Source organism: Nicotiana tomentosiformis, chromosome 2 (genome assembly GCF_000390325.3).
Source record: "Nicotiana tomentosiformis chromosome 2, ASM39032v3, whole genome shotgun sequence".
Taxonomy (NCBI): domain Eukaryota; kingdom Viridiplantae; phylum Streptophyta; class Magnoliopsida; order Solanales; family Solanaceae; genus Nicotiana; species Nicotiana tomentosiformis.
This window is the reverse complement of record NC_090813.1, coordinates 83,796,154-83,853,280: the sequence shown is the minus strand read 5'-3', so window position 1 is coordinate 83,853,280 and position 57,127 is coordinate 83,796,154. Positions and strand designations below refer to the sequence as shown.

Here is a 57,127-nt window from a genome sequence, read left to right as displayed (position 1 = left end):
TGCAAAGCAACAACAACAACAACCACAAAATGTACGAGAATAAGTCTCAAGGTTGCAAGCCTAAAAATCCTAACCTTAAAAGAAAAAAGGGCTCTTGTTTTGTTTGTGAAAAATCAGGCCATCATGCTTCACAATGCAGGTACATAGCAGGAAATGACAAAGGAAAAACTAATACTCCTAAGGCTAACTTAGCTGAAGGAGGTGATATTATTGCAGCTGTCATTTCTCAAGTAAACATTGTAGCACATGCAAAAGAATGGGTGGTAGACTCTGGGGCTACTCGGCGCATTTGTGCAAATCGAGAAGTATTTTCCTCTTATACTCATGTAGAGGATGATAGAGAAGAGGTCTACCTTGGAGACTCAAGTACTACCAAAGTCTTGGGTAAGGATAAAGTTTTCCTGAAACTCACTTCGGGAAAAACTTTAGCCCTTGTTGATGTACTGCATGTTCCTACTATAAGGGCAAACTTGATCTTTGTATCCTTATTGGGAAGAGTCGGAGTGAAAGTGTCATTTGAATCTGATAAGATCATAATGACCAAAAATAATGTGTTTGTGGGAAAGGGCTATTGTAACCAAGGACTCTTTGTACTTAATATTTCTGATATTATCAATGGAAATGCATCTGTTTCTGCTTATATGGCTGAGTCTATTTCTTTATGGCATGCTAGACTAGGACATGTTAATGTCGCGTATATAAAATAATTGCAGTCACTAGGATTAATATCTGGTTTAGACTCAAATAATATGGACAAGTGTGAAATATGTGCTGACGCTAAAAGTACCAGAAAGACTTATTTTTAAGTAAATAGAGAAACTGAATTATTATCCTTGATTCACACTTACTTAGGCGATTTAAAATAAACCATGACTAGAGGTGGTAAAAGGTATTATGTGACATTTATTGATGATTTTTCCAGATATACTAAGTTATATTTGCTTAGAAATAAAATAATGCCTTTAATGCTTTTATTTCTTATAAAACTAGGTTGAAAATCAACTTAGTAGAAAAATCAAGAGAATTAGATCTGATAGAGGTGGAGAATATTTATCTTTGAATGTTTTTTTATGAAAAAGAAGGAATAATTCATGAAGTAACTCTGCCTTATTCACCCGAGTCAAATAGAATAGCTGAAAGGAAAAAATAGAACATTGAAAGAGATGATGAACTCTATGTTAGTTAGTTCTAATGCTCCTGATAATTTGTGGGGTGAAGCTATTTTATCTGCATGTCACTTACAAAATAGAATACCATATAGAAGAACTGTCAAAACTCCGTATGAATTGTGGAGGGGTTATAAACCTAACTTGAAATATTTAAAAGTGTGGGGGTGCCTTGCTAAAGTCCTTTTGCCTGAATCTAAAAAGAGAAAAATAGGTTCTAAAATTGTTGATTGCATACTTATTGGATATGCTGAACATAGTATTGCATATAGATTTCTTATTTTAAAAAGTGATATGCTTGATTGCAATACTATAATTGAGACAAAGAATGCTGAGTTCTTTGAATATGTTTATCCATTGTCTGATAAAATTTCTCATACACCTGTTGAAACAAATAATAAAATTACCTCTAATGAGGAACTGAGAAGGAGTAAAAGACCTAGGAAAGAATATTTTTCTTATGGGAATGATTTTCAGACTTTTCTTGTCGATAATGAACCATCAAATTATTTTGAAGCTATAACCTCTTCAGAAGCTAATTATTGGAAAGAGACAATAAAAGTTGAAATCGATTCTATTTTGAAAAATAACACATGGATTTTAACTGATTTACCTCCTGGTGCAAAGCCTATTGGTTATAAATGAATTTTCAAAAAGAAATTTAATCATGATGAATCTTTAGATAAATATAAAGCTCGGTTAGTAGCAAAAGAATTTTCTCAAAAACAAAATATAGATTATTTTGATACATTTGCACCAGTGACTAGAATTTCTTCTATTCGAGTTTTAATTGTCTTAGATTTAATCCGTAAGCTTTTTATCCATCAAATGGATGTCAAAACTGCTTTTTTAAATGGTTATTTAGAAGAAGAAATTTATATGGTTCAACCTGAAGGCTATGTCATTCCTGAACAAGAAAATAAAGTTTGTAAATTAATTAAATCTCTTTATGGCCTTAAATAAGCTCCTAAGTAGTGGTATGGGAAATTTGAACAAGTCTTACTGAGAGACAGTTTTTTTTCAGTGGAGGTGGATAAATGTGTTTATACTAAAGTGATAGACAATGATTATGTGATAATATGTCTATATGTTGATGACATGCTTATATTTGGTACAAGTTTAAATATTGTGCAAAGTACTAAATTATTTTTATCTGATAATTTTGATATGAAAGAATTGGGTGAAGTAAATACAATATTGGGAGTTAAAGTTATAAGGAGTGAAGATGGAATAATGTTGTCACAAGAACATTATGTTGAGAGACTTCTTAAGAAGTTTAAATATTTTAATGTCACATCTGTGAGCGCTCCTTTTGATGCTAACTCTCAGTTGAAAAAGAATAATGGGGACCCAGTTGCTCAGTCTAAATATGCGCAGATTATTGAGAGTCTGATGCATTTAATGAATTTTACAAGGCCTGATATAGCCTATGTTGTGTGTAGACTAAGTAGATATACGCATAATCCCAACATAGAGCATTGGTCTGCATTAGATAGACTAATGAAATATTTGAGAGGAACCATGAATTATGGTATCCTATGTAGTGGATTTCCTTCTACTTTAGAAGGGTACAGTGATACAAACTGGATCTCTGATTCAGATGAGACAAAATCTATTAGTAGTTATGTTTTCACCCTTGTTGGTGGTGCAATATCAGCTAAACAGACGATCATTGCTAGATCGACTATGGAATCAGAGTTTGTAGCTCTGGAGTTAGCTGGTTCTGAGGCTGAGTGGCTAAGAAACTTCTTAGCTAATATCCCTTTAATAAATGACGTATTGCCTTCTGTGTCTACACATTGTGATTGCCAAGCGGCAATAGCTATAGCAAAGAATAAATCGTATAATTGTAAAAGTAGACACATGAAATTGAGACATGATGTCATAAAGAAGCTGCTGAAAGATGGAATAATTTTCATTGATTATGTGAAGTCAGAAGTTAATTTGGTCGATCCTCTGACTAAATCAGTAGGAAGAAAATTAATTCTTCAAACCTCAAAAGAGATGGGGTTATGGCTGACATGTTGTCAATAGAGATGGTAACCCAACCTATGTGATTGGAGATCCCATGAAATAGGTTCATATGGATAATAACAAGTCGATATTGGCACTGAAGTACTAAAAGAGAGTGTTTGACTGCTACTAATTGAGAGTATGAGTAATAACTCTTAATGAAATTCATAGTCCTTATGGATAGTATATTTAAAACCAGTATACACTTGATGAATTCATATATATGAGAGTGGAGTGGGCCACTCCTATGAGATTTTGGCCTAGTCTCTAGAGATCTCATGATTAACCAGGCATGCGTATGGCCTAGTGGCGCAAAACCGCATTGAACAACAAAATTATGAGGATCGAAATGTGACTGATAAAATCTCTGACTTAAAATAAGAATTAGTGGTTCATAGAAAATATTATATTTCACCGATATTTCTGCGAGTTAAGTTTTATTGGTCTAAGTTTGGTTCATAGTCCAAAAGACACCAAACCTATTGCATTTGGACCATGCAAATCTTACTCCTCTTTGTATGAATTTTTTTGAAAATATGTGGGGGAACTGTTGTGATATTTCCAAAAAGTGGACAAATGCCCTTCCATGTGAAAACTTGCATGGCAAATTCAAGACAAGTGTTATACACTTGCCATGCTCTAACCTTCTCTTAAAGCCTATAAATAGGCCTTCAAAATAGCAATCAATCATCAACATTTTTTTCTTGCCTTTTTCGTTCCTCTTCAGCTTCCTTTTCTTTCCTCCTTAAACTTTTGTAGTCTACTTTCTTTGTTCCCCTCTTTTAAATAGCTGGATTTATAATTTAATATTTTACTGATTCCTGTATACTCCCAGATAGAGGTAGGTTTGTTTAATTCTGGAGATAAATTTTACACTGCTGAAATAGTTTCTTAGGACATTGCCCAGCACGAAGTCAATTCGTGTATCTTCTTACAAATAATATTATTGCAGTGTTGTTATTTTCCGGTGTCGTTTTTTATACTAAAGGTTACACATCATATTACAACGACGACAACAACAACAACAACAATAACATATCTAGTTTGATCTCATACGTGAGGTCTAGAGAGGGTAGGGTGTAGGCAATCTTACTCCTTTCTTGTGTCAATTTTTATTTTTAGTTTTAAATTAATTAACGACTGAGCGATTTCATAACCTGAGCTTTCCTTAACCACGAACCTCATTTTGTTTGAAGTTCATTGGACATGAATGAACTCGAATAGACGTACCTTGTTTCTGTTTTCTGCCATATCCACTTCCCTTCACTCCATAGGGCCTTCTCTAATAGGGAAAAGTCTTCCATTTTTCATTAAATGATTCGGCTTCCCATGGCCCTTCCACCCATCCAGGCTTCCTTTCCTCCTTATGATATGCTCCCCCGGCGCAAGTTTACCATGCTTGGCGCCCCCGGCGTTTTTGGCCAGACAGTCTGGGGTCTTACCGTCTATCCGTTGGTACTCTGCATTTTCACGGAGAATTTAATTTTACCGGGTCCATGTTAGAGATAATGGGGCAGAGGTAGAGAGGTTGTTTCTAGTAGACCCTTGGCTTAAGAATCATATTGGCATTGCAAATATGGTGCATAGGCACTTTGCTAATACCTCTGAGAAGATACTTCAAAGTTTTTAGCAAAAGAAAGATTATTGATTTCTTGAAAACATAGTACATTCGCTCCTTTGGTGAAGTTATGAAGTTGGTATTTCAGAGTTTCTTATATCTGCTTTTAGCAATGTATTTTTAACTGTCTTGTTTTACCAACCATTATTGGAAAAATTGTCAGTCTTTTTGGCTCCCTTTCTGGATTTACATCATCTCTAGCAATTGAGATGGTACTTGGCAATCCGTCAAGCTATGTGGTGAAGAAATGCTATTTAAAACTTAGAATTTTGACACTTAACAATGATACAAGAGTAAAATGTTCCGCTTGTCAGGGTAGAAGAGTTGTAACTTAGGGGTATTTGGTATGAAGGAAAATGTTTTTCTGGAAAATGAATGGTGTTATCACTTATTTTCTCATGTTTGGTTGGTGAGTGGAAAATATTTTCCGAAAAATATTTTCTAGTATTTGGTTAGAGAGTAGAAAATCATTTCTTAGGAAAATAATTTTCTATGCTACTCTCCTCCTCTCCCCCCCCCCCCCTTCCAACAATTACATTTTTCTTCAAAAATTCAATTATTCTTCTAAAGAATTCACATAAACCCGAAGAAACTAATATGTTAAAATGAAAAAGAAAGTACTCTATCTACAACGTGAGAAGAAATTACTCTCAATAATATTTCTATAATATAACCTCTTGCAACATATAAGATTCAGGCTAACAACGATAAACGTCTCGTACACAGATAAAAGAGAAGAAATGTGAGCAACTCCATAATAACCATTCTCAATATAGGAGTACTCAAGAAGCAAGTAGACATGAGAAAAACCATCACAGAAGTTGTTTACTCTCGAAATTGGATAACAATTGAATTTGTTAGTGGGTCAAAAGATATGCGGATTAACATGATACAAAGCGATAAATTAGATTGCAATTGAAATAAATAACGATAAATTAACTGCAAACCACATGAATTGGATGATTTCAGCTTAGGAAAGCAAGCCACCCTTGAGTTGAATGCACTTTTATTGACACAAAGATACCAAAGAGTAAGAACTTAGAGAATGTATTGCTTATCAGTGTATGTTACCATGTATTCATGAATTGTGAGGCCCCCTTTATATATTAGAGAAACCTACTTTTTAGGTATGATTCTATTATTTCATAAAAGGTAAAAAGGTCCTTGATTTGTTGTCCATTAATTCTTTTTTCGTATATTCCGTGATTTCTGCCGTAATGTCCGATTAATTGCGAGAATTTCGGATAAGCTGGCAATATATTCCTTGAGGTCGTTATGACTGGGATTGGTTATGACTTCGGTAAACTCGAGGGCAAATCTGTTGGTGTCGATGACTAATTTTAGCAATGCTTTGGGTCCAATCTTAATTACCATATTTTGATCTTGGCTGATTGTGTTGGACGCAAGATCGAACTTTGAGCTCGACTTTTACCCGATTAAAGATATTTCGACCATGTCCTTAATTAGGGAGGTTGTAAGCTCGATCGAACATCGAGCCTGGTTTTACCCGTATACAGATAGTTCCCTCATTTTTCGGAGAGTAGATGACGAGAAACGATATGAGCCTCCGATTCTCACTTCGATATATCATGATGTAAGTGACAAAATCATGACGTAAAATCCCCTTATTTTTCGGAGAGTAAATGATGAGAAACGATATGAGCCTCTGATTCTCACTTCGATAAATCATGATGCCGAAATCATGATGTAAGTGATAAGAATAGTTGAAATGTTCCATCGGTCCAATTTTTAAGGCATTAAATGCATATCAGTCAACGGTCGGCCACTTCAGGATGCGAACCGCAGTTTGAGAAAACTATAAATACCCTTTCATCCATTCATTTAGAACTTTTACATTCAAACTTTTGCTCTTGTGCTTTAAGAAAACTTCACCACTCTCATCTTCTGGTTTTCTGAAAGCTTACATAAGTTGTTTGCTAATAATACCTCCTCTTTTATTCGCACTTTCCTTTCTCCTCTATTTAGAAGCAATGGCAAAGACTTTAAAATCTGTCTGTTGTTACTGAGGAACTGACACTGGAACCCCCTCTAAAGATGTTCGTCCCTATGAGGTGCCCAACCGGAGCCGATTTTAAGGTTGAGAAAACATCCTCGGTACCGGGTCGGTGCGATCCGGTCTCGAGTTACATATGTTCGGTCACCGACAATGTCCTTGCTAAGGCCAAGGAGGACTGCAACTGGGTCGATAAGCACGTGGTGGTTCCTACGCCCGAGGAAACGATCACCACCCACGTGGAGGGTTTTTTAAGTGTTTACACTTACCCTTTCATGTCGGGTCCTTTAGATCCAGTTATTATAGCCTTTTGCAAAAGGTATGAGGTGACTCTCGGGCAGATTCATCCTTCATTTTGGAGGATTGTAATTCTCCTTTGCTTCTTCGTGAGCAAACTCGAGGGGTGTCCCTTCACCATCAACCATCATATGCGCTTGTATAGTCCCCGACTCTATCGAGGGGGATTAATCAAGCTTGCACGTCGGGCTAGTAAGGCCCCATTCTCGAGCATCAACGAGGATCGGGACTGAGGCTGGTTGGGCCGATTCATTCGAGTGAAGACCTAGGATATAATCCCGGCCGAAGATATGCCATTTTCTGATAAATGGAACATGAAATGTAAGTATAACCTTGCCTTTAAGATTTCTTTTATTGCTTTTCCTTTTCCTCCCTTCTTATCGATATTTTGTGATGGTACAACTATTGCTCGGATGCCGAATGTAGCTCCTCGACTCAAGAAGTGGGTCGAGGGTATCGCAACACAAAGATCTTACTCCGAGCGCTCATGGCGTGAGCTTTCGAAGGGCCGATGGGAGGCCTATTATCATGATGAGGTTTTTTCTTTTAGTTACGTTCGACCTTACTTTCATGTCGTCGATTTCTAACTTGTTTTACTTTCCTTTTGCAGGTTTACCAAAAGATGTTGAAATGAGGCCTCCGCCCAGTGATGATGACATTTTCACTGAGCCCCCTGCTCTGAAGCATGATAAAGAGAAGAAAAGAAGAAAAGCTCCGAGCTCCGAAAAGAAGAAACCGAAGAGGCGGCTGGTGCGCACATCCAAATAAAGTATCAGCGCCCGAGAACTCCTATAGAACTCACTCCAACATTTGATGAATGAGTCCGAAGAAGAAGAAAACTCTGAATTGGTGACCCATATGAGAAGCGGTACCGAATTGCCTCAAACCAGGGAGGTCGATGAAGAGGCAGTGGCCAAGGCCTCCGAACTAGGGAGGGTCGAGGCCGTTTTGCCCCGAGCTGGGGAGGTTGACAAAGAGACCATGGTCGGTACTTCTCGGGCAGAAGATAATGTACCGAAGGACGCAGTTGGGGTGATAGATCTCTCCGGGTCGCCTTAATTTACTAATTTTATGAGAAACGGGGCTTAGACGCTGAAAGGTCACCTCAACGAGGGCCCCCAAAGAGAAGTAGATTCTTTTAACAACTTCTTTGATGGCTTGGATTCTACCGCCTCGAAGGACGTCATCTGGTTGGGTGACTTACTGGTACCAAAGAAGATACCGTCTCCGGGAGCTAGAGGTCTTCTTCAAGTCCAAAATTAGTAAACCAATTCCCAGCTTTGAGTGCATATCCTACCTTGGAAGCGGTCAATCATTATGTCCATTATGGAGGATGCACGAGTTCTCTCTGCCCCCGTGGGGATTTCCAGTTATCTTCGGTGCTTGGTGACTGAAGAGGATCAAGCCAAGATGAAAGAGGTGGAAGTCCCCTGCCTGTTCAACGAAGCTCAACATGCGTTAAATCGGGTAACTTCGAATGCCCCTCTATTATGTACTTAGATTAAGTAGTAAATAATCGTAACATTTTACTTTGTGCTTGCAGGCCTCGGTGCTTCATCACGAGACCTTTCTCCGATATCAAGAAGAGTTAAAACATCACGAGGTTAAGACTCGAGAGATTACTAAGAAAAGGGATGCTTACAAGCTTCTTAGTGAGAAACTCCAGGATGAGCTAAAAGTGGCTCGGAATAAGCATGCTGACCTGGTCGAGTAGGTAATAAGAGTTTTGAAGTTAGTGACGATGAGTCAGATACAGTGGCTAAAGATCCGAACTCGCAAATTCAAAAGAAACTTGACCAGATCGAGCAGCTCCAGGTGGAGATGGATACGGTCAAAGCTGAGGCCGAAGAATGGAAGAAAAACATGGATCGCCTGGCCTCAGAGAAGGAGACTGCCCGAGCACAGTTGGCTTCGGTTGAGGTCCAGTTTTGGCCTGCAAAGAAAATCTTGGTATAGACCAAAAAGATCGAGGAGCTCCAGTCTCAGCTTAACTCGGCTGTTTCCAGTCAAGAAAATCTGGCCAAGGAGCTTGAGGCGGCCAAGTCAGAGGTTGCTGTGGTCAGGGCCGAGACCGATGATAAGGTGGCTTAACATAAGGCCGATGCCGAGGTGGCTCAGGACCAAGCGAGAAATATGGTGAAGTATGCGAAGTGGCTATCCCAAAGGGAGGCCCTCGAGGGAGTCCATGCTCGGGATTTTGATTTATTGGCTGAAATCAAGAATGCCAAGATATACGAAGCCAAGACCAGGAAGCTGGCTTATCCCGAGGAGGAAGATTCCAAGGGGTCTGAAGATTCGGGTGCGTCCGATGGTGGCGAAGACCCCGTAGGCGATGATGTGGCCCCTGATGAAGACTAGGCCATTTGGGATCTTTTTAGGCGTTTTTGCCTTTTGTTTTTTTGTATCATCTTTTTTTTAGGCCATTCGGCCTTTGTAAATAATTTGTATCGGGGCTATTCAACTCTTGTAAAAAGAATTTAGATATATATAAGGCTTTTTCCCTTTTAAAACTTTTGAATTTTTCCTTTGCTTTTTTATTTGTATTCGCAAATATCGAAATGCCTACGTTTCCCCAAAGTAGTTTAGGTTTATAATTTGCCGAGGGTAGCCTTTAGAACAGGTTATGAAGTTTTTTTTGAAGGTCTTATTTTTGTTATAGGTCTCAGACGTCTCCAAACCGTGTTAATATGGCCGTAACCTTTTTAGATCGGGTGTCGCTCAGTGGTCTTGTTATCCCGAGTTATCCAGGCATGCCTAAGATAACAGTCCCTAAGTGGGGGTGGCTGTGGCCTTTGAAATTCGGGCGTTTCCTAATAGGTTTCTTGCCCCGAGGTATGATAGCTCGGACCACCCGAGATCATTTTTGGACGGCAGTCCCCGAATAAAAGTGATTGTTTTAACTCGGATTAAGATGACCCTTGGGCTCGATACCTTTAGGGGATCAGGTGTAGAAAATTCCTTGAGAAATGCAAGAAAAATGTTAAAGGACAAGATGTTAATGTGCAACGAAGAGAATGATGTTTATTCTTGTGCATAATAGTTGTATATGTATACATGTTTTGTGCTAGGGCTAGAGCGGTCTGTGTGGGCACGATTCATTTGACTGTTTGGCCATTGCAATAAATCCTATTGATCGAGACCCTTCAATCACGAAGTTTCTTTCCTGGCTAAAGTCTATATCCGAGGGTAATGCCACCCAGTATTCGTGGCTGACTGAAGAGAGGCCTCAAATGATGTTGTGATCATTGTCATCGGTTCGTAGCCGTCCTTCAACTCTAAGTTAGCACGATTTACTTGTTGCCTCATTAAAAACCTTGCCGGAAAACCCATTTGGGGCAAAATCGGTTCAAGGGAAAAAGAGTGCAATGCGTGCTTTCATACCTAGGAACCCGTAACGTCCTTTGTTGGTTACTTGCAAATGTTAGGTTAAAATGTAAATAAAAGAAAGAATGGGGTCGTACCTTAGTAGTAATATCGTTTTAAGTGAATTATATTCCAGTTGTTCGGTAATTGCTCGTCGTTCATTGTTCTGAGCTTGTAGGACCCTTTTCCGGTGATCTCGATAATTTGGTATGGTCCTTCCCAGTTCGTCCCTAATTTCCATTCGTTCGGGTTTCGAGTGGTTAGTATGACCTTTATTAGTACCAAGTCCCCGGTATTGAAGTGTCGAAGGTTGGCCCTTCGATTATAATATCTTTCGATCCGTTATTTTTGGGCGACCAACTAGACAAGGGCGGTTTCACGCCTTTCATCTAGTAGCTCCAAGCTCATACTCATAGCCTCATCGTTCAATTCCTTTATTGCATATAGGAATCTGATTCTTGGTTCTCCAACCTCGACCGGTATTAGAGATTCGGTGCCATAAACTAAGAAAAATGGGGTGGCCCCGGTACTGGACTTCGAGGTTGTACGGTATGCCCATAGGACCTCGGGTAGTATTTCCTTCCATCTTTCTTTGGTGTCGGTTAACCTTTTTTTAAGGCTTTTGAGTATGGTTTTGTTGGTAGATTCAGCTTGTCCATTCCCACCAGGGTGGATAGGGTGTCGATAGGATCCTTTTGATTTTATGGTCTTCAAGGAATTTGGTTACTTTGCTTCCGATGAATTGTTTCCCATTATCGCATACAATCTCGGCCGGCATTCCGAATCGCCATATGATGTGGTCCAAAATGAAATCGATGATTTCCTTCTCCCTGAACTTCTCGTATGCCTGGGCTTCCACCCATTTAGAAATATAGTCATTCATAAACAATACAAATCGAGCCTTACCGGGTGCCCATGGAAGGGGGACGACGATGTTCATTCCTCACTTCATTAACGGACATGGTGATAAAACCGAATGCAGCAGCTCCCCGGGTTGATGAATCATCGGAGCGTGTCTTTGGCATTCATCACATTGTCGAACGAACTTCTTTGCGTCTTTTTCCATGTCGAGCCAGTAGTAACCGGCTCTGACTATTTTTTGAACTAGCGATTCGGCGCCCGAATGATTTCCACAGGTACCTTCGTGGATTTCCTTCAAAACGTACTCAGTATCTCCCGGCCCTAGACATATTGCAAATGGGCCATTGAATGTTTTTCTGAATAGGGTTTCGTCTCTGGACAGGCTAAATCGGGTTGCCTTCGTACATAGGGCCCTCAAATTTTTTGGGTCATTCCACGTACTTATTCCTCTAGTCCCAATTTAGGCTCGTTGAGTTGATATCGACGTGGCCTTCTTCTACCACCGATCTCATAAGCTGTACGACTTCTCCCGAGTTGATCTCGTCATCTTTGACAGACCACCCCAAGTTAGCGAGGGCATCTGCCTCGCTGTTTTGATCCTGAGGTACATGTTGCAAAGTCCATTCTATGAACCGATGCAATGCCACCTATAACTTGTCCCAGTATCTTTGCATTCGTTCTTTCCTGACCTCAAATGTTCCATTGGCTTGATTTACTACAATGAGGGAGTCGCACTTGGCTTCGATCACTTCTGCCCCCAAGCTTTTGGCTAGTTCAAGGCATGCAATCATGGCCTCATATTCAGCCTCGTTGTTAGTCAATTTCCTAGCCTTAATAGATTACCTAATTATATTACATGTTGTTGGCTTTAGTACAATGCCAAGTCCGGACCCTTTTGCATTTGAGGCGTCGTCCGTAAAGAGGGTCCAGATTCCCGAGGAAGTTCCCAAGTTAACCAATAACTCTCTTTTGACCTCGGGTATTAGGGTCGGTGTAAAGTCGGCCATAAAGTTTGCCAAAAATTGAGACTTAATGGCGGTCTGAGGTCGGTAGTCAATAGTGTACCCACTTACTTCCACGACCCATTTGGCCAATCGGCCCGAGAGTTCGGGCTTGTGTATAACATTTCTCAGCGTGTAAGTAGTTACGACACATATGGGGTGACACTGGAAGTATGGTTTTAGCTTCCTAGAGGCGCTTAGCAAAGCGAGCGCCGGTTTTTCTAGGTGAGGGTACCTAGTTTCGGCCTCACCTAAGGTCCTACTAACATAATAAATTAAAAATTGCGTACCTTGCTCTTCCCAAACTAGGACTCTACTTACCGCTATCTCTGAGACCGCCAAATACAAGTACAGTTGTTCGCCTGTCTTTGGCATGTGAAGTAGCGGCGGGATCGATAAGTACCTCTTGAGCTCTTCCAAAGCTCGTTGGCATTCCGGAGTCCATGAGAAGTTATTCTTCTTTTTTAATAGTGCGAAAAATCAGTGGCTCTTGTCGGATGACATCGAAATAAATCGCCTCGGGGCGGCTATGCGCCCGGTTAGCCTTTGCACTACCTTTACGTTATCCACGACCGTGATATCTTCGATGGCTTTGATCTTGTCGGGGTTGATCTCGATTCCTCGGTTGGATACCAGGAACCCGATGAATTTACCTGATTTGATTCCGAATGCACATTTTTCTGGGTTCAGCTTCATATTGTACTTCTTTAATATGTTGAAGGTTTCCTGCAAAAGTTTTAAATGGTCCTCTACTCCAGGGACTTAACCAACATATCGTCAATATAAACCTCCATCGATTTTCCTATTTGTTCCTCAAACATCCGGTTTACTAAGCGTTGGTAAGCGGCACCGGCATTTTTTAATCCGAATGACATCACATTATAGCAGCATGTGCCGTACTTAGTGATGACAGAGGTTTTTTCTCGGTCATCCAGGTTCATCCGTATTTGGTTGTACCCGGAATAGGTGTCGAGAAAACTGAGGATATCGTGGTCGGCCATGGCATCGATCATGCGATCAATGTTGGGTAGAGGGAAGGAGTCCTTGGGACATGCTTTGTTCCGATCCTTAAAATCTATGCACATTCTTAATTTCTTCCCCTTGCTAGGGACTACCACTATGTTTGCTAACCAATCAGGGTATTTGACCTCCTGAATTGACCTTATTTTAAGGAGTATAGATACCTAGTCCTTGATGAAAGCATGTTTGACCTCGGACTGGGCCTCCTCTTCTGCTTGACCGATTGAATCTCGGGTCCAGGCTTAGCTTGTGAGTGATTATCTGTGGTGGGATCCCTGCCATATCAAGATGGGACCAAGCGAAACAATCTATTTTAGCTACAAGAAATTGAATAAGTTTTTTCTGAGCTCGGGAATTAACCTCGTACCCAGGTATACCTTCCGATCGGGTAGATGCTCGATCAATATGACCTGTTCCAGCTATTCAACCGTCGATTTGGTTGCATCGTAGTAATCGGGGATTATAAAAGATCGGGGAACCCAGTAATCATCGTCTTCATCAGTCCTCTGCTTATCTGGTTAGGCTGTGGCCGGTATCAGTTACTGCTATTTGGCCTTTTGTTTTGTACCCGAACTTGTTTCCTTCGATGTTGCGAGTGTCGATATTGGAATCACTTCTTCGACTACAAATATCTCTTTCGCGGCCCGTTGTTCCCCGTAGATTGTCTTAATCCCTCCCAGAGTTTGGAATTTTAATACTTGGAGAAGAGTTGAGGGCACTGCCCTCATGTTGTGGATCCATGGACTCCCGAGTATGATGTTGTACCTCATGTCTCCTTCGATCACATAAAACTTGGCCTTCTGTATGGTCCTGGTGGTATTGACGGGTAACGTTATCTCCCTCTTGATAGTTTCACATGCCATGTTGAATCCGTTTAGAACTCGTACTGCAGACATGATTTTGTCCTGTAGATCGAGATGTTCCACGACCCTAGACCGAATGATGTTGGCCGAGCTACCTGGATCAATTAACACACGTTTAACTCAAATTTTATTTATGATTACAAATATTATCAGTGCATCATTGTGAGGCTGTACGATCCCTTCTGCATCCTCGTCGTTGAAAGATAAAGTTCCTTCCGGTATGTAGTCTTGAGTTCGTTTCTCCCTAGTTATGGATACTTTGGTGCGTTTTAACATCGGCCAATGTGGGATATCGACTCCACCGATGATCATATTAATGATGTGTTGAGGTTCTTCTTGTTCTGTTTGTTTGTTAGAATACATGTTCCTAAAATGATCCTTGGCCCGGTCGCTCAAGAATTCTCGAAGGTGCCCATTGTTGAATAGTCGGGCTACTTTTTCTCTCATCTTTCGACAATATTCCATTTTATGACCGTGAGTTCCATGATATTTGCACATCTGGTTAGGATCCCTTTGAGTTGAATCAGATTGTAGAGGTCGAGGACATTTGGTATCTTTGATGCGCCCGATAGCCGACACAATGGCAGCAACATCGATATTAAAGTTGTATTCTGATAGCCTCGACGCTTCTTTAGGCCCGATGGACCTATCAAAGATGTTTTTGGTCATGAGCCCCCGATTGATTCGACCTCGATCATTTCTCATGGGGTTCCGCCCGGACCCACTGCTTCTCCGATCTCCATTATATGGCTGATACCGATCCCTATTTGGTCTTGGTTCACGATCGATGTCTCTCTTGACTCTGTCGAGGGTTCTAACGGGATAAACAGACTCCGAAGGGGCCCCGAGTTGATCATCTTCGACTCTGATTTTTGATAGATACTGGTTATGCACGTCGGCCCAGGAAACAACCGGGTATTCTATCATGTTCTGCTTCAGTTGCTGCAAAGCCACCTAGCTTCGAATTTTGAGTCCCTGAGTGAAATCTTGAAGAACCCAATCATCAGCGATCGGCGGCAGATCCATTCGTTCCATTTGAAAACAGGACACAAATTCCCTAAGCATCTCGTTATCCTTCTGTTTGACTTTGAAAAGTTCTGATTTCCTTGTTTCGACCTTGATGGCACCAACTTGTGCTTTTACGAAAGAGAATGCAAGCATAGCAAATAAGTCAATAGAATTAGAAGGTAAGTTGTGATACTATATCATAGTTCCCTTTGATAGGGTCTCCCCAAATTTTTTCAGTAGAACAGACTCAATCTCATCGTCTTCCAAGTCATTTCCTTTGATGGCACATGTATAAGAGGTTACATGCTCGTTTGGGTCGGTCATTCCGTTATACTTAGGTATTTCGGGCATATGAAATTTCTTGGGGGATCGGCTTCGGAGATGCGCTCGGAGGAAAAGGTTTTTGCACGAACTTCCTGGAATCCAGTCCTTTCAATATCGGAGGTGCTCCTCGGATTTGATCTACCCTGTAATTGTAGGTTTTCACCTTTTTGTTGTTTGCTTCAATTTTCTTTTTCCCTGATTTTATCTGCTATGTCAGCTCCTCGAGCATTTTTATAATCTCGGGGTTAGCACCCGATTCTTATTCATTTAACCTTTCTATGACCGGTTCATTTCTGCGGGTGACTTCACGGGGCGGATCGGGCTCAACCCTGCTCGGTTCCTGGCTTTAATTATGTAACTGATTTATCGCCGCCTATTGTAACTGCAGCATTTCAAAGATCATCTGTAGGTTGATCCCGTCTTCTTCAATGTTTTACGTGTTTCGTGTTGACGATCGGGCTCCACCACGGACGCTATTTTTGGGGTCGGTAGGCAAGTTTGCGTCGATGTCTATATGTGAATTAACATCAATCAGATCTACGATCGAAATTCCAACAGGATCAGCAGGCGGCACTTCGTTACCGGGTGCCATATTGTTATTTTCACCTTGATGATCGGACTCGTTGTCGATATGTAGGGGTGCTGATTGAGAGTTTGGCATTTTTAGCCTGAAATCAAAGACACTTCAAAGAGAAAGTGTAAAGTAGTGTGTGTTATGGAGATTTGTATCAAATAGCCACTATTATCCTTAGCCCCACAGTGGGTGCCAAACTGTTTACCCTCGAAATCAGATAACAATTGAATTTATTAGTGATTCAAAGGATATGCAGATTAACTTGATACAAAGCGATGAATTAGATTGTAATTGAAATAAATAATGATAAATTAACTGCAAACCACATGAATTGGATGATTTCAGCTTAGGAAAGCAAGCCACCCTTGAGTTGAATGCACTTATATTGACACAAAGATACCAAGGAGTAAGAACTTAGAGAATGTATTGCTTATCAGTGTATGTTATCATGTATTCATGAATTGTGACACCCCCTTTATATATGAGAGGAACCTACTTTTTAGATATTATTCTATTATTTCACAAAAGGTAAAAAGGTCATTGATTTGTTGACCGTTGGTTCCTTTTTTGGTATATTTAGTGATTTTCGTCGTAATGTCTGGTTAATTGCGGGAATTTCGGATAAGCTGGCAATATATTCCTTGAGACCATTATGACCAGGACCGATTATGACTTCGGTAAACTCGAGGGCAAATTTGGTGGTGTCGATGACTAATTTTACCAATGCTTTGGGTCCGATCTTAATTACCATATTTCGATCTTGGCTGATTGTGTTGGACGCAAGATCGAACTTCGAGCTCGAATTTTACCCGATTATGAATATTTTGACGATGGCCTTAATTAGCGAGGTTGGAAGCTCGATCGAACATTGAGCCCGATTTTACCTGTATACAGAAGTATTACAGACCATATTAGACTATGATGACCCAAAATGTCATCTTTAAATTTAATAAGTAATTCTATGTTTTAAGACCTCAAAAAGCACCATTTATCATTCCTCAACTTGCGTGCACAGTCCGTAAAATTTTACGGAAAATTTTCATGTGAAAAATGGATTAAAATGTGAAATAGAGCTTTAAATCTCAACTAAGTTGACTTTGGTCATATTTTTAGCAAACGGACCCGGATTAGTATTTTGACAGTTTCGGTAGCTCCGTATCGTGATTTGGGACTTGGAAGTATGCCCGGAATTTAATTTGAAGGTTCCTATCTCAAGTTATGACCATTTAACGGAACTAGCAATTTAAAGGCTAAAGACTTCCATGTTTGACCACAGGGTTGACTTTTTGATATCGGAGCCGGAATCCGATTCTGGAAATTTGAATAGCTCTGTTATGTCATTTAGGACTTGTGTGCCAAATTTGAAGTCATTCCGGATTCATTTAATATGTTTTGGCCCGAGATTTGCAAATGAAAAAGTTTAAAACTCAAAGTTCGAATCAGGGTGTGAATTGTAATTTCATCGTTGTTTGATATGATTTTTGACCCCGATTAAGTCCGTCTTATGTTACGAGACTTGTTGGTATATTCGGACGGGGTCCCAAGTACCCCGAGTGTGACTCGAATTGAAATCGGAACAAGAATTGGACTTAAGCAAAATCTGAATTTTTGCCTTCTGTTGTAATCGCACTTGCGGATTTTTGACCAGAGGTGCAATATTGCAAAAGCGAGCCTTCCATCGTAGAAGCGGCCTGGGCAGGCTGGGCAAAGGTTCGCAGGTGAAGAAACTTGCACGCATTCACGCGTCCGCAGAAGCGGACTAGGAAATCGCAGAAGCGGAAGGCAGCACAGGTGCGCATTTTTCCTCCGCAGGTGCGAGGCCTCGCTTGGCAGTCCCATTTCGCAGATGAGAGATTTTTCTCGCAGATGCGAGCTCACATGTGCGAGTCCAGACACTGCAGGTACGGAAAATGCCTGGGCAGTGTATATATCGAAGAGTCAGACATTTTTACTCATTTTGATCATTTTGAGCTCGGTTAAGGCGAATATTTGGGCGATTTTCACGGGAAAATATTGGGGGTAAGTGTTCCTTATCCTATATTGATTATATTTCATGATTCCATACTCGTTCATATCATGAATCCGTGAATTTATGGAAGAAAAATTAGATTTTTTAAAAATCTTCCAAAAACGAAAAAGTTAGATTTGAAGGTCTGTTTGACATCGGGATTGGATAATTTTTGTATGGTTGAACTCGTATCGGAACGAGCATTCGGATTTTGCGAGTTTTTCTAGGATTTGAGGTGTGGGTCCCACTGTAGAATATTTTAATGAATTTTGGATTTTTATCCGAAAAATTTGTAAATTCATATGGAATTAATTCCTATGATTAGTATTGAATATATCGAATTGTTTGTGAATAGATTTTAAGCTTTCGGAGACAAATTTAAAAGGAAAAGCTGTGGTTGAGTAATTGATTGGAATTTGTAAAGTGAGGTAAGTGTCGTGGTTAACCTAGGCTTGAGGGAATAGAACCCTCAAATTATTTGTTATGTGAATTACATTTGAACGACGTATAGGCGAGGTGACGAGTGTCTATACGTCGTCAAATTAATTGTTTGCCTGCTTACTTGAAAAATTATTAATTATTTTAAATCATGAATTAATTATTATAATAATTATTTCTCTCATATTCTTTGTCAAATATTAATTCTTGAATTCCTGCATTAATTGTTACATGCTATTTGAATTATGTGCCTTAATTGTTATTTGACATTTATTATATTAAATATTAAACTGCATATTTTCTCTCTGATTTCCATAATAATTTGCTATTTGCCTTTGTTTGTTTCATAATAAAATCATAATTATTGTATGCTTGTTGTCTTATAATTTTATATTAATTGTTACATTTATTGGGGAAATTTCTTGTATAAGAATTGATAAATGAATATGTTGGAGGAGAGGGTTGCACGCCGCAACAGAATTGATTATAATGAATATATTGGAGGATCGGGTTGCACGACGCAACATAATTAATTATAATGAATATATTGGAGGATCGGGTTGCACGCCGCAACAGACTTATTTAAAAGTCGACATACATATATATATATATATATATATATATATATATATATATATATATATATATATATATATATATATATATATATATATTGGGAGATCGGGTTGCACGTCGCAATAGACTTGATTAAAATGAATATATTGGAGGAGCGGGTTGCACGCCGCAACAGAACTGAATGTGAATATATTATGAGAGCGGGTTACACGCTGCAATAGAATTGAATGTGAATATATTGTGAGAGCGGGTTGTACGTTGCAACAGAATTGATGAAAATGATAACTGGTTATGACTGTTGAGTTGGCTTCAATTATTATAAATGAGTTACCTGATTTATTTCTATTATTGTTGTTGTTACTAATATTGCGTACAGGTAATGTAAGTGACCCGCCTTAGCCTCGTCACTACTTCGTCGAGGTTAGGCTCAGCACTTACCGGTATATGGGGTCGGTTGTACTGATACTACACTCTGCACTTGTTGTGCAGATTTCGGAGTTGGTCCTAGCGGTGTGCCATAGACTTGCTCGGATTTCAACCACTCGGAGAAGACTTGTGATATAACTGCATGACATCCGCAGTTCTGAAGTCCCCGTCTATTTTACTCTAGCCGTGTGTTTATTTTCAGACAACTTTATTTTATTCAGACCTTTAATTGTATTTATTCTAGAAGCTCATGCGCTTGTGATTCCGATTCTGAGATGGTATTTAGACACAATTATTTTTATGGATTATTCACTATATTTTAGACTTTACTTCCGTATTTGTTCTTTGTTATTAACAAATTTAAAAATTGTTTTAAAAATGGATAATATTATTCTAACGTTGGCTTGCCTAGCAAGTGAAATGTTAGGCGCCATTACGGTCCGAAGGAGGGAATTTCGGGTCGTGACAGTTGGTATCAGAACACTAGGTTACATAGGTCTCACGAGTCACGAGCAAGCTTAGTAGAGTCTGAAGTATCGGTACGGAGACGTCTGTACTTATCTCTCAGAGGCTATGAGGTTTAGGAACAATATCACTTCTTTCTTATTCTGTCGCGCGATTTTATTCTATCATCGATGATTGAACCATTATACTCTTATTCTCTCGCAGATGGTGAGAACACGTAATACCTCTACCGATGGTCAGGGATCAGAATCCCCGGTGGCAATTATGGCCAGAGGTAGAGGTCGAGGCCGAGGTCGTGCTAGAGGCCGAGGTAGAGCTCACTCCAGAGCTCGAGCAGCTGCACCTATTGAAGAACCTCAGGTGGACCTTCAGGAGGAGGTTCCTGTTCAAAATATACCAGTTAAACTAGTTCAGGTCCCGGAGGAATTCATAGCCACTCCAGTACTTCAGGACGCTCTAGTCCGTTTGGTAAGTCTTATGGAGGGCGTGCCCCAGAATGGTACATTTCCATTGGCACCAGTCATCTCACAGGCTGGGGGGGAGCACAAACTCCCACTACTCCCACTCCGGAGCAGATGGCTCCCCAGAATTAGGCTTCAGTAGCCCCGCCAGTTGGGGTAGTTCAGCCAATTATTGCGGCACAGATCGGTGATAGGCCCGCCATTTCTTTTGAGGCCTTATTGAGACTAGATAAGTTTACCAAGCTCTTTCCAGTTCACTTCAGTGGTACACCTTCTGAGGACCCATATGATTATCTTGAACGCTACCATGAGGTGCTGCGGAACATGGGTATAGTTGAGACCAATGGGGTTGATTTTGTTGTATTTTATATGACGGGTTCTGCCAAGAGGTGGTGGAGAGATTATACATTGACCCGACCAGTCGGATCGCCTGCACTTACATGGGAGTAGTTCTCTCAGCTATTTCTGGAAAAGTTTCTCCCTATCACACCGAGAGAGGAGTTCCGCAAGCAATTTGAGCGTCTACAGCAAGGCAGTATGACTGTTACTCAGTATGAGTCCCGTTTTGTGGATTTGGCCTGTCATGATCTCCTTTTACTACCTACGGAGGGAGAGAGAGAGAGTGAGGAGGTTTATTGAGGGACTCACTCACCCTATCAGACTTCAGATGGCCAAGTAGACCGGAAGTAAGATTTCTTTTCATGCGATTGCTAATGTCGCAAGGAGGATCGAGATGGTTCTTACACAGGGGAGAGGTCAGAGGTCCGATAAGAGGCCTCTTCAGTTCGGTGGTTTCAGTGGTGCTTCGTCTGGAGGCAGAGGTAATTTTAGTAGGGGTCAGGTAGCTAGAGGGGGAGGTCAGGACATTAGATGTGGAGGTCAGACCATTAGAGGTGGAGGTTAGACCGTTAGAGGTGGAGGCCAGCCAGTTAGAGGTCGTCCCAGAGACGCAATTCAGAGTGGTAGGGCCCAACCCCGATTTTATGCTTTTCCAGCTAGGCCTGAGGCCGAGTCATCTGATGTTGTGATCACATGTATTATTCCAGTTTGCCATAGAGATGCTTCAGTTCTATTTGATCCAGAATCTACTTATTCCTATGTGTCCTCCTATTTTGCTTCATATTTGGTTGTGCCTTATGATTCTCTGAGTGCTTCTGTATGTGTATCTACACCGGTGGGAGACTTTGTTGTAGTAGATCATGTCTATCATTCGTGTGTGGTTACTATTGGTAATCGTGAGACTAGTGTGGATCTTCTACTTCTTGATATGGTAGATTTTGATGTCATCTTGGGTATAGATTGGCTGTCCCCTTATCATGCTATATTGGATTGTCATGCCAAGACAGTGACCCTAGCTATGCCGGGGGTTACCTCGGTTAGAGTGGAAAGGAACTCCTGGTCATTCTGCCAACAAGGTTATTTCTTATACAAAAGTTCGGCGTATGGTAGAGAAAGGGTGTCTAGCCTATTTGGCTTATATTCGCGATCCCAATGCAGATGCTCCTTCTATGGACTCAGTACTAGTTGTTCGTGAATTTACAGAAGTATTTCCTGCATATTTGCCAGGGATGCCACCCGACAGAGATATTGACTTCTGTATTGATTTGGCTCTGGGCACTCAGCCCATTTCTATTCCACCATACTATATGGCCCCGCCAAAGTTGAAAGAATTGAAAGAGCAGTTACAAGACTTGCTTGATCAAGGATTCATTAGACCCAGTGTCTCGCCATGGGGTGCACCAGTATTATTTGTAAAGAAGAAAGATGGCTCTATGCGGATGTGTATAGATTATCGGTAGTTGAACAAATCCACTATCAAAAACAAATATCCACTGCCAAGAATTGATGACTTATTTGATTAGTTTCAGGTTGCAAGGTATTTTCGAAGATCGACTTGAGGTCTGGTTACCATCAGTTGAATATTAGGGCATCTGATGTCCCTAAAATAGCTTTTCGAACTCGGTATGGGCATTACGAATTCCTAGTGATGTCAATTGGGTTGACAAATGCCCCTGCAGCATTTATAGATTTGATGAATCGGGTATTCAAGCCTTATTTGGATTCTTTTGTGGTTGTATTCATTGATGGTATCTTGATTTACTCCAGTAGTCGAGAGGAACATGAGCAACATTTTCGAAGTATGCTTCACACCTTGAAGAATAATCAGTTATATGCCAAGTTTTCAAAATGTGAGTTTTGGTTAGACTCAATTGCCTTTTTGCGGCATGTTGTATTGGTAGAAGGCATAAAGGTGGATATTAAGAAGATTGAGGCTGTTCAGAATTGGCCTAGACCTATTTCAGTTACAGAGATCCGGAGTTTCCTGGGTTTAGCAGGTTATTATCGTTGGTTCGTGGAAGGGTTTTCATCTATAGCAAGCTCATTGACCAGATTGACCCAGAAAGGTGTCCCATTCAGATGGTCAAACGAGTGTGAGTTAAGATTTCAAAAGCTCAAGACCGCTTTGACTACGACGTCAATGTTGGTATTACCCACAGGTTCGGGATCGTATACGGTATACTGTGACGCATCTCACATTGGGCTTGCTGCAGTATTAATGCAAGATGGCAAGGTAATTGCATATGTATCGCGGCAGTTGAAAGTTCACGAGAAGAATTATCTTGTTCATGACTTAGAATTGGCAGCCATTGTTCATGTGCTGAAGATTTGGAGGCATTACCTCTACGATGTCTCGTGTGAGGTATTTACTGATCATCATAGCCTTCAACATCTGTTCAAACAAAAGGATCTTAATTTGAGGCAGAGAAGATGGTTGGGGTTGTTGAAAGACTATGATATCACCATTTTGTATCACCCTAGAAAGGTCAATGTGGTGGCCGATGCTTTGAGTAGAAAGGCTGTGAGTGTGGGCAGTCTTGCGTATATTACGGTTGGTGAGAGGCTATTAGCTGCAAATGTTCAGACTTTGGCTAATCAGTTCGTGAGGTTAGATGTTTCAGAACCCAGTCGGGTTCTAGCTTGCACAGTCGCTCGGTCTTCTTTATATGAGCGCATCAGAGAGAGGCAGTATGATGATCCTCATTTACTTGTCCTTAAGGACACGGTGCAGCACGATGATGCCAAATAGGTTGCTGTGGGGGAAGATGGGGTTCTGTGAATGCAGGGTCGTATTTGTGTGCCTAATATGGATGGGCTTCGTGAATTAATTCTTGAAGAAGCACACAGTTCCAGGTATTCTATTCATCCAGGTACCGCCAAAATGTATCAAGATTTGCGGCAACATTATTGGTGGAGGAGAATGAAAAAGGATATAGTTGCATATGTAGCTCGGTGTATGAATTGTCAGCAAGTTAAGTACGAGCATCAGAGACCTGGTGGTTTGATTCAGAAATTAGAAATTCCTGAGTGGAAGTGGGAGCGTATCACTATGGATTTTGTTGTTAGGCTCCCACGGACTCAGAGAAAATTTGACGCAGTTTGGGTCATTACGGACAGGTTGACCAAGTCAGCACATTTCATTCCAGTGGTAGTTACCTATTCTTCAGAGAGATTAGCTGAAATTTACATTCGTGAGATTGTCCGCATTCACGGTGTGCCCGTGCCTATTATTTCAAATCGAGGTACACAATTTACCTCACATTTCTGGAGGGTTGCATAGCGTGAGTTAGGCGCACGGGTGGAGTTGAGTACAACATTTCATCCATAGACAGATGGACAGTCAGAGCGCACTATTCAGATATTGGAAGATATGCTCCGCTCTTGTGTTATAGACTTTGGAGGTTCTTGGGATCATTTTTTGCCACTTGCGGAGTTTGGTTATAATAATAGCTACCAGTCAGGAATTCAGATGGCTCCATATGAGGCATTATACGGAAGGCGATGCCGATCGCCAGTTGGTTGGTTTGAACCGGGAGAGGCTCGGTTGTTGGTAGGGGTGGGCGTTCGGTCGGTTCGGTTCGGTTTTAAGAAATTCGGTTCGGTTATTTGGTTTTCGGTTTTGTAAAAGTAGTAACCGAAACCGAACTGAAATAAGTTCGGTTCAGTTCGGTTTTTTAATTTCGGTTCAATTTTCGGTTTGAACATTATCATATTGGGCTCTCTCTATATAATAATTGGACTGACGAATTTGTTGGTTTTGTTTCAAAATTTCGGTAAATTAGACTAAAACCAACCGAAAATTTGTTGGTTTGCTAATAATTCAATTTTTTGATTAACCGAACCAAATAAATTAATAACCGAAAATCGAACCGAAAAACTGAAATTTTAAAATTTTAAACCAAAACCAAAATAAAAATATTTTCGGTTTGATCGGTGTTTTCGGTTCAGACCGAAATATGCCCACCCCTAGTTGTTGGGTATCGATTTGGTACAGGATGCCTTGGATAAGGTCAAGATTATTCAGGATCGACTTCGCATAGCTCAGTCTAGGCAAAAGAGTTATGCCGACCGTAAAGTTCGTGATATTGCATTCATAGTTGGAGAAAGAATATTTCTCCGGGTTTCACCTATGAAAGGTGTAATGAGGTTCGGAAAGAAGGGCAAGTTGAGCCCTAGGTATATCGGACCCTTTAAAATTCTTGAAAGGGTGGGTGAAGTAGGCTACAAACTTGCATTACCACCTAGTTTATCAATGGTTCATCCGATGTTCCATGTGTCTATGCTCCAAAAATATCATGGTGATCCGTCCCATGTGTTAGATTTCAGCTCAGTTCAATTGGACAAAGATTTGACTTACGAGGAGGAGCCAGTGGCTATTCTAGCTCGGCAGGCCGGACAGTTGAGGTCTAAGAGTTATCCTTCAGTTCGGGTGCAATGGAGAGGTCAACCGGTAGAGGCATCTACATGGGTGTTCGAGTCGGATATGCGGAGTAAATATCCATATTTATTCACCAACTCAGGTACTTTTTTCTAACTCCGTTCGAGGACGAACGTTTATTTTAGAGGTGGAGAATGTGATGACCCAAAATGTCATTTTTAAAATTTAATAAGTAATTATGTATTCTAAGACCTCAAAAAGCACCATTTATCATTCCTCAACTTGCGTGCGCAGTCCGTAAAATTTTCCGAAAAGTTTTCATGTGAAAATGGATTAAAATGTGAAATAGAGCTTTAAAACTCAATTGAGTTGACTTTGGTCAATATTTTTAGCAAATGGACCCGGATTAATATTTTGATAGTTTTGGTAGCTCCGTATCGTGATTTGGGACTTGGACATATGCCCGGAATTTAATTTGGAGGTTCCTAGCTCAAGTTATGACCATTTAGTGGAATTAGCAATTTAAAGGCTAAAGACTTCCAAGTTTGACCACGGGGTTGACTTTTTGATATCAGAGCCGAAATCCGATTCTGGAAATTTGAATAGCTCTGTTATGTCATTTAGGACTTGTGTGCCAAATTTGAAGTCATTCCGGATTCATTTAATATGTTTTGGCACGAGATTTGCAAATAAAAAAGTTTAAAACTCAAAGTTCGAATCAGGGTGTGAATTGTAATTTCATCGTTGTTTGACGTGATTTTTGACCCCGAGTAAGTCCGTATTATGTTACGAGACTTGTTGGTATATTTGGATGGGGTCCCAAGTACCCCGAGTGTGACTCGAATCGAAATCGGAACAAGAATTGGACTTAAGCAAAATCTGAATTTTTGCCTTCTGTTGTAATCGCACTTGCGGATTTTTGACCACAGGTGCGATATCGCAAAAGCGAGCCTTCCATCGTAGAAGTGGCTTGGGCAGGCTGGGCAAAGGTCCGCAAGTGAGGAAACTTGCACGCATTCGCGCGTCCGCAGAAGCGGACTTAGAAATCGCAGAAGCGGAAGGCAGCGCAGGAGCGTATTTTTTCTCCGCAGGTGCGAGGCCTCGCTTGGCAGCCCCATTTCGCATATGCGAGATTTTTCTCGCTGATGTGAGCTCGCATGTGCGAGTCCAGGCACTGCAGGTACGGAAAATACCTGGGCAGTGTATATATCGAAGAGTCCGATATTTTTACTCATTTTGGTCATTTTGAGCTCGGTTAAGGCGAATATTTGGGCAATTTTCACTGAAAAATATTAGGGGTAAGTGTTCCTTATCCTATATTGATTATATTTTATGATTCCATACTCATTCATATCATGAATCCGTGAATTTATGGAAGAAAAATCGGTTTTTTTTAAAATCTTCCAAAAATGAAAAATTTAGATTTGAAGGCCCATTTGACATCAGAATTGGATAATTTTTGTATGGTTGAACTCGTAGCGGAACAGGCGTTTGGATTTCACGAGTTTTTCCGTGATTTGAGAGGTGGGTCCTACTGTCGAATATTTTAATGAATTTCGGATTTTTATCCGAAAAATTTATAAATTCATATGGAATTAATTCCTATGATTAGTATTGAATATATTAAATTGTTTGTGAATAGATTTGAAGCTTTCGGAGATAAATTTAAAAGGAAAAGCTGTAGTTGAGTAATTGATTGGAATTTGCAAAGCGAGGTAAGTGTCGTGGTTAACCTTGACTTGAGGGTATAGAACCCTCAAATTATTTGTTATGTGAATTGAATGTGAACGGCGTATAAGCGAGGTGACGAGTGTCTATACATCGTCAAATTAATTGTTCGCCTGCTTACTTGAAAAATCATAAATTATTTTAAATCATGAATTCATTATTATAATAATTATTTCTCTCCTATTCTTTGTCAAATATTAATTCTCGAATTCCTGCATTAATTGTTACATGCTATTTGAATTATGTGCCTTAATTGTTATTTGACATTTAGCATATTAAATATTAAACTACATATTTTCTCTCTGATTTTCATAATAATGTGTTATTTGCCTTTGTTTGTTTCATAATAAAATCATAATTATTGTATGATTGTTATCTTATAATTTTATATTAATTGTTACATTTATTGGAAAAATTTCTTCTATAAGATTGGTAAATGAATATATTGGAGGATCGGGTTGCACACCGCAACAGAATTAATTATAATGTATATATTGGAGGATAAGGTTGCACGCCGCAACAGACTTATTTAAAAGTCGATATACATATATATATATTGGGGTATCGGGTTGCACGCCGCAACAGACTTGACTAAAATGAATATATTGGAGGAGCGGGTTGCACGCCGCAACAGAACTGAATGTGAATATATTGTGAGAGCGGGTTACACGCTGCAATAGAATTGAATGTGAATATATTGTGAGAGCGGGTTGTACGCTGCAACAGAATTGATGGAAATGATAATTGGTTATGACTGCTGAGTTGACTTCAATTATTATAAATGAGTTACCTGATTTATTTCTATTATTGTTGTTGTTACTAATATTGCGTACAGGTAATGTAAGTGACCCGCCTTAGCCTCGTCACTACTTCGTCGAGGTTAGGCTCAACACTTACCGGTACATTGGGTCAGTTGTACTGATACTACACTCTACACTTCTTGTGCAGATTTCGGAGTTGGTCCCAGCGGCGTGCCATAGACTTGCTAGGATTTCAGCTACTCGGAGGAGACTGGAGGTATAACTGCATGGCGTCCGCAGTTCTGAAGTCCCCGTTTATTTTACTCTAGCCGTGTGTTTATTTTCAGACAGCTTTATTTTATTCAGACCTTTAATTGTATTTATTCTAGAAGCTAGTGCACTTGTGACACCAATTCTGGGATGGTATTTAGACACCGTTATTTTTATGGATTATTCACTATATTTTAGACTTTACTTCTACATTTGTTCTTTGTTATTAACAAATTTAAAAATTATTTTAAAAATGGATAATATTATTCTAACATTGGCTTGCCTAGCAAGTGAAATGTTAGGCGCCATCACGGTCCGAATGAGAGAATTTCGGGTCGTGACATAGACAAGCAACAAAATATTTTCCTATAACAATTGCTTCTTATTCCATCTTTGTTCTTCCAACCCCATTTGTATATTTTAGTATTGTCGCTTGAATCTTTCCAGCCAAACCTTGCGGAGATTCTGATTTTTTGCTATGAATGCCTTAGCTAACATATCACCTTGCACGCAAATAATCAAAAGTTTCACCTAAGAACTCTTCTTCATAACCTTTTGTTGCCATAATTTCTTCGTACAATATTGTCACATCTAATCGACTATCAGCTATCTTACTAATTGCCGCTGCCACTTCTCCAAATTTTGTTGATATATCACCGACCACATCTTGCACATCAGAAGAACAACTTCGTTTACGACTTGCTTTGACTTGAGAAGTTTCACTTACTACGTCTTGCACAGCTTTTTCCTTTGATGGCCCTTCAATGTCATTATCATTACCTTTCTCCAAACTACAATCCAAGCCGATATCATCAAACGACATAGTACAATTACCCCTACCTCGATCATTCCCACACAAGAGGAACATTTCTTCAAACATTTCAATCTTTTTGTTAATGAACTTCTCATGAGTAGGATGAGCCTACAATACAACGACAAAGCAAAAAGTATAAGAGACGGGACAAGCAAGACAGTAACAGACAACCACCAATATAGCAGTTAATCCAGCTAAACAGATAGCAAACAGGACAAGCTAGGCAAATGGACTACTTCACATGGTAGGAAAAATGTATAAAACCAGAATGACAGACACCATAAATATAGAACTCCAAAATTATTACCTTTAAATATAAACATGAATAAACATGAATAGTTATTCTTTCCAATGAGAAATCATTCTTGATACCACTTCGCAAAGGGACATCACAATCAACTTGGTACGTGATCACAATCAACTCAAACTCTTCTCACTACTATCTACTGTTAATACTATAATATCTCAACAACAAATGCAGTTCCAGAAGAGCTAAGAAAAAGTGATCGCCTTGACTTTTTTAATAATAGAGAAATTTGTCTAGGGCCAACCCTTAGGATCAACCCATAGGACTAACCACTACTATCGTAACTCAATCTTTGCCGCTTGAATGCCTTGTTAATATGAGCAAAAAAGTGTTTATATATAAAATTCTTACAAGCAAGAAGTTCCTGTACAAAGACCATATATTTACTGCCCAATGAAACATAAGGAAACAAAGAATCTACATCCATTAATCAAATTTATAATGTAAATTCCAACGTAACAAAATAATCAAATCCAATGCAAGGCTATGTAACCCAACAAACAGATACATTTATTAGGATTAAAAATGTTACTCTTTATTCTTATCAAGCTAACAAGAAGTTACTATCAGATTAAAGGAAAAAATTACAAAATGGATAAAACAAAATAATAGTAGTAGTAAGTTCCCATTGGTTGTGTTCTCGGGCAATGTGTTAGCTTTCTCAGTATACTGCTCGAACTCCTCCTGAAGGCGCAAATACATGAAACATTAGCAATTTGTTGGGTAACAGTAGATACAAATTGCCTTTTCACATAAGACACACTGTAGATAGGGTTCTAAATGGCACCATCATCACAAACACAAATTGCCTTTTCTCAGCATATTTATTTTTTTCTTTTTATGAACTACTTTAGGTTGAATAAGATACCTTGCCGGACTTGAAACCCCCGTGGTCTCTCCAATGCATCATTTAATATGCGCGAGTCATGAGCAGATCCTTCCCAACCAGCAAACACATATGTGAACTTCAAATTAAAGCTGATAGCAGCCAAGATATTTTTTGTTGTTGTGCCTTTGCGGCCACGATACCTATTTTGGTGTTCGATAGGAACAAATGCAAGCACATGTGTGCCATCTATTGCTCATACACGGTCATATATGTACAACTAAAGTTAATAATATATACTGATGTTCAAAATTAATTAAAAACTTAATATTTAATATGTTACTCACAACAAACCAAGGGTAATAACGATGGTTGTTCCTTTCTCCGACCAGATAGTATCATTCGGTGATTTCACAAGGGTTGGATGGAGCTTCAAAATTGCTTGAAGTACAGTTTGGAAGAATCGATGAATAAATTCAATCGACCTATAAAAATGCGACCCTATCTTGCGAAACCGTTCATTAAAACCAACAATTTCTAAGAAAATTAGTACTTGTTCTTGCACAGACATATTTTTGGTTGATCTCAAGAAATTATTTCTTCTAAGAGAATTACACAATTCAAAAAATACAGCCGACTCTCATTCTTATCTGACCTACACAATGAACATTACTTCCATTCAAAATACTATTCATATAAAATTCCCTCTCCTGGTCCTTATTGGTATAAGGTGCTCTAGGAATGTTACTTTGATTTTCGTAGGCTAAAATAATTATAGCCCCACCAGCTAAGACAGATGCGGCTGCCGCTCCAACTATTGCATCATCTTCGTCGTTCTCAATCGAATCCATCCGTTGCAACCCAACTTTAGAACTTCTACTCATAAAAATGGATGGATTAAAACATTAAAGAGCCTAAAAGAAATCGAACTTGGAACTAGTAAATCACTCAAACAGCCCAAAGATATAAGAATCTGTAGATTTCTTGTTTCTAGTATATTGTCCATACGAATCTTTTACTTTCATTGGTGTTTAGTTATTAACTAAAGAATTGCAACCAACTTAATACACATCATACAATCCTTTGGAGAAGATTAGGATTAATGTGGGATTAAAGCTGTCACTGAAGAAAAAGTACTACAAAATATGAAAAGAGTGGATTAAAAGTATGTAACTGTCTCTTCAAGAAAAAAGAATAAGTACCAAAGCCAATTTGCATTTGTACCATTAGTACGAGCAACAAATGCTAAAAATGGTACTACATATTAGAAAATTTAATTTTCCTACACACTATAGAGCAACCTTTCTTTGTTATTATTAGAAATCATAAGAAAAATGGAGGAATTTTTTTTAACTTCTAACATTTACAAGGGTTATACCAGAAGTAGAGAGATCGACAAATCAGAACACAAAAGCACAATCAAAGATCATAAAGCATTTAGAAAAATAAAGATGAAACAACAGAAAACAAAAAACAAAAAAAACTGCATTGCAAAGCATCGACGACAAATACAGTGTTGTTGCCGGAAAACGGTAGATTAGTGCTGCAGCGAGCGGAGAACGAAGTAAAGCTTCGCCAAAACCCTAGATTGGCGCGATGACAGAGGATCTTAAAACCCGAGACTGAAGAGAGAGAAATCGGAGTGAAGCGAGATCGAGAGAAGGGAGAGAAATGAATCGACTGATTTGGGATTGGGAAACAACGGGGGGGGGGGGGGGGGGAGGGGGAGACGCGCGTTTTGTTTTCAGGAAAAAAATTTCCCTTCAAATTTTAGGGAAAATATTTTCCCCCAATTAAAGAAAAATATGTTGGTAGGGAAAATGATTTCCAAACTATTTATGTCAACCAAACATGGGAAAATGGTAAAACATTTTCAGAAAATGTTTTCGTCCCTACCAAACACACCCTTAGTCACCAGATAGTATATTCCTGACTATTAGGCTGCTGTCCAAGCAAGGAAAGGGTTTCCAATCAACAACAAAGGCCACAAATGTGCTTTACAACTCCCATTATGTTATTACCTCTTCAGAACTGCAGCACCAGAGCAGGAGAGTTTCATTTAATATAAATGCCAACATTTGCAGAATGGACAGAGACTAACTCAATGGAGGCCAAACTAACTACATAATTCATGTACATCCTATATCTACTGAGATCAGTGCCCCAGTGCTAATTCTAAAAGATACTTCCAGAGGAAGGTGAAAGGGGAAATACACATATCATGCAAGAATCAAATTGGTCTATGTTGCATTGAAAGGAACTCATAAAGCAAAAGAGGAAACATGTAGATTGAAGTATTCAGAGTTACGCTTTCACCAAAAACATTAAGAACAAGGTAGCAATTAGAGGAATCAACAAGTTTAAGATGCAACAAGGAGTTATTATGGCTTGTAGTACTTGGTGGGTACAAAAGGCATCTTGGTAACCGCTCCATCATAGGACTTCCCTCGAATCACAATCTTGACATTGGTGCCTGCTTTATGGTTACCCGTTTTTACGTATCCCATTGCTATGTTCTTCTTAAGACAAGGGCTAAAACCACCACTGGTGATTTCCCCAATATTTTGTCCATTTGAATCTTGAATCTCACTGTGACTTCTAGGGGGTGGGCCTGAAGAGAAAAAGCCAACTCGCCTGATTTTAGGACCTTCTTCAATTTGTTTTAGTATTACCTCAGCACCCAGGAAACCTCCTTCTGCCCTTCTTCTCTTCCCTATGGCCCATGTCAGCCCTGCCTCTACAGGTGTTATGTGCTGCTCCATATCATTACCGTATAAGCACAAACCAGCCTCAAGCCGAAGACTGTCACGAGCTCCTAGACCTGTTAACCGAACTTTCCCTTCTGATTTCTCCAGAATAGCTTTTGCAAGGTCAACAGCATTTTCTGAAGGTACCGAAATTTCAAATCCATCTTCACCTGTATACCTGAAAACCTCTCGAAACACAGAAATTATATCAGTGCTTGTCTCAAGCCAAGATTTCTTGCGTAAGGATCAATTGCTAAGCGTAATAGGAAGCAGGAAATAATTGCATGGAGAGAAATTAGCACACTGAATAACAAGAAACAGAGAAAAGTTGCCTTGTGGATACAGACATAGCTTGTTTTACATATTTAGTGTGCAATACCAAAGGGGTATTCGACCAACCAGACAAGCAAGGAATAACCCGTTATTTAACACTTAATAAAGGATCTGCCGGACGAAATGCTTGGTACTGTTCATTTATCTGAAAAGACTCTGATTTTGAACTCAGAAATATTCTTAAAAAGTAAATCAAACTAAAGGATAATGTTTTTTTTTTCCCAGGCACAGACTCAGCACTCAAGCTTGAAGAGGAAAGCAAGAAAAGAAACATACCCTGTCCTTGTGAGGAAGCACGGTGCCCCATTGATGTCCAAAACCCTGAATTCCCCAAAGTACATCTTGCTCAAATCATCTTTTGTCAGATGTTGAAGAACTGGAGCAGCAAGGGGACCCTGAAAAAAGAAGCCACGAAAAATTCTGTAACTATCACGACAAAAAATAAATTTAAGAATGTACCCATGAAATGCAGCTCCTGTAAGTTTCCTAAGATAAGTGAATTTACTAAGAGCTTGGAATTAGCAAACAAAAAAGCACAACCGCTTAAATGATCTCCTGAATTTTCACATTCTATATCCACTGTGAAGATGGATGTCGCTTTTTCTTATCCTTGTCTACTAAAGTGCCCATTTTCGATCTATTGATCAGATCTCAGAGCATGTGATAAACATTATACTCCTATTTATGATAAGAGCATATTTATATAAAGCACATTGGCATGTACCAATTGTTGGAAAGAGCGAGCTAACCTGAAGGGCTAAAAGTGATCTCTCATCATGGATGTGCCATGAAACATCACCACCTTTTGACTTGAATGATTTCATATGCTCCTCAATGTGTGCAAGATCCTTGTCCCTGCAACCCGCATTTACGACAAGGTAGAGGTGATCATTTGTAACCTTGGTGATCACCGAATCATCAATTGCACCTCCCTTCTCATTTGTGAAGACAGTGAGAGTACCAGTCCCAGGAGCAAGGCCAGCAACATCAGCAATAACAAGCTTTTCTAGGAAAGGAATAGCATCTTTTCCCTTGAGACTTAGGCCACACATATGAGCAACATCAAAGAGGCTACCGTTCTCCCTACAATTTATTGTAGAGTCCATAATTGAGTCCTTATACTGGATAGGCATACTCCAACCAGCGAAAGGCACCATCTTGCCCCCATTAACAACATGGAAGTCGTATAGAACAGTCTTCTTGAGTTCAGCATCTGAAGCGAAGCATCTGCGACCAATAGTCTTCTTATCAGCCTGAGCCAAACGCCTAGTGATCGATTGCCCAAGTTGCCACAATCCTCCTCTCATCTTTCCAAATAATCTGAGCAGTTTATAGATGAACCATCAAAATTAAGACTTTGAAACTGATCTGGGTGTTTCGAGGCAAAAACTAATCCATCTAATTTAGAAATATCTAAATCAGACTGAGAAACTATCCAGAAGACCATTCTCCTTAGTGACAAGAGAATAAACAGAAAGTGAGAATGTGTATTATGATAACCAACTCATAAATCTTCTAGTAAAGTAAATTTTCTAAGTTTAAGTTTTATTAGAAAGTATGATAATTTAACTTGTCATGAGACACTTCGTGCAAGAGTCATTAAAATTGCAATGGCTAAAGTAAAGAAGCTATGGAATTTGAAAATTTATCATGATCTTGAGCCTGTGCATCGACTTAAAATCATTGTGCAGGCAACTTGAAGAGTATATAAACTTTCACAAGTACATGTATTAATCCGTTTGATTCAATGACCCTCAACACCACTCTTTCTTAACAATAAATTTTAACTACTTTATCCATCCTAAATCACACCAAAATGTTGAAAAGCCTCATCTCTTTTATGTAATTTGGTGTGTTACATGTGATTCTAACAATATTGAATCTATCCTTAAGGGTCAATTGCTTTTATCTCTTTGAAGAAGGAGGAACGCTTTTATATACACAATAGGATGTAAAAAAGATTGGGAACAACACAACAGAAACAATTAATTAAGTGTGCAAATTGTGTCAGCATTCACCAGTTCAGATCCAAATACAATCATCTCAATGACAGATCTCTAAGGTTGCTGAAAGAGAATAAATTGAGGACAAAAGGTTACAATCTTGTGTTTAAAGTAGTAAAGGAATGCTAATTACACGAGAAGAGTTGATGAAGAGATAAAAGAACACTTACCACCTTGCAAAAGATTGAATCTTTTAATTCTTGAAAAGATAAATCTGAGAGCTTAAAAGAGCTCAGTCATAGCAACTTATATATGGACAGAGAAAAAAGAGGCTGCCTTTTTATCGATAAATACCAATCTTGGAGTTGGTGGTAGGCAACAAGGAAAAACAATTACTAATATTTATATTTGTAAAAATATTATTATATACATATATATTATTAAAAAATAGAGATTTGTTGGTGGGAGAGAGTGAGAGTGGGTGGATGAGGTTTTCTGTTCCAAATCGAGAACCCATCTTTAGTGAGTGGTAGGAATTTGGGTGGTAGAGGATTACAAACTTCCAATTTCTCAAGAGTTGAGATGGCCTTTTCACAAACTCTATTCATTTCTCTTTCGTTTGTTTGGTACCTTTAACGCCTATTTTTGGCCCCATTCTTTTTACTAAATGGAGGGTTTGGATCTAAATAATTTAAATCTCAAGTCATTAAGTGTAATATTTTTTCTTTTACATTTATTTATTTGCTTTGAACAAATGTGATTCCTTTAGACTTACAATGAGCTTTAAAATTATTAAGGTTGTGTTCATTTAACCATTCATGTGAAGGTACCTCTAATTTTTACTATTACTTTATTTACTATCGTCGGCTCACCACAGAATTGCTAGGACTGGTTTTCATTGCACACTCATAATCATCAACCACCATTCCCAATCGCGGCCGCTTTCAGTCACTAGTGCCTACCATTACCACCAATTTTGATATGCAATTATTACCACAAATCACAATGTTGACCATACAATCACCACTACCACCTTTGTCATCAGCCACCACTTCAAGACTCACTTAGTTGTGACTTGTAAATTTTGTACTCCATTATTTAGTCAGAATTATAGGATTGGATCTACGAAAAATAGTAAAAGGAAATATTAGGCTGGGGGAGTAATTAGAGCTGCGTGATACTACAATTTATCATTCGTTCACGACTAGTACTATGCAAACCTATGCTTAACGAGAGGACAAAATGGAGATAATTGTTAAACCTAATTATTTGAAACTGAACCCATTAGAAGAGCACAAATCAATATAGTGTGCAATGAACGCGTTTCAGATCCCGTGCCAAAGAATCCATTCGATATGAAAAATGGAAAGGGAGGAAGTCCAACTTGAATTATTTTAAAATGTGGGGGTGTTTGGCAAAAGTGCAAATTCCTAAACCCAAAAGGATAAAGATAGGACCGAAAACCGTTGATTGTGTTTTCATATGATATACAACAAATAGAAAAGCATATCGATTTCTGGTTCATAAATCAGAAAATTCCGACATTCATAATAATACGGTTATAGAATCAGATAATGCTGAGTTCTTTGAAAATATATATCCGTATAAAAAGGAATGTGAGTCGTTTGGTGAAGGATCTAAACGACCTCGGGAAGAAACAAAAGAAAGTATATGTAATCAGGAGGATCCAAGACGTAGTAAACGTCAAAGAACGTCTACTTCATTTGGACCAGATTTTGTGACTTTCTTATTGGAGAATGAGCCTCAAACATTTAAAGAAGCTATGACTTCTTCCGAATCATTGTTTTGGAAAGAGGCAGTCAATAGTGAAATAGAATTCATATTGAACAACCATACATGGGAATTGGTTGATCTTCCTCCTGGAAATAAACCTTTGGGTTCTAAATGGATTTTTAAGAGAAAAATCAAAGATGATGGCACTATTGATAAATTCAAGGCAAGACTCGTAGTCAAAGGGTATAGACAACGAGAAGGTCTAGACTACTTTGATACATACTCTCCAGTTACAAGAATTACGTCCATACGGATGTTAGTAGCATTAGCTGCAGTGTATGGTCTTGAAATTTATCAAATGGATGTTAAGACGACCTTCTTAAATGGAGAGTTGGAGGAAGAAATTTACATGGAACAACCTGAAGGGTTTGTGGTTCCAGGTAAAGAAAAGAAGGTATGTAGACTTGTTAAGTCTCTTTACGGACTAAAACAAGCACCCAAATAATGGCATGCGAAATTTGACCAAACAATGTTGTCAAATAGTTTTAAGATAAATGTGTGTACATTAAAAATGTTCCAAATTACATAGTCATTGTTTGCCTATATGTGGATGATATGCTGATAATGAGTAATGACATTGCCAACATAAATGCTACTAAGCGTATGCTCAATAGCAAGTTTGATATGAAAGACTTGGGAGTTGCTGATTTAATTCTGGGTGAATGGGAAATCGAGGGAAAAATAAAAATTTTGAGTAAAATTTTAAATTTTCCCCTCTTGACAATGAGACATTGTCCCATATTGGAAGAGGAAAAGATTTTTGGTGGGTATATATATAATTGCTCTTCTTGTAGCTCTTAAAGTGTTAAGAAGAAAGCAAGCCTCGCGCCGTCGTCGTCGTCGCTCTGCTCGGCTTCGGCTTCGGCTTCGGCTTCGGCTTCGAATTTGGTCAATTGATTGATTAATTTTTTGGACCAAATTTATTTATTAATAGTAAATATTAACGTAAGATTATCCGCATTTGTAATGGATATGTTCCAATCCGTGTATTAACCACCAGCTGTAATAGCAGCCACCTAATGCTCTTCCCACCATGGCCAAGTGCTTGCTCCACAAACAAGCTAGTGCATGCTCCACCATGGAGGGTGGAGGGTCGTTCATCTTCAAAGCTGACTGCTATAAATATGTGCAGCAACTGTTGAAGAAAGAAACACCAAACTGAAAACGCTCAACTTTGGCTATACATTGCACTCCTTCCTCTCAGCATTTCCATACGATTTTCTGAGTTTCTACTCCTTTGTTCTGCATTGTTTTAACTTCAAACAAAGTAACTGTAAGTGTGATTTGCTACCGAACTTTGTGTTCGCTGAAACACTGAGGTTTGAAGTACCGCTACACCAGTGTGTGATTCGTTCTATCATAGGAGGAAATAATTCATAACCTTGGGTACTAAGAGGGGATTAAATTCCTTAAGGAAACACTGTGAATTCAGTGGGCTCGAATTAATTACTGTTTCATTACGATAACTTATATTTCCCAAAATTACTATTTACAAATACAACATTATTGGCGGGACTAACATTACTGTCTATAATCACCTTGCTAAAGTAGTCTTTTCCCATTATCTATAAAAGTATTGCTAACCAATTTTTTTCTCTCGAAAAACTAACAACAGTACATAAGAGCAAACTTTAAGCTGAGTAACTAATTGTGGTACATCTTCATCCTCAGAGGTTTTAGGTTCAAGTAGAGTTGTTCTTTATTCGGCAGTGTTTTACCTCCAATATAAAATTCTTTAGTGTGTATCCAACTTTAGTCGAATCTCAATACGAATAATGATAGTAAAAAATTATGTTGACTTTCCAAAAGAATAATTGTAGAACATAAGAGTTGCTCAATTATATGTATGATGTTCTTTTTATTCTACCAACTATTATGTGTTCTTTTAATACCTGTGATCGCGTTTGAAAATTGATGGGTGGGACAAAGTAGGAAAAGAGGGAGAATATACTTTATTTACCTTCCAAAGATCCCATTTACAGTCATAGTAACTCATTATTAACCAAAATGCATAAACTGGTCACAGATTATTATGGGATTCTCCGTATAATCTGATTCGGCTGCTTTAGATGGGCCCCACACGATGTGACATTCGATTATATTTTAGGTACAAATTCGCCAAACTGTTGTAAATGTAATGAAAGCCCGAAGAAGGCAGTGAGTGTAGAGGAAGATCGAATCTGTTCTTCTTCCCAGTTCTTGCAGTTGAACAAAGTGAACAAGACCAACAACAAGAAGAATGGGGTCAATAGCGAAAAAGGGTCTGCAACAGTACTTGTTACAGCTTCAGCAACACCCTTTACGAACAAAGGTCACACCTTTTTCCTCATCTCTTGACCAGTCTTTTTCTTTTCCTTCAGTTTTTCTCTTTGATTTGTGAAGTGGGTTTGGGCTATTTTGAGGTGTTAGCTTAATTGATGATGTGGGTCTTCTTTAATTTCTTGTAAATTTTCTATCTTGGTACAAAGATCACACCTTTTTTTTTTCCTGTACTTTCTTGATGTTTTTGCTAAGTTTGCTTAGCAGAATTGGTACTGGGATATTCTTTGATTGATTGAATCTTTGGAAATACTTATGATGGCAGGCAATAACTGCGGGAGTGTTGTCAGCGATTAGTGATATTGTGGCTCAGAAGATCACTGGCATTCAGAAACTTCAAGTCAGACGTCTTCTCCTCAAAGTGGTGCGGTTTCTCTTGCTTCTCTTTGCATGGGTTTATACTTTTACTACAAAATGGAGGTCATTTTTGCAAATTGTTATGCACTCCAGTGGTTGCATTTTATCTATCTGAGCTCGTGTACGTTGGACTTTGTTAATCTGATGAAACTTTAGCATTTATGCACTCCCATGGTTACTATAACAGCCCAGCCCATTAGTCATATTGTCCGTTTTGGGCCTAGCCCCGCACGGCTTTAAAGCGCGTCACTAGAGTCTAAGGCCTGTCTACTTATTTACCCAGTTTCTCTTCCATGTTTTGTCCATGTGGGATTCGCGTAGGGTGTCACAGTTACATTTATGTATTGGTCTCTGTTTCTTTTGATAAAAGGCCAGCTTGGTTCTGTAACACTACCTTAGACACTAGTCGCTTCTTTTTCGATGATGGTGGTGATCGGCCAGTTTACGCACATGAACAAATATTCCGGGCAGCCTGATATAACCCATAAGTACTTGTATTGAGTAAACCGGCCGGTCAAGGTTAGAGCAGACACACTGAGTGTTGTCGCTTGGAATATAGAACTTCTATGCCTCAATCACTCAGCCATAACCTTAAGCCCTAGTCTCTTTATGTCATGCCAACTGTACATAATTTTTGCCTCCAAGTGCATCAGGTACAGGAAGCTAACGCCAAGTGAACCAATTCGTCGTTAGCATGCTGTTTAGCTTAGATTGGAAGTGGTAAATTTACATGTCAACTGTCACCCAGGGGAACATGATCAGCTTTTCTCAGAATTTTCTTAATATGGCAGAATTATTGTGCTGAAGAGAGTGCATATTTCAGCAGAATTGATCTTAAATGCACTCTAGTTTACATTGGCACAGATGACATCATTTTCTCTTGAATCTTTATGTTAGGATCCCAGTGATCCATTCTCGTTTGGATAAATACTTCAGATATGCCCATCTGGTGGTTGGACGGATAACTTGATTTCAGATTCTTGTTCTTCTTCTAGACGAAAATTTTACAACTTACGGGAAAAAGTGTTTTGGTTATGAGCCGCAAAGGATGTTACAGTTATTCTTTTTTTTTTGCCCCTACTGCACAAAGGCTTCTGCATGTGAGTCTTAGAACTGTAGACTTTGTTGAGGAGAAGAGGGGTTATTTCTGGCTAATCTTATAATTTCCGCTTCGAGATTGTCAAATCCTAAAAGAGGAGCGGAATCTTACAAGTAGAACTATACATGGAATATGCTTGAGATCACTTCAATATCTTGAGTTGCTTTAAAGATTGTCATTGAGGTTTGAGAAACTGAAAACAGGGTAAGTAGTTGCCTGTACGCATATATATAAAACTTTTGCTCCTGGCTAACTTTAGTTGCAACGCGCGAGTAGAGCAATAATGGATATAGAGGATTCATACCGCAGACCTCAACTAGTTTGGGGAGTAGTTATTGGTGTAGGTTAAGTTTAGTTGCAATTGTGTGTCTAATTATCTTCAGTTTCGGGGTTGTTTCTGACAGGGCACATCAAAATCATTTTCATTTAGTATCATTTGTATCATATTCTTCTGCTTGCGTGTATAAGCTGCTATTTGGGATGTCATCATCTGCTTTGGCTGTAACTACATGCAGCTATTTGGCGTTGTCTATCTTGGACCATTTGGACATTTTCTTCACTTATTACTGGACAAAATATTCAAGGGGAAACGAGACAAGAGTACAGTTGCCAAAAAGGTATGCTAAACCCTTTCTTCTGTGGATGATTAGGATAAGCATCAGGAAACAGGATATTCTATCTTGTAAGCAGAAGTTACACATTTATCTTGTACTTTATGGATCTGATCTACCTCCTTTTTTGTCTTCAACGTGAATCTATACTAATAAAACTGCTTAACTATACACTCACGGCCTGGTAAATTGCCACATTGCCCTGCTTGAAAGTCTACTTGTTTAGTGTTTTGCCAAATAATGTTAACAGATAGAGAAAGAATTGAATAAACAATGCTGATAAATATACAAGAATGTGAACTTGCATTTTAAATTGTTTCAGGTGTTGCTGGAACAAGTTACATCGTCACCCTGGAATAACTTGCTTTTCATGGTTTACTATGGATTAGTTGTTGAAAGTGAGTTTCTATCTCGAATTGCCACTGCCTTTCAACTTTTTAACTCATAAACTATTGCATGGTATACCATCACGCAAAACTTCAACATCATGTTCTACAGCTAAATGTCCAAGTAGACAAAAATGGCCTTCCAGTCAAATTAGGATTTGTTATTTAAGGAGTCAAAGGGCCTGCAAATAGACATAATCATCAAGTTAAAGAGTTATAATTGCAAAGAAGCTTGTAGTATTAAAGGAGGAGCTCTTGAACACTCTGAAATAAGGCTTAAGAGGTTTTAACACTCATTCTGTAATGCATAAACTAGTTTAAAATGAGGAAATATATCATTTTATCTTCCATCCTATCCTAGAAACAATCGAAAACAGGTGATGAATGTTCCATAAAAGGAAAGCAAACCATGAGTTTCTCGTCTCTTTACAAATTTCTTCTCCTTATAACAGTCTGGCTCATTTAAGTTTGTGAACCTTCCATTAGTTAGAGGTATGCTTATATACACACAGAATAAAGGTTTTGGCTGAACATTATCTTGTATTATTCATAGGAAGACCCTGGATCCAGGTGAAATCTAATATCAAGAGGGAATATCCAAAAGTGCAGTATACAGCTTGGACGGTTTGTCAAATTCGCCCTCTCCCAAGTCCAATTTGGTTCTAATTCTGTTCTTTAGTGAATGATGACTGTAGGTATTCTTTTTAAATGTGCAGTTTTGGCCAGTTGTTGGGTGGGTAAATCACCAGTATGTTCCACTGCAATTCAGAGTGATCTTTCACAGTATTATCGCATGTTGCTGGTATGCACCATTTCCCTGCTTGTTGCTGTTTATGCTACAGTCAAGTATGTTCCGATCTTTATGATTTCAATCACAGTATTATTAATGCTCTCTGTTTTTATCAATTTTCAGGGGAATATTTTTGAATCTACGTGCAAGGTCGATGGTTTTAAAAAAGGCTTGAAATCCTCAGAGTTGATATATGAACATGGCAACATCTCTTAGTGTAGTTCAAAGATATTGAAAATGGTTGCTTATTTTGTTCTGATCTTCACTTTTTTCTTTCTTTCTATTCTTTTTAAAAGCAAGACATCTTCATTAAACAAAATGGCTTGTTTGTGATAGAGCAAGTGCATACTCAGAATGTTTCTCACATGGCAATGTGAAAAGTTGTCAGTTGTAACGCACTTCAAATGTGACTCAAGAAAGCAAAGATTGTGGCAAAAGATTACAGTATAATACGTTTCACAATTTAACATTATTTATGTAGCCATACTATCTTGGCTTTGAGGTAGAACTTTTAATACAGGTAGTAAAAGGTCCACACGCAAGTAGTAGCGCTCAGAACTGAACACGAGGTATACAACTTTCAAGAAAGTAAAAGCTGATCAGCTTTAGGATTTCAACAGTGGCTGGCTATATGAACGTAAAAGGCATTAATCTTAATTTGAAACTTTTTTCATCTTTGAAATAATAAATAAAGTCCGTCTCCTGAGTTGAAAAATATGTCATATACTCCTTGTTGTCTTCTAAAGCAGGAGTATTTTAGAATTATATGAACTTTTACAACTACAATATCATATGATTCCAAAAATCTCGGAAAATTGACAGTCCACGTGATTTTTAAAATGATTTATCTTAGAATCAACGTAGAGAATTATAATTTAATAAGCCTTTCAAATGCTATTACTTCTGGCCGATAAATGTAGAGACTGCAATTAATTATTCATGAAACTAATTCAGTATGGCTAATTGGTGTTAATTGTGTAAATACTCACGCACTCAATCTAGTTTCTTTCGAATTTCTTACAAAATAATTTTTTTTTAAATTTTGGTATCCCGTAAAATTCTTCTCATCAATCTGCAACGCAGGTCGAGCTAATAATTTGATCATGCAAACTGAAAAAAGAGAAAAAGAAAAAGAAAACTAGATATGTTTTTTTTATAACAGTTTGGATCTTGTTTTCCGAGAACCGGTGTCTAATGTATGTGTTTTAATTATATTATAGAAAAATTAACCCAAATAGTCGTCTATCCAATTGCTTAAACTAAAAATAGCCGATGGATGTATAATATATGCATAATTTATATATTATATATGTATAATTATGTATATTCAATGTGTAATCTATGTATATGGCTAGAAAAGTAAACAATAAATATGGCCGGAATATAAACGAAAAAATAATCGTACATTTTTTCATTATTTCTTGCTTGTAATTGACTGGTTAATGACGTAAATCCACTTATAAATTTATACAAAATAATCATTTTTACTTTCAAGAAATGTGGTTAACTCTTAATTAAATTCAATAATTGAAAGAATGTAATTTAAGCAAGTAGTATCATACATGAGATATATAATTGAAACACAGGATTTGAGTTGTTAGGGTCGTTAGTATAGTTTTGGCTGTTTCAAATTTCAAACAATCAAACCCCGTAAAAATTTTCCTTATAAGGAAAGTCAATACGAGTAGACGACAAGAAAAAAAAAAGGTCAATAAGAGTAAGTGCAATCAGGCAAAAGGCTAAGCCAAAATAAGAATTAGTCTTGGCCATAAGGCAACATAAGAAATTGTCTTTGCCATGTACCCATTCAATTCAAACTTCGAATAACTTACTATTGTTGCCATTCTTTTTTCCAGTCAAATCTTACATCCATTGTCAATTCTCTCTCTCTCTTTATATATATATATGTCCAATGTCTTCTTACCATAATCACAATCAATTAGCAGGTTTTCTCCTCTTTTTTCCAATCATAAATCACCATTTAACATCCATTGAAGAACAAAAAAATGGCATTAATCCTCCAATCTTCAAGTTTCTTGAGTTCTTGCAGTTCTTCTGTTCCCTCAACATCATCTTGTAGTTGCAGAAGAGGATTGATTAGAGCGAATATTAATATTTCAAATAATCAGACAATTAAAATCTCCCTTCCCAGGTTTCAAAGAAGAGCGAGATTAGTGCAGGAACAAGAGCTGATTAGTGGAATTTCAACCATAAGCACCAACAACCCAATTGAGAAACAATTTAGCCCATCAAGAATTGGTCCTGATCCGCTGGTTATCAAGAAGCTTTACGCAATCAAGGAGGCAGTTGCAGATAGAGTAGAAATGCATAGGAATATTGGGGAACAGAGAAGCCAGTGGAACAATATGCTTTTGACATCCATTAACGGGATAACTTTAGCTGCTGCTACAATGACTGGAATTGCAGTCAGCAGTAGTGATCCTGTTTTGGGACTGAAGATGTCTTCTACTTTCTTGTATTTGGCTGCCACAGGCATGTTGGTGATCATGAACAAGATCCAACCATCCCAGCTCGCTGAAGAACAAAGAAACGCGACAAGGCTGTTTCAAGATCTGTATAACCAAATCGAAACAACTTTATCAATTGGTCATCCTTCCGCTATTGATGTGAAAAAGGCTATGGACAGAGTATTGGCTCTTGACAAAGCCTACCCACTCCCTCTTCTTGGCGTAATGCTTGAAAAATTTCCTACTCGTATTGAACCTGCTGTTTGGTGGCCTCAACAACGTCGAAGACAGCCCAAAAGAGTCAGTGACGACGATAAGTATAATGGCTGGAACGGGAAATTGGAGGAGGAAATGAAAGAAATAATGGGAGTATTAGGCAGAAAAGACCAAGAAGAATATATTAGGCTGGGGAAAAAGGCCTTGAAATTGAACAAGTTTTTAGCCATCTCTGGTCCTTTACTCACAGGCTTAGCAGCGATTGGCTCTGCATTTGCAGATTCTTCTCCTTCTCATGGATCTTGGGCAGCTATGCTTGGAATTGTTGGTGGCGCTTTGGCAAGTGTAGTTAACACAGTAGAGCATGGTGGACAAGTTGGAATGGTATTCGAAATGTATCGAAGTAACGCTGGTTTCTTCAGGTATATGCAAGAATCTATTGACTCCAACTTGACAGAAACAGACATGGAGAGAAGAGAAAATGGTGAAGTGTTTGAAATGAAGATGGCTTTGAAGTTAGGTAGGAGCTTATCTGACCTAAGAGATCTTGCTGCTGCTGCTTCATCGAAGGGAGAGCAAATTGAGTTCGGAAGCAAGCTCTTCTAAAATTCTGACAATTCATAGTGTAATGCATAGACAAAATCAAGTACATATCATTGTCTATAATTAAGAGTAGGGCTAACTCATTCTTTCAGATTCAAATGTTGCTTAATTATATTGCTTATAACAGTTTCTCAGGCCATCTTGCTAACTCATTCTTTCAGATTCAAATGTGCTTAATTATATTGCTTATAACAGTTTCTCAGGCCATCTTGCTAGCTGCAAATGGCTTGATTTGTTCTTTTTTCTTCATTCTACGAGGAATAAATATTCATCTCAGTAGTTCAGTTCGTTCCTTGACTTCAACCTTTATGCTTTGACAAATTCACTTAACCATGGCGACCCGGCGAATTCAGAAAATTCAATAAGGATGTTCAAAATTCTTTGCTAGTGGGCTATGCAAGGGTGTTCAAAGTCTATTTTTTATCAATAACAAGTAATATCTTACCCTATACACAGTAATCAGTATAATTTTTCTCGAAAGGGTGTTCAGTTGACCACTCTTAGACACACATAGCTTCGCCCCTGGCCCGCACACATATGTATCGAACAGTTTAGTACTATGCCGTGCCATGTTATCTTAAAACGCGCGAGTGAACTAAATTAGAAAACAACATGGGATTGTGTTATCTGTTGGATCGAGCTGAGATTTGGTCTGGGGTTCCTAAGATCCAGTTCTTCACTGGAGATTGTGTTTGGAAATCTGTATCAATCTGCAACGTTGGAGCGGTGTAAACACTGTAAAAGCTCTTTCTCTCTATCTATTAGAACGTTTGGTTACATCAGAATATATGTACAAGGAAAATCTTGTAGAGCAAGTCTCCTAAGTCTACAAGGAAACTCTTGGAGATCAAGTCTCCTAATTCTACAGAAATATCAATTCTATACATGGAATCCTTAGCAATATCAGTTACCCTTTACACTCCCCCTCAAGTTGAGCTGGGGTGAAACCACTGCCAACTTGCTCTTTAACAAGAGAAACCTGGCCTTTGACAATGACTTGGTAAGCACATCGGCTACTTGATCATGGGAGCTCACATACTTGACAGACAAAGATTTGGCGGCCACCTTTTCCTGGACAATTCCACATGTTTGGTACGAGAATGGAAAATGGGATTTGCAGTTAAGTAGGTGGCACTAAGATTATCACACCAAAGAGTAGGAATGGAGGAAGAGAAGCAACCGATCTCTCCAAGAAGAAGCTCTACCCATGTGATTTCCGATGTAGCAGAAGCTAGTGCTCTATATTCCGCCTCAGTACTTGATCGTGATACAGCTCTTTGCTTTGGAGAAGCCTATGAAATTAGGTGTGAACCAAGATAAATAGCAAAGTCAGTTGTGGACTTACGATCATCAATATCACCTCCCCAATCTGAATCACTATATCCGGGCGGAGGTTCGGCCGAACCCAGTCGCTTTGGTCCAATTCATGTATTTGTCTTAAAAAATTCATTGAATATATACAAATTATTAATTTAGAACCTAGTAACTTAAAAGAATTAGAACCCTGAACCCATAAACTTTAAATTCTGGCTCCGCCTCTCACTATATCCATGGAGTAATGTGGATATGCATTTGCAAAAAACAATCCATGATAGGCAGTAACTTTGACGTAGCGAAGAGTACGTTTTACCGCAATCCAGTGAGAATCCATGGGACAGTGCATGAACTGTGAGACTTTGTTCACTGCATATGTTATGTCAGGTCTAGTGAATGTCAAATATTGCAATGCCCCAACAACACTTCGATATAAAGCCTGGTCATGAAATTGAGAGCCACCAGCTAATGATAGCTTTACTGAAGACGAAGCTGGTGTGGAGACCGAGCTACATGATTCCATTTGAACACGATTGAGGAGGTCCATTACATACTTGCCTTGTGACAAATGCAACCCATCAGTTGTCCAGGTACGTAGCTTCAATGCCTAAGAAGTAGGATAGCCAAATCATGACCATTTGAGACTTTTTAGCTGGAAAACATGTCAAAACTTGTCCCAAAATTTATGTCCAAATTCATTTTTAATTTCCTAACAAACTTTACCCAAAAGTATTTGGGAATGTATGTCCTAAGAGTTATTCAATTATATACACGTTCTTTTAATTCTACATCGACTATCTGTCGTTTTTTAAATCCATGTGGGGCAGCATATACTTTACGATCCCATTTTACAGAGTCAATAGTAACTCATAATTAACCAAAATGCAGAAACTGGTCACAGATTATTATGGGATTCTCCGTATAATCTGATTCGGCTGCTTTAGATGGGCCCCACACGATGTGACACTCGATTATATTTTAGGTACAAATTCGCCAAACTGTTGTAAATGTAATGAAAGCCCGAAGAAGGCAGTGAGTGAAGAGGAAGATCGAATCTGTTTCTCTTCTCAAATTCTTGCAGTTTGAACAAGTGAACAAAACCAACAACAACAAGAATGGGGTCAATAGCGAAAAACGGGTTGGCTAGGGTAGGGGTTGTGCCGGATTGGATCGGGCCTTTTTTGGCTATCGGTGCATCGGAACCCGACTAGCCCGCTAACCCTTCCAGTCCTGTCCGGCCCGGTTTATGTGGTAATTTTTTTTAATTCTGACCGTTGCCAACGGTCAAAATAAAAAATGACCGTTGGGCAGCAGTCATTTTTTGTACTTTTAGTCATTTCATCCTATCCCCTCACTAAAATAGTCCCTCCACCCCCTAATAATTGATAAATTACATTCTTAGCTTTTTAATAATTATAAATAGCCTCCGTCTTCTTCATTTTTTTCACAACTTCCTCTCTTCTTCTACTCAACTCTTTCTCAATTCCCTTTTGATTATTGAATTGCTTATTGATCTCAAGTTCTCAATTAATTAATATTTTAAGTTTTATCAATTATTTACGGTAACCACTACAAAATTACAATTATCAAATGAAGTGTGGTTACCATTTTTATTAGGTTCAAGTTAAATCATACCCTGTGCTTCTAGAGTGCGCTCACATATTTGGGAACACTTTGAGGTGGTAGAAAAAAATGAAGAAGTTCGCAAAGTAGAGTACAAGAACTGTGGTCGAGTCTTTAATGTTCATCGAAAGTGGGAGGGCACAACTGGTTTAAGGAAGCATATCAAGGGTTGTCTTGTACGTCCTCCATGAATTCGTATTTAAGTTGATTTGAGACAATTTGGGTTATTTTGAATTTGTTAGACTTATTTAAGTTTAATGTGTTAGTTTGTAAGATAAGTTAATTTGAAGTATTATTATGCAATGAATGCCTTTGAAGTTTGATTCTTACATATTTATCTTATTAAATAATTTTATATAACCACTTAATTTCAATTTTAAAATTTTAAAATTCAAATTTCAAATTTAAAACTTAAAAGTTTAAAAGTTTAATTTTATACCTTAAAATACTTATTTTATTATTTAAAAGTTTGCAAACACTTAAGTAACAATTACATTGAACAAGAAAACATAATATACTTAAAACAAAACAAAAAAAATTAACCCGGTCCGGACCCGATAAGCCCGAACCCGGACAGGCCCACCAAAACTCAGAATATCCCAGCCCACTACCAGCCCGGAATCCCAGCCCACTAACCAGCCAGCCCCACTAACCGGACGGACTATTTTTTCCATGTCCAGTATGGTCCAGCCCGTCTGGTAAATACCCATACTATTAAACATAGGTTTGGATTAGATATAGTATTTATTATGAAATAATTATTTATTCAGTTTTAATAAAATTTTAAATAGATCATATATTAGTTTGTGTCCTTTGCTTATATAGTAGATGATTTAGTGTATAAAGTTTAGCTTATACACGGAAGATTAAATCATCGGTTTTTATAAGTATAAAGTTTGAGTTCACAATCTAATAATAGAATTGGACAAACCATCATGGATGATTGTATCACAAGATTAAATATAATTTATCTTGATTACGAGAATGGTTTAATTCTAACTTCTTGTGCTAGTACATTTTGTATGTATTAAACGGACCAAGTAGAGATAAGTATTTTATACTGACTTAATAAAATAAACTCTCTAGTCATTAAATGTACTTATAATCTTAATCTTGATATAATTATTATTAGCTGTATATATTATTATTGTTTTGATTTATTAAAAGGCGAGATCCTTTCGTGGGTCAATATGCCTGGTAAATTGGATAATAATAATAATGTACATTGGCGAAGTAATAGTTAGTTGATAGAATCCATGTCTCAGTTTAGAGATTGATGATACATCTTTATGAAAGCTTATAAGTTTTCACGTGTAAACCCGACCGGTGAATTTTATATCTGATACATGAAATAAATTAAGCGAAAGTCTAAAGAAAATAATCAATAAATGTAATTGTCAGTATCTGAATCTTAACATGGGGAGTTAAATAAGATTTAATGGATGAATTTTGAAATTGAACAAGGAGTGCAATTATGAATTTTTATTGAAATAATTCATAATTAATTATGGTGGATATTAATATCGAAAATTAAAAATTAATTCCATAATTGAAAGCCTTGTGAATTAAATTCTGTAGTCCATGCTGTGCCTAAATAATAAAAAATAAATGAATCATTTTTCTGGTGGAAAGTAAAACCCAACAGGTTTTGAAAAAAATATTTTAGCCCTTAAAACTTGTGCTATAAATACATAAGGTTTTTCACCTAGCGGGGGAAGACATGGTAGCCGAATTTCAGCCTCTTTTCCTAGAAATTTCGCCCACACGAAATTGTTATTTCCAGATATTATTTGGGTAACACAGCAAAAGACCGTGGAACGTTCGGAGAACGTGATCGTGCGGGTGGTGGAGATTTCATTGAGTTGCTGTGGAATTGGAGGCTCACATGATAGAGGAGCTTTGTTCACGCTTCAAGAGTTAACCCGTAAAATCCCGTTTATACTAGTTATCTAGATTACATGTGATTATGATACTGTTTATACTAGTTGTCTAGATTACATGTGATTTTGATATTGTGATGGATTCCGCCGCTTGTAATAATCCATCAATGTTATCTTAAAACACGCAAGTGAACTAAATTAGAAAACAACATGGGATTGTGATTTGGTCTGGGGTTCCTAAGATCCGGTTCTTCACTGGAGATTGTGTTTGGAAATCTGTATCAATCTGCAGCGTTGGAGCGGTGTAAACACTAGCTCATCTTATATGAATCTTTCTATATTCACTTGTTTTGCGGCCGTTACGCTCGTTGCTATATTTATCTTTCTTTGTCACTGGTATTATTTTAGCTGATAAACCGGAGATCTCATGATTTTTGGTCTTCGCTAATTTTAATAAGTTTTTCACTGGAAAATCTTGTTGTCCCCTTCTGTTTGGTGGTTTAATTTAGGAAAATTACCAAGTTTGTCCTTTTAGAACAACAATGCTACCAATATTAGTCTATTGATAAAATATTACCAATAATAGCCAAATGCTATCAATATTAGGCAATTGATTTTTAGCATTTCAGTGACCGTGAGTCTTCCCTTTTTGTATATTGATGATGTTAATCCTATACTCTGTGATCGTTTCTTTTCAATAATTTTTTATTTTTTGTTTTATTTTATTTTATGTTGCATTTAAGCTCTTATTCGTCTTGTTTCATTCTAGTCAATCTTAATAGTAATAAAATCTAACCAAGTTAATGGATTTTATTCTTAAATATCAATTTCAGTTAGACAAAATAAAATCACCAGATGACATCATCTTTCTTTTATGATAAATACTAAAACTCAAAATTTAAATGTGTAATTTTTTAAAAAGTAAATTAGATAGAACGTTGGAGTTAGGAATCCTAAGAGGAAGAGTTGAGTACAACCCAGTGAAGAAAAGGCCTAACTCTATTGTGTTGCTTAGCTTATTTAAGTTATAAAAATTTAGGTATTCAACTACTAGCGTATTTTTTTTTAAATTTCCGGTGCGTTTATAAGTGTGTTAGGTGTTTAGTAGTCATTTGCTAGCGTATTTTTCCAATTCCTTTATGTTTATAATTAGTTAGGTTTAGTAAACTGCTAGGGTAATTCCAATGTTTAGAGTGGATGTTGAAATAAATTGGGTACATCTCAAGGAGCTTGAATATTAATTTTTGGACGATTTGAAGTAGTTTGAATTGAAAATTGAGCCAAAATCGAAGTGAAAAATGAACATGAAAAAAGATGAGATGTGTTTCCTCTTGTGTATCCATATGTATCGTTTATGTATCCCATATGTATTAAATATGTATCTCATGTGTATGCATGTGTGTTAGATACATGTGAGATACATGCTAGATACATGTGTCGTAGAGAAATTTTTAAACTCGATTTTAACTACAAATTTTTAACTACATGCTACCCGTTGAAAACAATTATTTTAATTATTCTTAGGTGACTTTCACTATTAGTGTATGGAAGTACTTAAACTCAAACAATAATATGCTGTAGAGTTTAAGTTTGTGATACAGACTAGATTATTGAGCAAGCAAAGGGAAAGACGGCCTTGTTAACTTCCTTTTGCTATGCTAAGGAAAGAGAGGAACGTGCAATTTCTACGTAATCTTTGTGTAAAAATCAAATAATGGACAATTTTAGTTTCTGAAGTTCTTCAAGGTTAAATTAACAAGAAAGAATGACATAAAAAAGAGAACCTTGATGGAAGTTCAGGATTGACCAAATAAAAGTTTTAACATAATCGAAAGATCATTGACAGCTATTTAAATTGTGCAAACATTTTGTGGCTATTTTAGTTCTTGCCGGCTAATTGTTGGTAAGTTTGAGCGAATTTCGGCTATTTCCGTACTTTTCCCTTTAATTTACCTAGGGATAGCAATTTAAGCTCCAATTCATTTGTCCCGCCCAACCCGCCCAAAGTTGAGATGGTCATTGACCCGCCTATCCGTTGAACTCAGTACATCTTGATCCAACCTATTTCAGACCATTTAAAATTGGGTTGATTTTTAGCTCAAATTGATTCATGAGTAACTTCGCAAAAATATCTTTGTAATAATTTTTTATTTGATATGTTATATATGACCATAACAAAAGAAAAAAGTCTTTTTAGATAATTAAACAATTCATAAGAAAATAATACACATTAATTAAAGTTTGATAAGAATTGAGCGAGTTGGGTTATGACCCAAATTTTAGCCCAACTTGAACCAACCCATGTTAGTCCAAGTTACTTTTGGACGGGTAAATGACCCGCCCATTTATTGACTCAACTCGTTTTGATCCGCCCAAAATCAGCTCAACCCGCCCATTTGACACCCTAAATTTACCATATTTATTTTGTTGCATACTATACTTGCTGGGAACATCAGATTGTGCTTGAGATATTTTGCTCCTCTTGATTTAAATTTTAAATGGATTGAGAAAACTATGGCGGAGTATTTATTAAGCAATGACATTGTCTTGCACTAGTATTTTTGGGTTTTATCCTTTCTAACACAAAACATCGTTTTCTTCTTAAGCTAATACCAGTAAAACACTTAGTCAGGATGCTTGTGTGGACTCTAATTAATAAATCACATCTCAAAAAGAAAATTACGAGTAAGAGAGAAATTATAAAAAACCATTGCACCACTTAGCAATACAGGTAGGGGTGTACATACGTCGGGTTGGCTCAGATTTTTTAATTACCAAACCAAACAAATTGTATCGGGTTATCAAATTTAAATACCAAACCAAACCAATAAAAGTTGGATTTTTTAAACTCGGGTTTTCTCGAATTTTTCGGGTTTTTTCATAAAGTCTTCATATCACAAAACATAAAATTTATGCTCCAAATATTTCTTTAATCCTAGCAAGACAGAACTATATAAGGTGTTTTCAATAAAATAACATAAATATGAGACGAGTCATGACATTGTACTAAAATATTCAACAATAAAAATAATAAAATTGCATAAAATAAATATTATTAATAAGCCATAATGAAAACAAATATAATTTAAAATTACGACTAATAAATACTATTATTTACATGACTAACCACTAAAAGAAAAATAAATTATAGTACATTTTAACTAAATCATGGAAAAACTAAAAAATAGATATCCAATACTATTTTCATTCATAGTACAATTGAATTGAATGTTTTATTAGCATTATTATTGATTTGACTTTGGTTTAGGATTTATTTGAGTTACTAACATTTATGGACTATAAAACTTATTGGAGCATCCAAAAATTATATGCCCAAGCTTGAAATAATACATTAAAAGATAAAACTATGAAAAAGCTTAAGAAATATTTATAAACGACACTACAATAAATATTTTTATATATTAAATATATTTAAAACTTCTATACATATAATGTCGGGTTGGTTTGGTTTCGGTTTGACTTTTTTTAGTTAAAACCAAACCAAACCAAACCAAACCAAACCAAATATGGTCGGTTTTTTTTCCAACACCAAACCAAATCAAACAAAATTATAGTCGGATTTTTTTCTCGATTTGACTTTAATTATCGAGTTGGTGTGGTTTGTCGGTTTCATTTGTGCACCCTGATATGATGTAAAAGTTGATCATGAAAAGGTGCATTTAGGTCAGATCATTAATGTACCCGCAGCCTAAAAAAGTCAAAATGCAAAGTAATTTTTTTTGAATATTTATTACTTCGTCATCATTATTTCTTGTTTGTTAATGTGAAGTAAAATACAATTATCCTATCAGTTTTCTCGTGGCAATTTTTTTTTTAAACCATGGCAATTCCTTCTTACTCTTCATTTTTCAAATATGTGATTAAAATGCTATTCCATAATATAAACAACAAAAAAATAGTTGTTTATGCCAAGTATTATCGTGCATGAAATACTCCTAATTTGGAAAGAAAGTTTAGTTGGTCGGGTCTTAAGTACAATTACGGATGGCGGTTTCTAAATTGAGACACCATAGAAGTATTCTACGTTGAAAGTCAATATAAGGAGTATGTGTAACAAATAAACAAAGGGGGCTGAAAATTTTCAAGAGACCCAAAATAACCGAAGCCAAAATAAGAAAGAGTCTTGGCCATGTACCCATTCAATTCAAACTTTGAATAACTCTAATTAGCTCTTGTTTTCAGTCAAATCTTATTAATTTCAATTGTCAACTCTCCCTATAAATATGTGCCATTTCCCTTCTTCTTTACCATAATCACAACTAAAATCTTTTCTCTCTTCTTTAATACAATCACCAGCTACTATTACTCAAATCTTTATCGTCTTTCTTTTCCATCCTAAATCAATTAACATCCCATTGGAGAAAGAAAATATGGCAATCGTCCAATGTTCAAGTTTCTTGAGTTCAAGGAATTCTGTTCCCTCAACATCATCTATTTGCAATTGTAGAAGAGGATTTATAAGAGCGAGTATTAATATTCCAAGAATTAAAACAAGCAAAATCTCTCTTCCCAATCTTCAAATAGGAGGGAGATCAGCGCATGAACAAGAGCTGATTAGCTATTCAACCATAGTAAACAACCTCCTAGATGAGAAACAGCTTAGCCCAGCTACAACAAGAAGTGATGATATGAACAATGGTCCTGATCCGCTGGTTATCGCAAAGCTTTATGCGATTAAGGAGGCAGTTGCAGATAGAGTTGAGATGCATAGGAATATTGGGGAACAGAGAAGCCAGTGGAACAATATGCTTTTGACATCCATTAATGGCATAACTCTAGCTGCTGCTGCTATGACTGGAATTGCAGCTAGCAGTGGTGCTAGTGGTGATGCTATTTTGGGACTAAAAATGTCTTCCACTTTGTTGTATTTGGCTGCTACTGGCATGTTGGTGATCATCAACAAGATTCAACCATCCCAACTTGCTGAAGAACAAAGAAACGCGACAAGGCTGTTTCAAGATCTCTATAACCAAATCGAAACAACTTTATCAATTGGTCACCCTTCAGTTATTGATGTGAAAGAAACAATGAACAAGGTATTGGCTCTTGACAAGGCCTACCCACTCCCTCTTCTTGGCACAATGCTAGACAAATTTCCATCTTCTGTTGAACCTGCTGTTTGGTGGCCTCAACAACGTCGTGGACAGCCTAAAAGGGTCAGCGACAACGATAAATATAATGGCTGGAATGGGAAATTGGAGGAGGAAATGAAAGAAATAATGGGAGTATTAGGCAGAAAAGACCAAGAAGAATATATTAGTATGGGGAAAAAGGCTTTGAAGTTGAACAAGTTTTTAGCCATCTCTGGTCCTTTTCTCACAGGTCTAGCAGCGATTGGCTCTGCATTTGTAGATTCTTCTCCTTCTCATGGATCTTGGGCAGCTATGGTTGGAATTGTTGGGGGCGCTTTGGCAAGTGTTGTTAACATGGTTGAGCATGGTGGACAAGTTGGAATGGTATTCGAAATGTACAGGAGTAACGCTGGTTTCTTCGAGTACATGCAACAATCAATTGAATCAAACTTGACGGAAACAGACATGGAGAGAAGAGAAAATGGTGAAGTGTTTGAAATGAAGGTGGCTCTTAAGTTAGGAAGGAGCTTATCTGATCTAAGAAATCTTGCTGCTGCTTCATCATTGAAAGCAGAAGATTTGGACGAGTTTGGGAGCAAACTTTTTTAGAGTTTGGCTATTCACTGTATAGAGCATTGACAAAATCAAGTGTAAACTTATTTTTTTATTCAATTACTATCGGTACATCCGAGTAGGGATTCCTTAATTCTTTGTTCATATAACCTTATTGATTCTTAATTTTTTGTTCATATGACCTGATTGGTTCTTAATTATTTTGTTGCTTAATGAAAGATATTTTATGAGTATGTATTATTACATAATTTTATCCAATAAATTTGGGACCTTTTTTTGCTCTATAGTAATCAACCCTTTATATTCTCTTGGATGCATCAAAACAGTAACCAATCAACCACACATATATATAGTAACGATCATGCTTCTAATGGAGGCATATATGAATGAAGCTCCAATATAAATATTACTCACTTTTTAACTTCTTATATTTTGTATAATACCAATCTGTTCAGCGCTATCAACTCAAATATACTCCTCTCTTCTATTTTTTGAACATAATATTAACCATGCACCTACACATGTTTCTGGCATGTTTTTCTTCTTTTCTTTTTCAACAACAATTTTGCATCATGTATATATCCTCTGCAACACTGCCGCATAACGATCGAAAGTAAGCTTCATTAGCATTTAGCTATAATTTCTTGAATATCACTCAAAATCTAATTGAAAATATGACCCTCCTCCCCTCTTTCAAAATCTCATCTTTTCCTAATAATTCAAAGGACTTCTGGCAGGCATGGAAAAGATCTTTTTTACATCATCATCATTAAAATTTAACATGTACTGGTAGGTTAATTAATATTTTTATTAAATTACTAATTATTACTTAAGAAGAGATTTATTTGTAAATACCTAATAAGGGCAGAGATGTAAATACTTTTTACCATTTCAGTGCGTAGAACTTAAAGGGTCATAACGAAACTGATTAGTGGAGGAGCGTCAGTTGGATCCAAAGTTGAGAACCGTTAAAACCTTGTAATCAGCTCCGGATTCTCATTGGAGGCTGACCGCTGACGGCGGAGGAGGGAAGCAACAGGAGAAACAGAGGGAGTTCTTCAGCTTCTGCTTGAAAGATGG

The 57,127-nt window shown here is 37.8% G+C and overlaps 3 protein-coding genes and 1 long non-coding RNA gene across 5 annotated transcripts; 2 read left to right on the top strand and 2 right to left on the bottom strand.

Moving 5' to 3' along the window:
* Positions 1–5,037: 5,037 nt before the first annotated feature.
* Positions 5,038–31,916, bottom strand: LOC138906571 (uncharacterized). The gene is made up of 2 exons (XR_011414027.1): positions 31,804–31,916; positions 5,038–5,127 (listed from the first exon to the last, which is right to left on the bottom strand). It is a non-coding gene; the product is annotated as an uncharacterized lncRNA (long non-coding RNA).
* Positions 31,917–32,120: 204 nt separating this feature from the next.
* On the bottom strand, positions 32,121–35,423 carry LOC104088159 (aminomethyltransferase, mitochondrial). 2 transcript variants are annotated; one of them, XM_009592796.4, is made up of 4 exons: positions 35,152–35,423; positions 33,728–34,298; positions 33,255–33,373; positions 32,121–32,823 (listed from the first exon to the last, which is right to left on the bottom strand). In XM_009592796.4, the coding sequence occupies exons 2-4, from the start codon at positions 34,283–34,285 to the stop codon at positions 32,280–32,282; spliced, it is 1,221 nt and encodes a 406-aa protein (XP_009591091.1). In that variant the 5' UTR covers positions 34,286–34,298; positions 35,152–35,423; the 3' UTR covers positions 32,121–32,279. The 2 variants fall into 2 exon arrangements, with proteins under 2 accessions (XP_009591091.1, XP_009591092.1); XM_009592797.4 differs by having other exon boundaries at positions 35,155–35,293.
* A 3,164-nt stretch (positions 35,424–38,587) lies between these two features.
* On the top strand, positions 38,588–42,749 carry LOC104088160 (peroxisomal membrane protein PMP22-like). The gene is made up of 7 exons (XM_009592798.4): positions 38,588–39,026; positions 39,300–39,398; positions 41,006–41,107; positions 41,424–41,499; positions 42,041–42,111; positions 42,204–42,289; positions 42,401–42,749. Exons 1-7 carry the CDS (start codon positions 38,955–38,957, stop codon positions 42,450–42,452), a joined length of 558 nt encoding a protein of 185 aa, XP_009591093.1. The 5' UTR covers positions 38,588–38,954; the 3' UTR covers positions 42,453–42,749.
* A 1,534-nt stretch (positions 42,750–44,283) lies between these two features.
* Positions 44,284–45,813, top strand: LOC104088161 (probable F-box protein At4g22030). Its single transcript, XM_018768083.2, has one exon. The coding sequence runs from the start codon at positions 44,284–44,286 to the stop codon at positions 45,565–45,567; it is 1,284 nt and encodes a 427-aa protein (XP_018623599.1). The 3' UTR covers positions 45,568–45,813.
* Positions 45,814–57,127: the final 11,314 nt, after the last annotated feature.

Excerpts from the sequence above, each read along its gene's own strand:
- LOC104088159 (XM_009592796.4), bottom strand. The coding sequence starts at position 34,285 with ATGAGAGGAGGATTGTGGCAACTTGGGCAATCGATCACTAGGCGTTTG. Across the intron at positions 33,374-33,727 it reads GATCACTTTTAGCCCTTCAG|GGTCCCCTTGCTGCTCCAGT; the intron begins GTTAGCTCGCTC and ends TTCTTTTTTCAG. Across the intron at positions 32,824-33,254 it reads TGCTTCCTCACAAGGACAGG|GTATACAGGTGAAGATGGAT; the intron begins GTATGTTTCTTT and ends AGAGGTTTTCAG.
- LOC104088160 (XM_009592798.4), top strand. The coding sequence starts at position 38,955 with ATGGGGTCAATAGCGAAAAAGGGTCTGCAACAGTACTTGTTACAGCTT. Across the intron at positions 39,399-41,005 it reads GACGTCTTCTCCTCAAAGTG|CTATTTGGCGTTGTCTATCT; the intron begins GTGCGGTTTCTC and ends AACTACATGCAG. Across the intron at positions 42,112-42,203 it reads TGCAGTATACAGCTTGGACG|TTTTGGCCAGTTGTTGGGTG; the intron begins GTTTGTCAAATT and ends TTAAATGTGCAG.
- LOC104088161 (XM_018768083.2), top strand. The coding sequence starts at position 44,284 with ATGGCATTAATCCTCCAATCTTCAAGTTTCTTGAGTTCTTGCAGTTCT.